This window comes from Symsagittifera roscoffensis, chromosome 7, assembly GCF_963678635.1.
Source record: "Symsagittifera roscoffensis chromosome 7, txSymRosc1.1, whole genome shotgun sequence".
NCBI lineage: Eukaryota > Metazoa > Xenacoelomorpha > Acoela > Convolutidae > Symsagittifera > Symsagittifera roscoffensis.
The window spans coordinates 33,142,273-33,214,361 of record NC_087068.1 but is presented as its reverse complement, the minus strand read 5'-3'; the positions used below and the strand labels follow the sequence as shown (position 1 = coordinate 33,214,361).

Below are 72,089 nucleotides of genomic sequence, written 5' to 3'. Positions count from 1 at the left end.
TTCAAAAATGCATCATAGATCTTTCATTTTTTTTGCATCCATGTATCATTCATGTTGCAGTGCCATTTTAACGATGTTCATCCATGTTTCATCTATGAAATATGGATGCAAATTACATTGATGTTTCATCGATGAATCATGATTGAAACATGGATGTCAGTTCTATGATTCCTCCATGAAACATGAATGAAAGTTAAATTGATATTGCATCCATCAATCATGGCTAAATTTCCCAGTCTCCAGACAGGTTTAGTTGCTCAAGCCCTCTCACTACCAACGCTAACACATTTCAACTTATTAATGACAAAACTGGCGTTTTGTGAGTTTTTGTTAGCTGTGGGGGATGGGGTGAAAACAAACGTTGAACAATTTTTTTTATTATTTAAAAAAAAGTCAACCATTTTCAAACAAATCCAGTTGCTTAAATCCGGTTTCTCCCAGGGACAACCCTGTCAATCTGAAATTCTATGTTTTTTGCAAAAAAAACTAAGCATTTGCGTGATTTCTGGCAGATTTTGTGCTGTATGGCCATTGAAACTGTTTTTTGTTGTTTGTGTGACAAAACCTTGGAAACAAATACGAATCTAAATTTTGTTAAAAATGAAATTTAGCTCAATCAATGATGTGGTATAGATGTTACATCGATTTAACATCAATGTAAAATGAAATTTATTTCAAACATGGATGTGACAAAGTTGTTTCCTTGATGTTTCATCAATGTAACAAAACTATCATAACATAAATGTCACATCGCTGTTTCATCGATGTCATATCAATGTTTTCCTAATAAGTAATAGAAAAACAATGAATGTAGAAAAAAGATAGCTTATCTATGTTCTTGTGCTGATGCATCCCTGAAATATGTAAAAACAAGGCAATAACAATGAATTGCTACGAAACTTCAACCCGGTTGACTATCTACGTACCTACAAAGTTTGAAACAGTTATAAAGATCGCAAAGCAAGTTTTGGACAAAAGTCAGTAATATGCAGGTAAACTCAATAATTTCATCGATTATTCATCACGTCAATAGTTCGTGAAAAGAACTTTTCTCTCTCTAGTATAAGGGAGACATACAAATATCTACAGCTCTGATACTTTATCTGCTTTTAAAATACTTGAAATTGAAATTTTGAAGTATCGTGGTTTCCCTTCTCGTCCGAGATTGAGCTTTAGATAGAAACAGATTATAGTCACAGCAGAGCCAATCAACGCCACAACAACATTCGACAACTCAACAAGATCATCAACAACTCCGAAAAACACGATCGACGTAGCTTTCAACGACAGAATGCCTACGAAAAAAAAACCCGGAAGTGCAAATTTTTAGTCAAACGACTTGTACGACAACTCAGCCGATTTTCTAAAGCTATGACAGAAGAAGAAACCGACTTTGAACTAGCGAAATTCAAAAGTGAAACTTCTTCACTCTTAAAGCAGCTTGGGGAATCGACGACTTCCCTCATCGACGATCCGACATAAGACTCACAGCCTGATGACCTCATGTCAACATTCACTGGAATTGAAGACAAATTAGACGACCTTGTCAGTGAGTACAGAAGACTACTCAAACGAAATATCAATGCAACAGACGCAATATCTGCAGCAAACAAAACGCACCCATTCTTCAAACTGCTTCAAGCAACCAAAGCGCTCTTATCGAATTCAGCGCTAACTCATCAGCAGTCACCTCGACTCAACAGCAACAACCATCGTTTTCTGTAGCAAACATGTCTACATCAGTCGATAACAATCAGAATTTTTCAGAGTATCAACAGAAGCAAGCTACATTTATTCCGCAATTGAATAGTTTTGCCGCATTACCGTTTCCTACGATCGATTTCACGCCTCAGACTCACATCAACACAGCAGTTAACACTGCGCCAATTTCATCTCCAATGATTACCCAGGCATCGCGACTACCTAAGATCAAACTTGACAAGTACGACGGTGATCCGATGAAATTGAACATGTGGTACGGCTAATTCCAAGCTACTGTTCACAGTCAACCAATCTTCGACGCAGAAAAGCTAACACACTTGCAAACATCAAGCTACTGCCGGATACTCATGCAACAGCGCTATGTGGGCAACAGCTCTTTAAGAACTCTAACTACTATTTGGAAGACCGGACATAACGGTCAACACATATATCAACAAACTACCACAACTCCGCATGCCTTCTAGGTAACATAAGCAACCGTTTATGGATTTTTTAAATTTTATTTGCAATCTTGTGAAAAATTTTCAGACACTTTCAGATTCACCAACGACCTGAACTCCGCGATTTACGTGCAAATTGTAACCAACAAACATCGCCACTCTGAGAGACTACAATAGACCCAACACATCATCAACAACAGCATTCAGCAGCCCAGCGTCATCAATTGTTGTCATTGGCTCAAACAATTTACCTTAGTTTATGACTATCTACCACAGGAAACTTCACTTCCTCATCTAGCCAACCTTCTGCATCAAGTCAACAAAGAAACAGTGAATGTCAAAGCAACAAACATCGCGGCAACCAGCCCCAAACACGCAACGACAGTTTTTCGGGGAACACAAGAAAGACCGGAAAAGAGACAAACTCCTTGCGTTTTTTGAGACCTTGCAAACAGAAGTGAAAGGATCTCTATGAACTTTTGTTTCGTGGTAAAACGTTGTGTTCAGATGAACCAAAACGTCCCAGGGATCTCTATTTTAGAGATTTTCATATTGACACAAAAAACAAACTTTGTGATTATAGTTTTGAATTGACGAAAATTCGGCAAAATAAGAAATTATAATGAATTTAATCGAATATAATCGATTATTTAGAGGTCTATTTTTCGATAAAATTATAATCAATTATAAGTAATTAAAATCCATTAAATTTATTAAAACTTCTAGTTCTTTAGTTTTGCACAAGAAGCCATTATAATCGATACTAGTTGCTCTATTTAATGTCAAATTATAATTATTTATTGTCCTTTAGAATCGACTAAATCGATTATTTATTCGCCTATTTTTTGATGCAATTATAATCGATTATAATTGATTATAATCCATAATGTTAATTAGAATTTCTAGCTCTTTAGTTTTGCACAAAAATCCATTATAGTCGATTATAAAAGATTATAGACCTTTTTGTTTGTCCTTTTCTTCTTCGAAGTTGTACCTAAATTGCTTAAATGTTATGCTTTTTGTGACGTTGCTTCCTATGAAAAATGAAAAAAAAATTTTTTGAAGGTTTCCAATTAATTCAAACTGATAAGTATTTTTCATATCTTCCCCATTAGAGTTGATTTGTAATGCATATTTTAATGTCACCTGGATTGATATCACCTGGAATTATAATCGTCTCCCTCCATCATCAAAAGCAACGGAAAAACAAGTGATGTTAGTACCAGCGGTAAGGATAATCTTCCTCGGCACAACTATATTGCGTTGGACGATATAATTATAGATAATAATTGTTTGATACATCAAGTTTATAATTTAAATTTTCTTCATTCGTAATCCTCTCTGTTTACATATCTTTTTCTTTGATCTGTAGCTTTTTTGACTTTTAGTTTCGTTAGTAATTACAATTTGCTGTCGTTTTCAGATCGCTTGCAACAATGGAGTTTCGAGAACGTTACAACACGAAATACACTCATTTCAACTTCTTCCCACACACAACAAATGAAGGAAAAGCACTTCAACAGTGCAGGATGGTAAAAGAAAGACTTGGAACATAATGAAAGATAAAGGCATCACGCATTTGATGGGGTCTCATTTTTTAAGTGCTACAAACATTGTGGATTTCCCGAGACAGTCTCATTGTATTACAGATGATTGCGAAGATCAGGTGGACAGTCGCTTCTATGGGAAATGCATACTATTTTCGAGTGGTCCCGAATACATTGATCCCAATCAAACTACCTTCAATCATCTGCATATTTCAATACAAGTTCCAATAGCATCTAAAGAACCATGGGGTCTGTTACTCAGCATATTACCCTTAAAGAGTGTCAACTGAGATTTGGAAAAGGTTTCAAATATAGTGCGCGAGCTCTTCGATCCAAAAAGCGAGAAACAGGGCAGCTTTTTCTACAAGAAAGAAGAACGAGAAGATGGTTTGCCGCCAGCAGCCGACTACAGGGTCTTACAAAAAAGTGTTTTCTGTACTTTCTCGATATATGCCGCCTTCGCTCCTTATAAAAGTCTTGTAGCGTATGGGAACTTATTTTTTCGATCCTTCAGAACAACGTGGCTCAGAGATGATGACAATCGTAAAATGTTCCCAAAACGGCCTTTTTTTTACTTCTAAGACAAACTGTAGAATTCATGTAATTATTTCTGTTGATTATGAGCCTCTATTTTTCTATTGTTTGTGTTTGTGAGAGTAAGTCATCCAAATATCTAGTAATAAAAACGTCATGTGAAGCCGATTTTGTTTTATAAAGCAACCGTACGTTGAGTGGATCAGCTATCCATCATTCAATTCGAAACTGTCCTCATTTTGAAAGTCATCTGTGATTGTTGATTTCAATGATTGTTGATTTCAAATTTTTTCATATCAATAGCTCTTATCCCGCTTTCACCCCCAACTTTTTCCGAATATGGTCACGAAATGCTGTTGACAGCATGATGTATGGAAACTGCTGCCCAAACCTGAATTTTTTCGCTGCATGCAACGAGGACGAGGGATTAAACGATAGCAGCGAGTACATGTTAAATTTTGATGGTAGTGGGAAAAATTTTAAATTCTTTTTGAGATTGGATGCTTCCGAACTGGGCCGACTTTGGGAAGTCAAACCACTATTCGAAATCTTGTTATTCCATTACAATTTTTCTTATCGCAGAACTAAGGGCAAGGGAATTCATCAACAACAACAGCATCATCAATTGACAGACAATATGTCCTTTCAAGGAAGTATTTATATACAACAGCAACAACAACAACAACAACAACAACAACAACAACAACAATAACAACAACAACAACAACAACAACAACAACAACAACAACAACAGCAACAACGCCTAGAAACCCCAACAGAAGCCAATGTTTCGTTGCAGGACCCACAAGTTAGGTCTTTTGCTAATGCTACTAATGCTGTTTCTACAAACGACGACCTCAACAAAAATATTTGTCTTCCGCCGACTAGTGAAATACTTACGTGCGCCTTCTGCGGTAACTGTAGTGGCGACCACGATGAAAAACCAGGAGGTTCATCAGCATAAGATGGATATACGAGCCTCGTTTGATGATGACAGTGTGTTTTTCTCTAACGCCATTTCTAACCCGATTTTTTTCTCATTTTGGTGTCGTTGTTGTTGTTGTTGTTGTTGTTTCATTTTGTTCCATCATTTCTTTGTAATGAAGAGATACTTGTTGCCTGGTAGAATTAATCGTTTTTTTCCATTTTTTTTTCAACTCAAGTCATGTGGCTAGTCTGTGTGTGTGTATGTGTGTCTGTGTGCTTGTGATCCCCGATCAACCACTAAACCCGCCGAATTTAAAGCAAGACTATATTTTCTTTAATTAAACTGTTATTGTTGATGTTTACCCTCTTTTCATTCCTGCTTTCCAGGTCCTGACTGACTCACTGACTGACTGATTCATTGCTTGATTATGGAGAAAAAGTCGACGACCGCACCGCCGCGAACCCGACCACACCGACCGGCCAGCTCTCGAGCCCGACCGCCGCGCCGCCCGCCGAGGAACCCATTTGCCAGATTTTGGGTGATGTATATGGGTGTTTGGATTGTGGATATGCTCGGTTCATTAATAGCAGTCCCAGGGGAAGCAAAAGAAGAAAAAAAGGTGAAGAAGAAGGAGAAGAAGAAAAATAAGTAGGAACAATTACTCGTCCTATATCTTTTGAGCGACAAATGTCTATAATAGTCAAGGCGGCGGCGAATGAAATAATAATAGTGACGACGGCGGCGACTATATTATCCAGCTGCTGCAACAAGAGGGCCAAGTGAGCGAATAAGAACAACAAGAAGAAGGAGACCAAGACGAAGAGAAAAAGACAAAGAGAAGCCTGTCGTCGTCGAGGAAGAGAAGAAGGAATGAGTGAGTGAGTGAGTGAGTAGGGAGAGGGCAAACAGTGACGAGAAGAAGAAAATATTTCAAACTATTACAAGTACTCTTACTAAGGACTGTTTTCTTTACTGGTTAAATTTTAATCATTTGCTTAATTTGAACAAAAATGGTTATTTGCTTTTTTTTCTACAATGAGATCAGCAGCGTCCTCTTCTCAAATTGCAACAGCGGCAGCTTATTTTAAAAATACTATTTCCACAAACAAAAACCAATGACAGCAAGGTGTTGATCACAACAATCTACCTCATAGTCAAATCACTTTTTTTGCTCAAATATTTGTTATTTTATCTCCATACTTTTTGTGCCTTTTCAAGTTGGCTCAAAGTTGATCGAGCAACAATCACAACAACATTTAAATTTGCGAGGAAAACACTACTTACTATTTTGTTTTCTACTACAGGTCATTTTTAACCACCGCCGTCGCCCAGAGCAAAAACAAGCAACAAAACTAGTAGTAGTGTTGGGGAAGACCAAACAGACTGTGAGGCTTCAGCTGCTGTGGAATCCAAGTGAAATTCTTCTGCTGTAGGAGACAAGGCTCTGGCGTTGTATTTTTGGTTCAAATGAGTTTTGTCTGTAAGCTCGTTGCCTTGGGTGTTTTGCAACAACTGTGCCTAAGATCCCCCAATTGTAAAGAAAAGGTTGCCTATTTTATAAAAGTTTCTACTTGCTTGAGTTATTTACTCCCAGCTCCAGTTTCAACATTGCCGTCGTTCATGTAGAGACGACAGCGCGTGAATTTAAAAAAAACAAATGTATAAAATAATCCCCAAAAATGAGCGAAAAATCATGTGTGCATTCGGTGCATCAAGATCTGGAAAAACATGGTTGATTTACTCAATGCTAACTCAGCCAATCGAAGGTATATTTCAACCAGCTTCTAAACATATAGTTTATATCTATCGTTTCTGGCAAAAAAATTAATCCAAAGACGTTAAAACCCCCAATATTTTTGTATTTGTCAATCAAAAAAGCAGTGTCGAATCCTCAGATTTTTTTTGTAGATCAAATCATTGCAAAAAATCTTAAAGTTTGACCATGTAAAAGTTTTTTCAACAATAGCCACAGCCGGACGTCACAAAGACTTATCTGTCATTTTCATCAAACACAACCATAGTCGACAAAAACACTACACATGTACTTTTAACAAACTCTCCGCGCGTTGAAAAACAACTCAAAATACTTGGCATAGTGCTAGAATGCGCCAGCTTCCAGTTTATTCAAAACTGTTATAGAGAATGTATGAAAGAGAGCTTTGATCACTTTTTGATGGATCTCGCACCCTCTTGCCCCAATGTGTTATAACTGACGAATGTATCTCCCTGAGAAATGGTCTTCATCGTCGTCAAACAGGCGAAAGTAAATCCCCTCTCTACTTTTTACCCGCAGAGCTGCAGAAACGGTCGGTCAAAGTAACCCTGATGAGTTTTTTAACAGCCTTAATTCATCAAAATCAATTAGCAATCCGGATCACACAATTCCACTAGATCCCTGTCCAGACAAATTGCTCGCTGCGCTGCATTTAGAGTCGGAGAGGTTGGTATCCTTGCCCTTCCTGCTCTTCCTCATCTTCATCCTGTTAATAATAAATGACAACCCAGTAGCTCGAAAAATTTGTCCTCATCCCTGCAAGTTATCTTCTACAACAACAACAACAACAACAACAACAACAACAACAACAACAACAACAACAACAACAATAACAACAACAACAACAACAACAACAATAACGACAACGACAACAACAACAACAACAACAACATCATCATCAACGACAGCAGGAAAACAGCCTTCAGGACTCAAAGGTAGGAAATTGTCTTCCACCTCAACAACAACCGCCACATTTTGTCAAAGAGGCAAAGAAAGAGGAAAAGCAGGGCGAGGAAAAGGAGGAGAAACCTGCGCTACTTGAACAGCATAATATTTTTACTGCAACATCAGCCAGCAGCGCGTACAACAACAAACGTATGCGCATGATTAGGAACCCGGACAGGAAGTATGTTAAGAGACCAGTTAACAGCATAATGTTTGATGAAAATAACATACCAATTTTTTAGACAGAGAAGTGAAACTACAGCCCGTGCAGGCAGTAGTAGCTATTTTTAGGAGGAGAAACTTAAACTCTTTGAGTGATAGTCAGCAGGTTTTCATGGTACCCAACTCACACAGTAAAAGTTCAGTAGTCTTATGTCGGAGCTTTTCTATAACACGAAGCGGGCTGTGTGTGAGTGTATCGTGGAATACACTGGGCACAACGAATTCAACCCAGCGAGGAAGGAAACTTGTCTTCGATTTACCAATGAGAACTGATAATGAAGAAACATCGAACTTGGAAAAGTTCCATGTGAAAGACTGTTCCTTTCATGCGGATAGAAATTTGTTCTTAAAAAGGATTATTGAATTGAAATCTTTGAAAAAAAGGTTTTCAATGAGATCCGAAACAGATGATGGCCTGTCGTGTTGCTCGAATTTTCCGGATCACACCTCATCATATGAACTAGAATCTAGCAAGTCAGTTTTGCCAGAGATAGAGCACTTGAGAGCTAAGATAGGTGAGTTAGAGTTCAAGTCACTAAAGAAAGTTTTAAATCGGAACGCATAGACAAGAGCCTCTCGAAACTAGGCGATGCCAAGTTTTTTACAATACTGCATCTGGGTTCTGCCTTCTGGCAGGTACCTCTGCGGAACAAGGACAGAGACAAGACTGGATTTGCATGCGAATTGGGTTTTTTTTTCAGTGGAATAGGATGCCTTTCGGTTAGTGCAATGCTACGCCGACCTTTCAAAGACTGGTGGCTCAGGCTTTGACCCGGATAACCAAGAAATACGGGAATCTCGTGCTGTGCTACATGGACTACGTGGTCATGGCAACACCCATCTTGGCAGAAAAGAGCCGGCTTGAAATGCAAACCGTCGAAGTGCGAGATCCTTAGAGACTCAATCAAAAACCTGGGAAGAATGGTAGACATGCAAGGCGTGAGGCCGGATCCGGATGCGGTGGAGGCCGTGCTAACATAGAAGGCCCCCAGAACGGACACACAGCTCATGAAATTCTTGGGATTTGCCAATTATTACCGTGATTTCATAAAGGGATACGCAGACAAAGTGTACCCAATACGCAGACAAAGTGTAAACAATGGGAAGAAGGAAGCTTTCGAGAATATAAAGCGGGAACTGTGCGAGCAGTTCTCCATCCCATTGCATATGACAGCAAAGTGTTGAGCGACATTGAAATGAAATAAGGTGCACCAAAAGCAGAAATATTTGCGGTAGTCACATTCGTGGAAAAGTACCGCACAGACTTGGAGAGTGCTCCCTTTAAGTTGCGTGTGGATAACAGTGCCCTATCCTGATTGAAGACGTACTAGATGGACCAGAGTTATTTTGGTCGTTGGATAGTTAGGTTGCATGGCTACCAAATCATAGTCGAGCACAGGTTGCGATACAAACAAAATGCTGATAGCTGAGTTTTACGAAAGACTAGGTTAGAAGCAAGCCAACCAGGCGAAAATAAAGAAGGGTTCTCGTTTCTGGACAAAGAGACTTATGAAGCGCTTCCCTTGACAAAATGGTTGGACAAGCCTGGAGTTACCCCAAGTTACCAGTTGAGGAGGCAGTAGAAATGAAGTTTTATCAAAAAAGGACCCGGTGCCTTTAGATCTGTTGCTACGCTCGAACCTGGTCCAACAGAAACTCTCTTTTATGAACATAAACAGCCTCTCATTGCTGGATAAAACAGTGCAGGTCACACCACGATTGATGCGGATACTGGGTGGATTTTTGGAGAGAGAAGTGACTAGAGATGACCCCGAATGGGCAGCAGCCATGGCATCGCTGACAGTCAGTAAGAAAGTAGGGATAAAGTAATCAAGACGCCAACATAATGAAAACGAAAGGGTCTGTAGGACTGTAGTTCAGCAACTATTATCCTTGATTCCTCAACGCGTTTTGATGAGGACATCATACAGTGAAAAAGAACAGGAGATCGGAACACAAAGGAAGACTGTCACCTTTGAGGAGCCCGATCAAAAATGGGGAGAGATTGAACAAAACCTGGAGCAAAAAAGTTTATCCGGGAAAAAGGATGTCGAAGAAAGCTGCCGAGTTAATGAACAAAACCCGGAACAGGAAAGTTTGTCCGGGGATTCGGATCTTGAAGAAAGTGGTCGTGTAGAGGAACAAGACCTGAAGGATAAAATTTTGTCCGGGGAGTTAAGATGGATGAGCAGAATGTACAAGTCGGAACCTGCCGTGGAGACGTGCTCCGTGACACACTCATCCATTGACAACAATTCGAGGAATTCAGATTTCGACACTACTGAGACAGGAACTCGCGCATAGGATAAGAAATGTCAGAGTTACACACACCACTTGTAGAGACTCTGGCAAGAGACTTGGATAGGGAAGTATACCAAGAACCTGACAGTGATCGCTACGTGGTACCCAGGGAAAGAGTCTTCGACAACGCAGCGGAGGACCTGGAAATGATAGCGGTATTGAGACGTTCGATGAACTTATTGCCACAGAAGGAAGCAGTCAGCAATGACCTTCAAGCGTTTAAACAAGAGACAGAGCCATTGGCAACAATTTGGTGCGTTAAAATGGAAGATGACACGCATCAGTCCGATGAGCTAAACAGTCACTTAAGAATCTTGAAGATATACTTGAAGGCGGGATACAGACTCTCGGACTTACTAAGAGCGCAGAGAAACGACCGCATGAGAAGTAACTTGAAAACGTGGATAGAGAATGGGTCACCAGACAAAGGAGACCTGGAAGCGGATAGTTACCGAGTCTTGAGACAATACTTCATGCAAAAGGAGGGGAGGTTATATCTGAACAAGGATGGGATCGTGGCTTGCAAAAAGTGAGAGGAGGACAGGGTACTATACAAGTACAACGCAATATTCGTGTCGCAAATTTATCAGAGGGTATTTTTATTCAAGTCACATGACCAAATGGGCCACCAAGGGGATCGATAAAGTATACCCGAGAATCCTGAAACGCTTCGAATGACTTGAATGAAGACGGCATGCGAGAAGCGGGTAACAGCATGTCTGTCTTGCCAACAGGTGAAAGATCCCAGGAAATTGCGATTTCGTTGCAGTCAATTGAGTCATCCGAAGTCAATGAAGCGGTACAGATTGATCATCAGAAAATATTCATGACAGACAGTGGCTACAATCAAGTCCTGGTGATGATCGAACTTTTCACAAAGTATGCAGAGGCCGTGCCCTGCATAACTGTCTCAGCCGAAGAGACATGCGACCATCTTATTAATACGTGGATAGCGAGACATGTAAGTCCAACAACATTTCAATCGGACAATGGAACAGCTCTCGTAGGAGAACTTACCAAGGAGCTCATGAGACGTTCTGAAGTAGATCAACCACGTATCATCCACAAACGAAGGGCTTGGTGGAAAGACAAAGTCAGACTCTATTGTAGATGTGTCGGGTGTATTGTTCCAGATACATGACTGATTGGGATACATATCTTCCACAAGTGATGGGAGCTTATAACAGCACGCAACATTCTACCACAGGAACTATTCCGCACATGATGTTGACTGGACATGAAAAGTCACTGCCTTTAACTTTCTTCTATCCAGAGTATGAAGGAAAGAAGACATCGCCACAAGTCTATGTAAGGGACGTGATCGGGAGTCGGTAAGAGCTGAACGACTTATGCAGACGCAATACGCAACAAGCACAGGCGAGGCAGATGAAAAAGTTTGACAAGAAGGCAGCTGGTGCAAAAGCTTACTCAGTGGGAGACTACGTGTGGGTCTTTTAGAATTTCATTCCGCCGAAAGGAACGTCATTAAGAAATGGAGGGGACCGTTCATGATAATGGTAGCGCATCAGGAGGGACAATTTTACAGACCAACGATGGGAAAAGAACGATGGGAACGAAGCCCTAGTGGAAGGAACAAGTCCGCCGCTTGATCTGGATCCCAATGGAATAATTGGGGCAGATGAAGAAACCTTAACCTACACAGAAGAGGATTAGTAGGACCCTGAACAGATATAAGTTCCCATGAACTCGGAACCAGATCTATCGTTTTCGATACAGACACGACAGAATGAGAAGACCCGCAAATGGCAAGACCCGCAAAGAAATATAAACCTTACGGAGACAATTTCATAGTGGACAGGATAGACCTGAAGAAGATAGTGGAAGAGTTGGTGAGTCTAGAGGAAATAACCGCGTCACAGGACATAGACATAGTCAATGACGAAAACGAGGAGTGGGTCGATGACCGATCTAAATCTGAGGTAGAATTTGATGATGAGCAGCAGCAATCGTACGAAAAAAAATAGACAAACCTGCGCGTCTTGGACTGACTGAACGAAATGACATCGGACCCAAAGAAGACCAGTGTCACGATTCAGGACGTAGACCGCGAGAGCATGAATTACATAAAAGATGACGGGGATTCCTGCGTCGAACTTCAACTTAATAACCGGTATGCGATTGACGGGGACGTCGATGAATGTTTTTGTCCTGGGAGTGGAGGTAGGAATTACCCAAACTGAAAGAAAAAATTAAAAATTAAAAACAGCAAGAGAAATAGGTGACCTAGAAGGAGAAACAAGCGAAAACCCTAATAAACTGGACATAGGGAGAGTAGTAGAGTCATATTTTAACATGCCAAATGATTACTCAAGTAGCATAATACCAACTTTTTTTACTTACAAATAGGACATATGCGATAGCGATCACAGCGGACATGAGTTTTAGGACAGTGTTGGCAGCAGACTTTAAGAGAGAACATAAAAACATAGAAATTCTGTGGAAGCAAAGACCAGCAATATGAGGTGTAGCAGCCTCGCATCCTGCGGCTTCGCAACTACCAGGAAAGTTTGACGAGGGCGACGGAAAAGCAGCGTGTGGACCCTGAAGACTTGGTTCTGTCTTTGACGAGACTGAGAGACTTCCTAGTGGAGAGGGAGGAGAAAGTACTCTCGCTTCTGGTGTACGACCCAAACCGAGGACGACTGCACCCACGGGAGCTGTATGCACTGATACACTTTTCTATTACTAACATACAACAGTAATTACATAAGAAATACTATTTGAGTATAGACTGAGTGTAGGTTGAGTGTAGGATGTGTTATGGGTAAGGTGTGATATATTATGTGTTATGTTATTGGGATCTCGGGTTTGGAGGAGTTAGTGACCACGAGTGTTCGAACGATAATCTTAGCAAAAGATCCAAAGTTTGGACTGTCCATTCTGAGGTCAAATTCCAAGATTTTAGAAATGAACTGATTTTAAGATATTTCAAGATCAAAATCTTTTTATCTGACTGTTTTTAAATCATTTTTAATGCGAATCTGGAGTAATGCTGACAAATGTGATACTCCTGGCCTTTTTTACAGATCCTGATTGATCGTTTAATTCTTCATCAAATCTCAATTTTGCAAACTGATAATCAAAACCGAATCATACAAAATGGATAATTTCGACTTGAATGAACTGATGGACTTAGCGGAGGCCTATGTACGACCGGTGATAGATGCGATCTATCGCTGGCTGATGATCGAGACTTCGTTCTGGAGGACCCAGAGGTACTCATGTTGATGGTCGCCTTAGCAAACCTCTTAGGGCACGACAACCATGGGGACCGCCCCAGGGAAGTCGTTTTGATGGCCGCTTAAGGACAACAGGGAGTGCTAGACCGCCCAAATATGAGGGTTATTAGGTGGAGAAACGGGGCAGTATCAGGAAGTGACTTGGCGAAGGAGCTTGGACTGGGAAGTTCCAGGACCTACCAACCAGGTGAAATGCCTCTTCCAACCAAGCCTAGGCCTGGATTAAGGAGACTGCATCAAAATATGAGTAGTGAGACAGCCTCATCTAGCTCACAACTGAGAGCAGCTGTGCCACTAAAACGGGCGAGAGTAGAAGAAGAAGTCCAGACGAATGAAACAATGAAAGATCTGAACGAAACAAAAAACAAACTGAAGCGGGTGAGAAGAATCTTGCTCAGAACTGAAGAAGACCGGAAGACCGAGAAATGTGGAGGAGACTGTTCGAGGATTGCAACAAGAAGCAGGGCGAGGAGATAGAATGCTTGAGGCAAGAATATAAGAAGCGATCGGAACGACTGGCATCAACGACAGCAGTAGACAGAACAAAACCCGCAAGGAATGCTCCCTGTAGGCAGTCCCCGATGGAGCTTCTAACGCCTCGCGAACTAAGCCAAACAACGGAAGTGCAAATTCCAACAGCAGCCGCCAGAGACACAATGCCGGACCCAAGTGACACCCTAGGTGATCCAGTCATGGAGCAAACCATGCAAGAGCTGGTAGAAACAATTGGACGAATTGTGGCCAACAATAGTGTACCAGGTTCCAGCATGACTGCACCCTATGGAACGATTGACGATATAAGCATAGTGGAGCTCTCTATGAGAAAATTAAGAAAATGGGAGCTGTTACCGCCACGAGACCGACAAAGACCTCAAAAGCCACTCACAAAAGATATGAGAGATGCCCATGATGAAAGTGTCCCGCGTGTTTGGCATACAAAAGAACAACCAGATTTAAAAAAATTTCACAGGAGTTCCAGATACGGACATGCGAGCGTGTTTTAACCAATCGACGTGGTGTCCAGCAATCAACATGCAGGAACCACCGGTCGAGACGTCACATTTGATATTCGGCGATAGTCTGGTGAGAGTTTTGCAGAACTTATGGACCTCATGGATCAGTACGGTGATGGGCTTCGAAGGCGCCATATTAGCCCAGTTATATCGGATGGTGGAGTTGATGAACCCAGGAAGACTCCCGGATATAATGATTTTGATAGGCACAAACAACGTGTCCAGGAGCTCGGACGAGGAAGAAGCTCAGTGGGAGTCGATGATGGCATGCCTATTCACCACGCTATGGCAGAAGTTTGAGTGCACGGTACCGACCGTTTGCACCCCACCGATGAGCACGAGGACCCTATCTTCCACCGGGAGAAGGCACAATGAAAGAGTCATCAGATGGAATAACATTGCACAATCTAGCAAGTCAAAATGCTGGACGAATGATCCTGATGGATTTAGACCATTAGTTGAGAGCTATGGATCAGGCCAGATTCACCACTGATGAGACACACTTTGACAGCACAGAGGGACAAGGCTGGATGAATCGTGTCTTCCAGGAGCAATTAGATGAGTTGGAGGTCGAACTCTTTGATACAGGACTACTTAGAGTAGAAGAAGCCAGGCACGAACCGGCAATCTCGACTTTCGTGCCTCCTAATTTGGAGACACGCCTAGAATCAGTTCCAGCAGTGCCACATGTGCCACAGAGCGAGCAAGGGCAGAGGTCGGACGTAATAGATTGACTGAGCGAAGGAGGACCATTCACCCTCGACGGAGATTGGGACCCATCAATCCAACAGTGGACACGATCTCAGGCGCCTCGAGGTCTGAGACGACGAGTACGAGCAGAGAGGAACGACGTCCTGACAGAAGTTCTTTGATGTGGCCGAGACCCATAGCTTCCCCTTGGCACGTATATAAACAAGACTTGATGAAGCTGAGCCTTCAGAAAGTAAAGTTTGCAGCTGATGCGATGAGGATGTTGGATGGGAAGAAACTATCCGTGACTGGTTGATAGCAGCAGAAATCATTATTAGCTTGACAACGGCATTACAATTTGCTGACCTTGAGAGACTGCCCTCAAAAAACTCCATGGATCCAGTAGATTCCAGACCCTTACAGTACGTAAGAATGAACCATGGCGAACAAATTAGAGAAGAGAGGCCAGAAAGGTTTCTGACAACTAGAACACCAATAGGACAAAATTTGAAGATGTTTAAACAAGTGCGGGCGCCTCCAGCTCACGTGAAAGAAATCTTATCCAAAATTAGTAGCGCATGAAGGTGATGTCGAAAGATACGGCGGGCTGAGATTTCGAATAGACGAGATTATCTTCGCGGCATAAGACATGGTAGAAATGAGAAAAGCCAAGACATTAGTGGTTGCGAGCTCGGAGTTTTGGCATACTTCTAAGTCCTTGCTTGCCTTCAATGGCAATCGGGATTCAACGACAAACGGAAATTAACCCGATAACAAAAATGGTCGCAGGCATAAACTATCACTTGCATAGTAGGGGTTTCCTGATTAGACTCAGAAAGACTTCAATGGCGAGAGATGAGTGTGGCCAGCAATAAAAGACATTTTAGAATCAATGGGTGAGATTATGGATGTCTTGAAAGAATGCGCATTCCCAAAAATAGCACCAAAAACCGTATTCGCGTTGCCTCCGGTATATCCGGTATATGCACATCTCCCGGATGGGTTGAAGTTTGTGAATGCAATGGTAGCATCACTCTCGGAAACGAAGTATGATGTGATCATATTTACCCCGAACCGCGACGTGGAAGCGAGAAAACTGAGAACACCAAGGGCAGAATTGCCGGCAGTCTGGTATGATATCTAAAATGCTATGAGAGGGTTTAAAGACCATTCGCTACATATGCTAGTATCGTATGAAGTGTTGGGATCGGATCTGTCCAATTTCAGCCTTGGAAACGGACTCCTTTGAGTGAGGCCCAGCGATTATCACAAAATTTAATGCCTACCTGGTATAAGAATTAAACTTAGCAGAAAATGCGGAAGAAAAGTCGGCTGAATTTGTGAATAGGATGGACCAAGTAACTCTTGAAGCATTCTGGACGCAGAATGTAAGAGGAGAAGAAAGCTTCGACAGATCTGACAGTATGTATGAAGGCTTGGGAGCAGGATGGACCGCGTCCTTCCTGGCGAAGGTCTACCGGGCATTCTCTCGCTAACTGATAAGAGAATTTCTTAAAGCAGTCACCGAATTGTCGATAGCAGTGATCCTGGCATTGATTGTGAAACTCGGAGCAGGAAATTTTGTAAAAACCAGTGGTACTGCTCACCGAATGGGTACAGAATCTACGGCTGGACGGACTCCTGACGTTAATGGCGATCACGCACGTGAACTTGGGAGGACTGATAAACTTGGCCCGCTACCCGAACAAGATGGGGAGAATGTGAAACAGTTTGATATAGAAAGGTCCATTGACCACTGGACTAAAGTAAGAGACCTTAGACAAACTCTGATTCAGTACCTCCTACAGCAGCATCGCTTTGGAACAGGAGAAAACAAGACGATAGAAAAAAAGGAGATGTGCGACGTCATGCAGGAGGCATGCCCTATTGGCTGCTTTGAGTGAAGTTTGTGAATGCAATGGTAGCATCACTCTCGGAAACGAAGTATGATGTGATCATATCTGCCCCGAACCGCGACGTGGAAGCGAGAAAACTGAGAACATCAAGGGCAGAGTTGCCAGCAGTCTGGTATGATATCTCAAATGCTATGAGAGGGTTTAAAGACTGTTCCTGTGATGACCGATCTCTTAGCGTTAATCAGAGGAACCACTGAATTTGTGACGACAATATACGGCCCGGCAGTCACAATTGCGTTCCCTGACGTTAGGGTGGAGGTATAAAGAAAGTCGGTGTTGCACCTGAACCTTATTTCGGCAGTGGACGGGAGCGCATTCAATTGGTGTGAAAGAAACGTGCTACGCAAGTTCATGAGTGAAGATTTATCGTTCGCGAAGATAGTAGAGCCAGAGATGACGGCAATAAACTGTAATGATCATTTCATTGACCGCATGGGTGAAGTGGAGAGAAAACAACTTGAAGTGTTTCCGAAACTCTGGAGTTTGAGGCCCTACGACAAAACGAACGGAGAAATAAAAGGGAGATGTGGAATTGGAACAGGGATTGGTGTGACACGGAGAAGAAGAAGATAAGTCAGCGTGAAAGCTAATCGTGCCAAAGTTTCCAGACGAGATGATGAATGAGAAGCGAGGACTTTCAAGGTCAGGGAGAAATCAGAAACGAGACGATAAGGTGGGAGAAGATCGTCGACCGGAAGAGCCAATGCAACAGGATGCCGATCAAGCGGGAAAGATGATGATAAGGCCTCGACAGGTGAAGTGCACAGCCTAGACGTCAGTTTCTTGGACGACTTAGAGATCGGGATAGAAACGTTGGAAGGGACGACTGAGCCAGCGGAAGCTGAAACTTCCACTCTGGATCTTCCGTCGGCCTTCATGAAGTTTAGTCGAAATTTGCCAATTAGTAGCTCTCCTGGTAAGTTTAAAGTTACCGAAATGAAAATTTTATTGGAGACTCCGCCAAGGAGATGAATAGAAGGCACTGCTCGAGTAACTTTCTTGGGAGCCTTGCCAGAGGAAGAGTGGGAAGTTCACCACAATGATCATGAAAACAGAACAGGCTGTAACCTCGAAATGGATCCTCGATAAATTTGATGAATGCGGAGGTAGATTGAGCAATTTGTTGATTGATTTGGCCACTGATGAAAGTGAAGTTAACTGTCCAATCAAGGTAACGCAGCAAGAAGGCAGCAATGAATTCGTATACCTGTCCAGAACACAAAAAGTAACAATGCGATCGAACATGTTGATTGACAAAATCAATGACATGAAGATGAAACTGGGCAGCAAACTGACATTAAGGAAAACTGGAAGGACAAAGGTACATTCTGAGATCTCAGCAAAAGCTGTCAACTCAGCCAAACGAAAGCGTGTCGAGAAAGTCATGGATATGGGTAAGATGACGACCGAATGCCTGGCAGAGATAGAACACTGAGTGATGTAATGATGGTGCCACCCATCCTCATGGCAGGATTAGGATCAGCCAGTTACAAAACCAAGGGGAGTGACAATCTTGCATCTTGCCTGAACCATGGAAAGGGAAACGTCGTAGGACAGATAATCCCAGTGGAGCATAACCGATTGACAGTATCGGAGACCGTTTCGGTTGACGAGCCCGCTGGTGGATACATGGAGATGTTGGAGTACAGAAGATGTTGGACATCTAATTGCTCTAGAGAACAAAGGTGCCATGGAAGATTATCTGAAGGAGATGAAACAAGGCACAGCGATGAAACAGAAGGCTTATGGAACATTGTTCTCCACTGATAGAACAGTTGGTGAGTTTGCCGTTGGGGGCGGTGGTGTTACGTCACTTTGAAGATGCGATGAGAACCACAAAAATACATGCTCTGATAGCGATACCTTACGTCAGGACGGAGCTGCAACTTAGGTTTGCTTCGTGCAAGACTGGACTGACAATGGAAGAATACAACTCAAAAGAAAGAAAAAGATCAAAGGAAGAGAAGGTGCTCTTGATGACGAGTCTAAGAGACCTCATGATCCAAGAAGGAGCGGCAGTAGCGTGTGCGAAACGGAGAGACGCTCTCTGTTTTGTCCGGTTCATGTTAGAATAAATATCGGTGCCAGCGTTGAATACTTGTGCCAAAATTCTGAGAAAAGGTAGTGATCGAGCGAAAACCCTGCCCTTACAAGCGCTGTTAGACTTAAATCAGTCGGACGCGAGTGAATATGAGGGAGCCTGTAGAACTGGAACCAATGAAGAAATTTAATGAAATACGAAGATTGAGCTAAGGCTCACAAAAGAGTCAATGGGAGCACTGCCGAAGTCCAGTAAGTTTTGCGGACCGATTAGGAAGAAATCATGTCCTTACGTGTCTGGAGTAGTGGGGATGGCATATAACCCTTTCATCAACGAAGACATACGTCATTGTTTCTTCGATTACGGACAAGCAGTGTTGCGAAGATTCTGAAGGAGCAGTGCCAGATTGGGACTTTTGTCGGAAGAAAAGGTGACTGCAAATTTAGTGCCAAAATCTGAGAACCGAGTGGATTTTGGATTGGGTTTCTCGGATGAGTTACTGAAAACGAGCCTAATGGTGGTGTGGGAGTTGATGAAACCATCATGGTGCCCGAGCCCTAAAGTTGATTTGATATTGTGTGCGACACAGGATTTGCAAAGGGAGTTGAATTCAGACTGTAACTTACCTGAACTTAACTTCATTTATAACTTGATGACGACAGCCTCTAGGAGCACAAGAGAAAACAATGTGGAGTTGCTATCTGCCGAAAGTCTGTGGACTAGAATTTCATGTATGTGGAGGTCTCGACACCTGCAAAACACCTGCAAAACAAGTAAAGACATCTGCAAAACAACACAAGCAATTAAGGAGACTGTTCAGGAATATAGTGATGAAAGCAAAGACGGAAACGGAATTGATTGCAGATTGCCACGGAAGGACCGAGGTGAATCTAGTGACTGCACTAGGATTCTACAGAATGTTTGCTTCTTTAGTGTCACTATTGTAGCTAGAACAAAAGCATGAGATCGTAGACCGTCTGGAGCGCGATATCTAGTAGGATCGACGTTGGCTCCGATGTGCAAGAGCCGATACCCAGAACACTTCAAGATATGGACCAGAAGATGACTGATGCCATGGTTTAGAGCCAACATGATATTTCGAAGCACAGCAGAGTGTACAGTGCCTATCAGCAGGACTTTGGGTCGGGAGCTTTCAAGCGAGCTTTCGTAACGCATCGGAATGAAGTGACTACCGCAGTGAAAAGAACGTCCAGAACAAGTGATTGTGACGGGAGAGAAAGAAAAGAAATGTCGAAGGAAGACCTGGAGAGAAACTTGACGTTGTGCAACCACAACAGCTTCTACAGGAATAGGGAGACTAGCGTAGACCCTCTACCTCGTTGTAAACAAAGGTAGAAGAGCAGAGGTGTTGAAGGACGGCCTCCAATAGCATCAGAATGGTCACCGACGTGTTGCAAGATACTGAAACTGAAAGTGCGGAGTCAATGTCGCAAGAGGAGGAGATGGAGCAAGGACAAAGAGCCGGAAAACAAGAAAGAGAAAGATTAGAAGAATTTAAAAGTTTTAGAACTTCTAAACGACGAAAGACCAGAATGGAAAATGAACAAAGAAGTAACTAAGGAGAAGAAGATTTTAAAACTCAGATTTTTTGTGTGTGAGAGAAACTTAAATGAGAAACCAAGCAACCAATCTTGCAATTGAAACTGAATGATAAAAGAACTTTTAGTTGATTTTTGAGTTTGAAAGTAAGTTGCTTTTATAAATTTGCATTGTAATTTTAGTTAGTGGCTCTAGAGACACTAAATATTTGTTAAGAGAGGCTTAAGTGAAAAGTATATTAAATATTCTAGCCTGCATGGTTGTTTTTAACCAATCAAGATGACTGATCACTTTGTGGTGAGATGAGGGGCTTGTGTAACCTCTTGAAGAAGGAGATTATTTCCTTGTTCCTTCCAACCACCATGTTCATATTTTAATATTCAGGACCAATAACAATTAAACTTCCGAAGGGAAGAAGCATAGTAGGATAATTTTAGTTTGTTGGTTGGCAGGACTTTCCTGTGTCCCAACTCCTTTTAAACCTAGGAGTAAAAGTTTTAAATCGAGGTAATGGCACTAAAAATCAGAAGAGATGTTTTATCTTGATCCATATCCTCAAAGTGCAGATTAGTGAAAAAAGTTAGAAGGCTTTGACAATGTAGTATGATGTCATTTGTATTCTGCATTGAGTCGATGTGACGTAGATAAAAGTGATTTCATGCATTTTGTAAACTCTGTTCGATGGCACTCTGCCATTTTATTGAACACCACGAGACTCAATGAGGACATTGACCGGGCTGTCCGGGAGTATGTGACATTCGACCAGATAATAGATTAAAAGTAGAAACTACTTTTTAATGAACCCACTGCTCAGTCTTTTAAATTCTCTTATAAAATATATCCATTCGTTTAATTTTATGTCCTGTCATAACCATTTTTCTTAAAAATAGGTCATATCGACCCCAAAGTACGTGTTTTTCTCATAGTATGTCTGTAAACAGAGCGTCCATAATACTGAATTCATTGAGAACAAACAGAGGCTTTTCTATGAGTATGTAGAAATAGCAATTGAATCGTAATCTATTTATCAACATACTAAAAACGAATATGACTTTTTAGGTCCAGCGCCGTGCCTGACCTTGATCAGAACCGTCATTATATCATATTACGTAACAGCACATTACATACTATTTGATTACTGTCGTAGCAATACCACATTCCTTTTTTTCGGGGATTTTTTTTAACTCAGTCTTATTACATTATAATAACAAGAGTTTTAAGCTCCACTTTGGTCAGGGTTTGTACAAAAATTGTCAGTTGGCCGACTTTTAACTTATTTTCTAGTTTCTTCTGACTTCCAATTTTTGGCTTAGTTTGGTCAGCCACTCTGCCACGAAAACTTTGTCGAGCTCCTACGCTTTTTAACCGAACGTCCATGTCAATAGGTAATTTTAACAACTGTTGGAAACGATGCTCGATTGGGTCTCCTCGAAAGCTTCGTGTTGCCAGCCCTGTCATGTACGTTTCTAGCGACACTTTTTTTGTTTTTTGACACTTCTTCATCCTCAGGTGAATTTTCCTCTAATGATGTTTCAGCGAGTTCCCATATCTGGTCGGCTGTTTGTTTTTGTCGGAACTCTTGCTTCTTCTGACCTCGTCTGCTGCTGCCATCATCTGCTGCTGCCATCATCTATAAGGTTCTTTCCTGATAGTTTCTTCTGCTGTTTCCGACCCTTCCGGAAATGTTTCCGCCAGTTCGTCTAACGAACTCGGCTGTAGACTGTCCTTCAGACAGATCCTTTCAACCGCTTTTTCTCTATACCTCTGTTGAGTATCTCTTCTGAAATTTCTAATCGTTCGTCGTGAGTCGTTTTGTCTTTTTCAATTTCGTTACGCGTTTCTTCTGTCGTTGTTTCTTTTCTGATTGCTTTTTCTTTTTCGATTCACTGTCGCTCTCTTTGACTTTCTAGCCTCATGTGCCGACTGCTTTTGTTTCTTTTCCGATGGCGTTATTGTGACTTCATCCTGAGTTTTCAGACGTGGGCCTCTTTTGCTCGGCTTCAATCGCTGAGACCACAAAATCATTCCGCCGTTAGCTTCCGTGTCCATCACTGTTATCATTGATTAACTTTGTTGAACGCCCCGTACCAAATTTTGTTGAATGTCCGTTAGCGTCGACTACATCACTGTTTTGGCTTCCCACTCTTGTGATTGAACTATGAAGGTTTTTCTCTTCTTGATTTCCCCAGTTCTCCTTTTGCAATAACCATGTTCAATTTTTTAAATAGCGTCACCTTTTTGATAGTGATGGTTGACTCTGTTTCGTGGTTTATCGAGACTGCCTTCTCAATTGTCAGCGCTCTTCAAGACAATTTTGTTAGGTCAACTCATCGATGGTTATCTATCCGTAATGTCCGTTTTGGTTTTGTTTTTCTTTGGATTGTGGTCTGTTTTTTCTTATATTTGACCGAATTTTTCCAAATATTTCAACTATCGTTTCAGATTGGGATTTTTATGTACTATCTCCCATGCTATGTTGCATTTCGTTGCGGGCTGTATCTCGCCCTTTTTCGTTCTAGGCCGCATTTGCTTCCAGGAAATTTTTCGGCGCCCGTTTTTTCCCGTTTTTGTTATCTCTTCTCTTGATTTGCTGTCTGCTGTTTGAAATTCGGCCTTCTTTGTTCCTTTTGCTCAAATATTACGTTATCCCTGCTTTGATCAACATGTCATTTGAGTTAAAACGTGGTAAGTGCTGACCTCTGTAATTGATGTTTATTTAAATTGGTAGAATTCATTCAAATTTTTTCCTCAAAAGTTCAAATTCTGTTTTGGAAGTGAGCTAGTAGCGGTGTTTGTTCACCGTTTTTTGCTTAGGCCATCTTTCCATCTAAGATATCATACTATTGTTATTAAGCAGGCTCTAATTGACGGAACACTTTCCCTACAGCAGCATAAACCCCAATCTTTCTTTTATCGTTTGTATCGAGCGTTCAATAAGCCTCGATAATCACAAACTGGGCAGAAGAAATGCTTGATGGTGTACTTTGCTAAAAAAAAAATTAAACTTTTTCACTTAAACCCTGGGAAGTGGTCTCTCCTAAATGCGTGTGTATTGCGTGGGTCTCTATATAACTTGTGAGGAATTTCACTCTAGTTTCACTACCGGTAGAGTAAATTAGTACCGGGAATAAGTTTTAAATTTCGCTGAAGAAAAAATTGAGAAACGATCAAACTAGTAGAAGGTAAAACTCTTTTTCTTTGTTTGTTTTAATTGGCTCCACGTACCTTCTGTCCGAGCTGTGCTAAGAGTGCTAATGGTTTTGACGCAATTTTTGGAATTAGATATTTTAGTTTCTTACCATATCCAGTACACTTTTTGCTTTCTTCGGTCATAGTCATGATATCTTTATGCATATGTGGCCGCCATAGATACATGGACACGCCTAACTTAGCTTTTTTCCCGAATGACGTTTCAGCACTGCTTTCTTCATTTTCTCCACGCACCGAGAGTTTGCTGTCCACCAGTATGCAGATGCCAACCACGCTCATTTGCTTCCACAAGGGTTCTGTGTAGGGTCCAATCTCATAAACTCTCGGCTGGTTTTTAATTTCGAAGGCTCGTCCCATCCTTTCAAGCCCAGTGATTAGTTCTGCAAGCAGGATTTTATCAGAGAATTTCTCCAGGCTATGTATCTCTTCTGTATTTAGCTGTTGTGACAGTTGATGCTGTCCTTTCACAAAACAAACTGCTTGTACTGGTAAAACGATTTGATTGTCTTCCAAACGAAACGAAACGAAACTTCTCGAGTTTCCTAAATCTGACTGGCAATATTCTAATTCTTTGGACTGTTATTGTTACTGTTCAATTGTTTACGATCCACTTCAGCCCTTAATGTCACCTAATGGGATGTAACCCTGCTCAGTTCCTCAGAGCTCGGTCCAGACAAGAGCTCGCCAAACGTTTTCATTTTTGCGTGTTCCCACATCTGTTCGCCTTTCGTCAACTCAACACTGTCGGCTAACTCCATCTGACTTTTGGCCCCCTTGCTTGTGTTTTTTTCTTCGCTTATCGCTGAACCTCGTTCCTTTTCGATGTCGTCTGTTTCTACAACGGCCTACCCTTTCGAGTTGTTCGAAATTTGTGATAACTTCAGGCCTAGTCTCTTTTTCTTTCTCCGGTTCGTCTTTCTTGGCGCCTAAATGTTGTAACAGAAACTTAAGAAAGTCTCCGGATTACGCGTTGTTCAATTAGTAACCCATCCCTTTCTGTTCCGGTCGAGCTTTGTTCAGTTTTTGACCGTTTGGGCTCCACGCGTTCGTTTAATCGACTGCCAATGCAGCCTAATGCCTCATGAAATTTTTCAATTTACGCTACTACGAGTTTTTCATCATAATCTGTTTTTTCATGGGTTCCCTCGATGGTTTCCAGGTAGATAAAAGATTTGAAATTGGAAAGGTAGCAACCTACCCAGCCATCTTGTTAATTTGGATTAACAAGTTTTATTGGCTCTGTTTGCTCCTCAGTAGAGCTTGATGGTCTGTAGCAACTGTCAACTTCTTTTCTAGGAAGGCATGTTTTAATGTATTTGTTGCCCATATTACTGGCAACAATTCTAATTCAATGGTTGAGAATTTCTTTTCTTGTATTTTATTTTAACGTGATGCGAATGATATTGGTACCCACTCGCCGAGGTCATTCCGTTGCTCTAATGTAGTCCCAAACCCTCATAGCTTGTGTCGCGTTTTACGCTGAATTTTTGCGTTGGGCTCTAAAAACGGATTTTCTAAATATTTCCTATCGTCTTTTTGCTTTTTTAAGAAAAATTCTGTAAGTAAAATTGCCCAACTGAAACTGTTCAACGATTCTTTCAGTGTTTTCATCCGTTTTTTTCACTTTTTCTTCTATAAAGAGTTGTTTCAAACCTTTTCTCAAGTAGCGGCATTAGCTGTAAAGTTTACAAAAAAGAGTAATGCTGCCTAAGAACCAAATCAAATGCTTTAAAGTTTTCGGAGGGCTCACATTCGTAACCGCTTCCGGCAGCGATGTTTTCGGTATCACCTCAGTAATCCGGGTCATGAATGCATCCTTCACGAGGAGCCCCGAGTTATCGCGACGAAAGAAGCGGGACCAATGTATCCAGCCATGGAATCGTCCGGTGGGAGCCGAGACGACCGATGTCATCCCAGCTGATGTCTGGAGAGCCTTTTTCGCCGACATATCGATTTGGGTGTCCAACAACTCCCTGAAGGTGGCCAATAGAAGAGCGCAAGTGGCAGTGCAGAACTTTGCTGACTGGGCACGTCAGAAGAAGATGATTATCAACACCGAGAAGAACAAGACCGAGTCCACCTTCTTTGCTGCTGGGTCAGGAGACGCCAAGTGGGTGTCAATGATGGGAAGAAAAACGAGTACAACCCAAACCTGAAGTTATTGGGAGTCTCTCTGGGCAGAATCCTTTCCTTTCAAAAGCATGCTGAAAAACGTTTCCACGACAGTGAGCGACCGGTGCAGAGCGCTGGCTGTTCTTAGGGCCTTCGACTTCGACTGGAAAACTGAGCATCTCAGGAAACTTTTCACAGCCACGCAGAAAAAGCTTTCTGGGCTACTCCGCGCCGGGTTGGTAATCCTGGCACTCGGCGACCCAGCTGGACAGGCTGGAACGTTAGCAGTACAAGGAGCTCAGAAGAGTGACTGGGCAAGCCTGTTCCACACTGGTGGAAGCAGTCAGACTGGAGGCAAACGTACCCAGCTACCACAAAACCAGCAAAAGGCTCACTGCTGTGTCCTGGGAGAAGGCAAAGTGAGCCCCCATCAACCACCCGAGAGAAGTTGCCAGCAGACGGGGCCGCCCTCAAAGACTCACGAGAAGTAAATGGAGAGAGCAGGCGAGACGTGTCGGAGAGCAACTGACTGCAGAGCTGGAGAACAGAGAGGGCACAAGACAGGCGCAACCACCCTGGAAAGAGCTCAAAAACAACTGGAAAGCCCACCATCAGCTGGAAGGAGAAAACCGCACGGTTAAAGGAGACGAGAAGGCACTGAAGCTCGTCACAGAACACGGGGCGGACGTCGTCATCTACACTGACAAATCAGCGGCTGCAGGCACCAGCAAGGGAGGAGCGAGGTTTGGTGATACCAGAGGCGACCCTGAAAACCCGACAGTGGTGACTGAGATGAAGATCAAAGGCAGGGATCTGAAGTCGTCGAACGAGGAGGAACTAGAAGCGATGCTGAGTGCGACCGAGTGACTCAGAAATGCAGAGGATAACATCCTGAAGGTCCTGATTTGTACGGATAGCCAGTCTCTAGTTCAGTCTCTCAAAAACACATCGGAAGACACAGGTTAGCTCAGAACGAACCAGGAAAACGCATCAGCTAAGACAACGATACAATAGATCCCAAGCCAGTGAGCATCCCAGACAACGAGATGGCAGATACTCTGGCGAACGCAGCCACGATTAGTGAATACACGCCTAAACCCGTGCCCCTAGCAGCGGTTAGTGCCTGCATCAAGAGAACAATCAAGGATGGTGCGCACTTACACCCTAGGGTAGCCGCTGTTTACAGCAAACTCACGCGAAGGAAAGATCAAGAGGCTATTAAAACGAGAAAGGATGCGATTACACTCGCTCGTCTGAGGTTCGGTCACCACGCAGCGTTTGGAGCGTACAGGAACCTGATAGACCCTCAGTCGACCCTATGTGCAGAAAATATAGCAGCCCGTTTCGAACTCTTCGGTTGGACAGTCACAACTCTCGGCATCTTGACAGAAGAACCCTCCTTGACGATGGCGTTGGTAGTGAAGACACTGCGACAGCAGTCTCCACTGACGCCCGTCCATATGCAATAACAACAGCAACAACCCCAGTGATTGACAGTTGGTGTCGTTAACAATGATTTTCGTTGATAAAAACACGCTCTTCAACAATTTTCAATGCTAAGTTTTTGTCATCTAACCTTTTCATAACAGTTTTCACTAAACGGAGGTGATCTTCTTTATTCCTTTGTGACAGTTTTAGGATCTCGTCCAGAAAGCAGAACGTGTTCTACTCGTGTTTGAGAATACCGTTCATCGCTCTCTGAAACGTAGTCGCCAGCCCGTAGTCACCTGTCAGAATGCGATATGCCACGGTAGCATTTTCCCAACGATGTAAAATTCACATTGATTGGTAGTTTCTGCACTTAGTTATAGCTGGCTGTTATGCGTACTCTAAACCTAATACGGAAAAAAAGGATGTTCCTTCTTTTTATTCTGAAACAATCTGACTCACCCCATCTAATAAGTTATTAACATTTGGCATCTGACATTTATTTCTATATAACTTTCGATTGATTGGTATCGCATCTAATGCAAAATTTACTGTATCTTTCTTTTTAACTGTGTTGACAATTGGTGCAAAAAAACAGTCGCTGGTCATTTGTCAAGTTTTGTATTTGTTCTTGATTCAACAGCTTTTCTACTTCTCGTTCCACTTTTTCCTGAATGTGTATCGGGACACGTCTGTCTAATTCTTAAGTCGGGCTAAAAAAAATTTGAAGCATTGAAGTGTTTTATTGATACTCAGTTTCGAGCAAAGAGATTTTAAACTTCTCAAATAATTCTTGTTTGTAGTCTCGCGCCTCATCGTCACATTGTAGTACGTCGTGTTCAGTTTCCTATTTTTTGCAGATCTGATCCTAGTATGATTTTCGTTTTTCTTTCAGATATCAAGACAATGACTTCTGAAATTATCCACCCCGCTGATGTCGTTTTCGTTCTTAAGTTTATAGGATTTTTATTGGCTTTTTGATGTAGACAACAAACTGCTCGTTATTATTCAATTTATCTGCAAGATTGAATTTTGCAGCTTGTGCTGTCTCTATGAATTGTCTTAATGTAGTCTAATTGATAAACGAAATTGGGCTCCCCGGGTTGTGTTGATCGCAGAGATTCCGGTCGTGGTTCTAGTTCTAATATGACGGACGTCGGTGGTTCGAGATTTGTGTGGGGATCCACACAATCCTTCACCTTGGCCGTCATCGAAAACTGATCTAGCCACGTTTTGGTTAGCCATGGGGGGTCGTTTGGCCCATGTCCCTTATACTGAACTCAATGAGCACGAACAGAGGTTTTTCTATGAATATGTAGAAATAGCTTTTGAATCGTATTCTATACATCAAAATACTGAAAATAAATGTGACCTTTTAGATCACGCACCATGGCTGACTTTGATCAGGACCGGCATTCAATCTGATTACGTAACAATATTTTACCATCTATTTGGTGACTGCCAGAGCAGTACCACAGTATGATAAAAAGTTAAATTGAGTTCTCAGTAAGAATCATCGATGAAAAATTTTTTAATCTAGCCTTAAAACCATTTCGTATTATTTTTTAGATCTATGAATTAGCAATCTTTTATTGATGAACACAAAAAAGATTTGCGATTTAGCTTTGGAAAATTAACAAAAATTGGCGCAAAAATAGCAATAAATAATTGCTAATTAACCGCTTATTCATTACTAAACCTTTCAGATTCAGTCCTAATGAAATAAAATATCGAATAAAATTATATATTTTTCTTCTAATGATTGTACCGACAAAAGCATTTTATTTTATCAAAACTTGCCTTTTTTTTCGATACTTATTTCAAATTTTTTTAGTTGAGTTTGGAATTCCGGATTTTCTTTGAAGTTGCAGCGCTCCCGGATAAACGGGAGGGATAACTCCTCCCCCTACGCGCACAATTAACACCCCGCAACCCTGGGGGCATTCCATTGACTCCCTCAAGTTTATTTTATTATCCCCAACTCCTTGCTATTTTGGGTGAATGTTTAGCGCTAATTCATTGATGGCGATCACTGTTTGGGAACTCAATACGTGAAACTACTAAAAAAAGACAAGATGCGCATAAAAAGCACTCGTTTCTCTTATTGAACCTAAGAGCAAGCAAATTTCTACAAGGAAACATTCGTCAACAAAAAAATTGACCACAGGCAAACACTTCAAACTTTGTCGCAAAAAACTCGCCTTGAAAGATAATTATCGTTTGCTGTTTTAGCATTATTACCTTGAACAGGAGATATTTGTACTGCGATGCCAGAAAACGAACGAACACTTCCATTTTGTGTCCTTTTCGTTCCACAAACTGCGTCTTCCCGAATGTTTTCCTGATGCTGTCCCTCTGAGGAAACCTTTTGATTTGAGAGTCAACAAACAGCAAAACACGCACTGTGTTGTGCCAACCTCCCGGCGGTCTACCACCCGGTAGCATCCTTGTGCGGCAGGCAGATGGTTCCACGGTCTTGGGTCTCCGCTTAGAGTACTTGGATTCTATTCTGAGCTTGTTAAACACAAGCTCACTCTCTCCACTTTGGTACCCAGTTATGAGCAAGCTCCTGAACAATTCCGGCACTGAATCTGCGGTCAAATTTGAAGTACCTTCTGGTCTGGGCAGAAAAAATTGCTGGATGTTTGTATTGCTGGCTGGAATTTGGGAGTAGAACCTATCCAGGTTGTTGGGAATGTACACGCCCCAGTCGGCTGTTTTAGCACCAATTGTATCATATAATGATGAAGAGGAAGCTATGAACATGCTTGATGGTGGACTGGCCGAGGGCACTACGTAATTTGGAGATGTCAATATAGTTTCAACCAGATCCTCCAACTGCAATTGCTGTATGTGTTCAAAATACAAGAGCACATTTGAGTTTTGCAAGCAAGACTTGACCCAGTTGTCAGTTTTGGGGAAGTTTGAGATATTGAAACTGAGCGATTCGGTGCCGGACATTGAGAACTCACTGATGTAGAATGAGATATCGTTGTTTATTTTCATTTCGCTTATTAGACTGGCTTCTTCCAGAACTCCGTTCGAGACGTCGACCAGAAAATATGACATGGTGTAAAACTCTCCGAAGCGCTGCAAGCCACCGTAAGTGGCCCGGATGAGATCTCTGCCTTTCTCGTCGTAACTGTCACTTAAAATCAGAATAAGCAGATCTAGTTTTCTCTTGAACTTGCTACAAGGTCCCTCAAGTTCTAAAGGTCCCTTTGCAACATTGTTCATTCTGGATGACATCTGTGGGGGCAGCAGACCGTTCTGCTCTCTGCTGGATTCGAATTTGGGCTGTTCCATCACTATCGAGTCTGTGCCTGGGGCTGCTCCCATGTTGGTCGATGACGTCACAAACAGGAATATCATGAGGTAGAACAGGAAGAAGCCGAACAGCATTAGAAGAATAGTCCGCCATGTCTATAACATACAACAAGGTCTCAGCAAAAGAGCGATTACATCACATTTTGTGTCTACAATTTCACAATCCGACGCCACCCATGCCGATCACTGCAGTTCCGATATATTAGAATTCAAAAAATTGCATCAATTTTTTTTTCGCGTGCTCTTCATGTCCACCTCAAGCATAGATAAACAGTTGCTGTTGCGCTACACGGTGCGTTGCTAAAAAAACATTTTAAATGCCCAGGTGCCGAGTAAATTTTCTTTGTAAGGTTATTTTATAAAACTAACTCAAAGAGAAGGGCATAGAAGGGGTTTTAGGGTATCATAATTTTATCAACCAGGTGTATACGCCAGGTGTATTATTTTACCTGTGTTGATTTGGGGAGGCACAGTTATTTGCCTGCATCCAATTTTTAGACTCAATTATTTGATTATATCGTTTTGACTATTATGTAGATTTTGGGTGAATTATCATTGCTTATAGTTATACCGAAATTAGTTTTTCAAAGGATATATAATCGATTATAGTCGTGAAATTTTCCAAGCTAGAAAATCAATATGATCAATTTTATTTGATTGAAGTTCCTAGAGAACGTCTCGCATAATGTTTATAATCGGTTATATTTTTTGTTTCGCTAAAATTTTATCACACCAAAATTACGCTTTGTAACGGATTGGAAAACTGCTCTCAATAACTTCAATGACGAAATCAATAAGGGTAAGATGACGTATCACCTTATGATCAAATGTACACCTCGAAAACGAACGTTTCATAGAGATCCCGAAAAAAATTAAATTCTAAATGAATTATTACAATGCTGACAATAACGTCAATAAAGGCACCTTTCAGAGTGATATGTTTTTATCGGATTTTAGTTAATCTGAACACAGAATTGTAATACGAACTCGCATCCTGTTTCAAGCATTAATAATCGATTATATTACGATTTTAGTACCAGTCTTACTAAAATTGAGAAACAATCGATTTTAATCAATTAATAATCGATTATAATCTCTCTTTTTAAAATCAAATTATAATTAATTTTAGTCCATTATAATCGATTATAATCGATTATTTATTTTTATATTTTTCGATACAATTATAATCGATTATAATTGATATTAGTCCATTTTTTAAAAAAATTTCTAGTTTTTTAGTTTCGCACAAAAATCAAATTTAATTGATTTTAATTGATTATATTCCCAGTTGTTTGTCCATTTTTTCATCAAAGTTGCTTTTAAATTGCTTATATTTTATGAGCAATTTCTAGACGTTGTTCCTATGAAAAGTGAGAAAAATATTTATAAAGTTTTCCAATTAAAACAAAGTGATAAGTTTTTTTTTCATTTCTTCCCCATTAGAGTTATTTTGTGATGCAAATTTCAAGCTTTTTTAAACAGAAAATTATCAGCAAATTGATTTAGTTTCATGATTGAATCGGAAGACTTAATTTTTATCTAACGCGGGAACCTTTCCACGCATGTGAAAGTATCTCTATGAAACTTTTGTTTCGTGGTAAAACTTTGTGTTCTGATGAACCAAAATTTTCAAGAGATCTTCCTTTTAGTGATTTTTTTATTGACAGAAAAAAAATAACCCATAAAATATAATTCGAATATAGTTTTGAATTGACAAAATTTCGGCAAAATAAGAGATTGTAATCGATTAGTACAAATCCGCATCCTGTTTCAAGCGTTAATAATCGATTTTATTACGATTTCAGTACCAGTCTTACTAAAATTGAGAAACAATCGGTTTTAATCAATTAATAATCGATAATAATCTCTCTTTTTATAATCAAATTTTAATTAATTATAATCCATTATAACCGATTATAATCGATTATTTATTCGTCTATTTTTCGATACAATTATAATCGATTGAAATTGATTATAATCCATTATTTTCTTCTAAAATTTTTATTTTTATAGGTTTGCACAAAATTCCACTACAATCGATTATAATTGATCATAATCCCTTTTGTTTGTTTATTTTTTCTTCAAAGTTGCATCTAAATCGCTTATATTTTATGCTTTTGTAGACATTGGTTCGTATGAAAAATGATAAAAAAATTTTAAAGTTTTCGAATTAATTCAAATTGATAAGTTTTTTGATAAGTCGAAAAAATGATAAGTCGATTATTTATTGGTCTAATTATAGTCTCTTGTTCTTGTTTTGTGATGCCAAATTTAAGCTTTTTTAAACACCAAAAATTATCAGCAAATTGATTTAGTCTCATGATTGAATCGGAAGATTTATTTTTCATCTACCGCGGGAACCTTTCCACTCATGTGAAAGTATCTCTATAAAACTTTTGTTTCGTGGTAAAACTTTCTGTTCTGATGAACCAAAATGTTCAAGAGATCTCTCTTTTAGAGGTTTTTTTATTGACAGAAAAATAATAACCCATAAGATATAATTCGTATATAGTTTTGAATTGACAAAATTTCGGCAAAATAGGAGATTGTAATCGATTAGTACAAACCCGCATCCTGTTTCAAGCAATAATATACGATTTTATTACAATTTTAGTACCAATTTTACTTAAGTTGAGAAACAATCGGTTTTAATCATTTAAAAATCGATAATAATCTCTTTTTGTAATCAAATTATAATTAATTATAATCCATTATGATCGATTATAATCGATTATTTATTCGTCTATTTTTGATACAATTATAATCGATTGAAATTAATTATAATCCATTATTTTTTTCTAAAATTTCTAGTTTTATAGTTTTGCACAAGATTCCACTATAATCGATTATAATTGATCATAATACCTTTTGTTTGTTCTTTTTTTCTTCAAATTTGCATCTAAATTGCTTATACTTTATGCTTTTTGTAGACATTGGTTCGTATGAAAAATGACAAAAATAATTTTAAAGTTTTCCAATTAATTCAAATTGATAAGTTTATTGATAAGTCGATAAGTTGATATGTCGATTATTTATTGCTCTAACTATAGTCTCTTGTTCTTGTTTTGTGATGCATATTTTAAGCTTTTTCAAACACCAAAAATTATCAGCAAATTGATTTAGTCTCATGATTGAATCGGAAGATTTATTTTTCATCTACCGCGGGAACCTTTCCACTCATGTGAAAGTATCTTTTTGAAACCTTTGTTTCGTGGTAAAACTTTGTGTTCTGATTAAACAAAATGTTCAAGAGATCTCTCTTTTAGAGATTTTTTTAATGACAGAAAAATCATAACACATAAGATATAATTCGTATATAGTTTTGAATTGACAAAATTTCGGCAAAATAAGAGATTGTAATCGATTACTACAAACCCGCATCCTGTTTCAAGCGTTATTAATTTATTTTATTACAATCTAGTACAAATCTTACTAAAGTTGAGAAACAATCGGTTTCAATCAATTAATAATAGATAATAATCTCTCTTTTTATAATCAAATTAAAATTAATTATAATCCATTATAATCGGTTATAATCAATTATTTATTCGTCTATTTTTCGATACAGTTATAATCGATTGAAATTGATTATAATTCATTAATTTTTTCTAAAATTTCTATTTTTATAGTTTTGCACAAGATTCCACTATAATCGATTACAATTGATCATAATACTTTTTGTTTGTCTATTTTTTCTTCGACTTTGCATCTAAATTGCTTATACTTTATGCTTTTTGTAGACATTGGTTCGTATGAAAAATGACAAAAATAATTTTAAAGTTTTCCAATTAATTCAAATTGATAAGTTTATTGATAAGTCGATAAGTTGATATGTCGATTATTTATTGCTCTAATTATAGTCTCTTGTTTTTGTTTTGTGATGCATATTTTAAGCTTTTTCAAACACCAAAAATTATCGGCAAATTGATTTAGTCTCATGATTGAATCGGAAGATTTGTTTTTCATCTACCGCGGGAACCTTTCCACTCATGTGAAAGTATCTTTTTGAAACTTTTGTTTCGTGGTAAATCTTTGTGTTCTGATTAAACAAAATGTTCAAGAGATCTCTCTTTTAGAGATTTTTTCAATGACAGAAAAATCATAACCCATAAGATATAATTCGTATATAGTTTTGAATTGACCAAATTTCGGCAAAATAAGAGATTGTAATCGATTACTACAAACCCGCATCCTGTTTCAAGCGTTATTAATTTATTTTATTACAATTTTAGTACAAATCTTACTAAAGTTGAGAAACAATCGGTTTCAATCAATTAAAAATCGATAATAATCTCTCTTTTTATAATCAAATTATAATTAATTATATTCCATTATAATCGGTTATAATCAATTATTTATTCGTCTAACTTTCGATACAATTATAATCGATTGAAATTGATTATAATTCATTAATTTTTTCTAAAATTTCCAGTTTTATAGTTTTGCACAAGATTTCACTATAATCGATTACAATTGATCATAATACTTTTTGTTTGTCCATGTTTTCTTCGAATTTGCATCTAAATTGCTTATACGTTATGCTTTTTTTAGACATTGGTTCGTATGAAAAATGACAAAAATATTTTTAAAGTTTTCCAATTAATTCAAATTGATAAGTTTATTGATAAGTCGATAAGTTGATATGTCGATTTTTTATTGCTCTAATTATAGTCTCTTGTTTTTGTTTTGTGATGCATATTTTAAGCTTTTTCAAACACCAAAAATTATCGGCAAATTGATTTAGTCTCATGATTGAATCGGAAGATTTGTTTTTCATCTACCGCGGGAACCTTTCCACTCATGTGAAAGTATCTTTTTGAAACTTTTGTTTCGTGGTAAAACTTTGTGTTCTGATTAAACAAAATGTTCAAGAGATCTCTCTTTTAGAGATTTTTTTAATGACAGAAAAATCATAACACATAAGATATAATTCGTATATAGTTTTAAATTGACAAAATTTCGGCAAAATAAGAGATTGTAATCGATTACTACAAACCCGCATCCTGTTTCAAGCGTTATTAATTTATTTTATTACAATTTTAGTACAATCTTACTAAAGTTGAGAAACAATCGGTTTCAATCAATTAATAATCGATAATAATCTCTCTTTTTATAATCAAATTATAATTAATTATAATCCATTATAATCGGTTATAATCAATTATTTATTCGTCTATTTTTCGATACAATTATAATCGATTGAAATTGATTATAATTCATTAATTTTTTCTAAAATTTCTATTTTTATAGTTTTGCACAAGATTCCACTATAATCGATTACAATTGATCATAATACTTTTTGTTTTTCTATTTTTTCTTCGACTTTGCATCTAAATTGCTTATACTTTATGCTTTTTGTAGACATTGGTTCGTATGAAAAATGACAAAAATAATTTTAAAGTTTTCCAATTAATTCAAATTGATAAGTTTATTGATAAGTCGATAAGTTGATATGTCGATTATTTATTGCTCTAATTATAGTCTCTTGTTTTTGTTTTGTGATGCATATTTTAAGCTTTTTCAAACACCAAAAATTATCGGCAAATTGATTTAGTCTCATGATTGAATCGGAAGATTTGTTTTTCATCTACCGCGGGAACCTTTCCACTCATGTGAAAGTATCTTTTTGAAATTTTTGTTTCGTGGTAAATCATTGTGTTCTGATTAAACAAAATGTTCAAGAGATCTCTATTTTAGAGATTTTTTCAATGACAGAAAAATCATAACCCATAAAATATAATTCGTATATAGTTTTGAATTGACCAAATTTTGGCAAAATAAGAGATTGTAATCGATTACTACAAACCCGCATCCTGTTTCAAGCGTTATTAATTGATTTTATTACAATTTTAGTACAAATCTTACTAAAGTTGAGAAACAATCGGTTTCAATCAATTAATAATCGATAATAATCTCTCTTTTTATAATCAAATTATAATTAATTATAATCCATTATAATCGGTTATAATCGATTATTTATTCGTCTATTTTTCGATACAATTATAATCGATTGAAATTGATTATAATTCATTAATTTTTTCTAAAATTTCTAGTTTTATAGTTTTGCACAAGATTTCACTATAATCGATTACAATTGATCATAATACTTTTTGTTTGTCCATGTTTTCTTCGAATTTGCATCTAAATTGCTTATACGTTATGCTTTTTTTAGACATTGGTTCGTATGAAAAATGACAAAAATATTTTTAAAGTTTTCCAATTAATTCAAATTGATAAGTTTATTGAAAAGTCGATAAGTTGATATGTCGATTTTTTATTGCTCTAATTATAGTCTCTTGTTCTTGTTTTGTGATGCATATTTTAAGCTTTTTCAAACACCAAAAATTATCAGCAAATTGATTTAGTCTCATGATTGAATCGGAAGATTTATTTTTCATCTACCGCGGGAACCTTTCCACTCATGTGAAAGTATCTTTTTGAAACTTTTGTTTCGTGGTAAAACTTTGTGTTCTGATTAACCAAAATGTTCAAGAGATCTCTCTTTTAGAGATTTTTTTCATGACAGAAAAATAATAACCCATAAGATATAAATCGTATATAGTTTTGAGTTGACAAAATTTCGGCAAAATAAGAGATTGTAATCGATTACTACAAACCCGCATCCTGTTTCAAGCGTTATTAATTGATTTCATTACAATTTTAGTACAAATCTTACTAAAGTTGAGAAACAATCGGTTTCAGTCAATTAATAATCGATAATAATCTCTCTTTTTATAATCAAAATATAATTTATTATAATCCATTATAATCGATTATAATCGATTATTTATTTGTCTGTTTTTCGATACAATTATAATCGATTGAAATTGATTATAATTCTATAATTTTTTCTAAAATTTCTAGTTTTATAGTTTTGCACAAGATTCCACTATAATCGATTACAATTGATCATAATATTTTTTGTTTGTCTATGTTTTCTTTGAATTTGCATCTAAATTGCTTATACGTTATGCTTTTTTTAGACATTGGTTCGTATGAAAAATGACAAAAAATATTTTTAAAGTTTTCCAATTAATTCAAATTGATAAGTTTATTGATAAGTCGATAAGTTGATATGTCGATTTTTTATTGCTCTAATTATAGTCTCTTGTTCTTGTTTTGTGATGCATATTTTAAGCTTTTTCAAACACCAAAAATTATCAGCAAATTGATTTAGTCTCATGATTGAATCGGAAGATTTATTTTTCATCTACCGCGGGAACCTTTCCACTCATGTGAAAGTATCTTTTTGAAACTTTTGTTTCGTGGTAAAACTTTGTGTTCTGATTAAACAAAATGTTCAAGAGATCTCTCTTTTAGAGATTTTTTTAATGACAAAAAAATCATAACCCATAAGATATAATTCGTATATAGTTTTGAATTGACAAAATTTCGGCAAAATAAGAGATTGTAATCGATTACTACAAACCCGCATCCTGTTTCAAGCGTTATTAATTTATTTTATTACAATTTTAGTACAAATCTTACTAAAGTTGAGAAACAATCGGTTTCAATCAATTAATAATCGATAATAATCTCTCTTTTTATAATCAAATTATAAATAATTATAATCCATTATAATCGATTATAATCGATTATTTATTCGTCTGTTTTTCGAAACAATTATAATCGATAGAAATTGATTATAATTCAATAATTTTTTCTAAAGTTTCTAGTTTTTTAGTTTTGCACAAGTTTCCACTATAATCGATTACAATTGATCATAATACTTTTTGTTTGTCCATTTTTTCTTCGAATTTGCATCTAAATTGCTTATACTTTATGCTTTTTTTAGACATTGGTTCGTATGAAAAATGACAAAAATATTTTTAAAGTTTTCCAATTAATTCAAATTGATAAGTTTATTGATAAGTCGATAAGTTGATATGTCGATTATTTATTGCTCTAATTATAGTCTCTTGTTCTTGTTTTGTGATGCATATTTTAAGCTTTTTCAAACACCAAAAATTTATAGCAAATTGATTTAGTCTCATGATTGAATCGGAAGATTTATTTTGCATCTACCGCGGGAACCTTTCCACTCATGTGAAAGTATCTCTATGAAACTTTTGTTTCGTGGTAAAACTTTGTGAGCTGATGAACCAAAATGTTCAAGAGATCTCTCTTTTAGAGATTTTTTTATTGACTGAAAAATAATAACCCATAAGATATAATTCGAATATAGTTTTGAATTGACAAAATTTCGGCAAAATAAGAGATTGTAATCGATTAGTACAAACCCGCAACCTGTTTCAAGCGCTAATAATCGATTTTTTTACGATTTTAGTACCAGTTTTACTACAATTGAGAAACAATCGGTTTTAATCAATTAATAATTGATAATAATCTCTCTTTTTATAATCAAATTTTATTTAAATATATTCCATTACATTCGATTATAACCGATTATTTATTTGTCTATTTTTCGATACAATTATAATCGATTGAAATTGATTATAATCACTTATTTTTTTCTAAAATTTTTAGTTTTATAGTTTTGCACAAGATTCCACTATAATCGATTATAATTGATCATAATACCTTTTGTTTGTCCATTTTTTCTTCGAATTTGCATCTAAATTGCTTATACTTTATGCCTTTGTAGACATTGGTTCATATGAAAAATGACAAAAATAATTTTAAAGTTTTCCAATTAATTCAAATTGATAAGTTTATTGATAAGTCGATAAGTTGATATGTCGATTATTTATTGCTCTAATTATATTCTCTTGTTCTTGTTTTGTGATGCATATTTTAAGCTTTTTCAAACACCAAAAATAATAGCAAATTGATTTAGTCTCATGATTGAATCGGAAGATTTATTTTGCATCTACCGCGGGAACCTTTCCACTCATGTGAAAGTATCTCTATGAAACTTTTGTTTCGTGGTAAAACTTTGTGAGCTGATGAACCAAAATGTGCAAGAGATCTCTCTTTTAGAGATTTTTTTATTGACTGAAAAATAATAACCCATAAGATATAATTCGAATATAGTTTTGAATTGACAAAATTTCGGCAAAATAAGAGATTGTAATCGATTAGTACAAACCCGCATCCTGTTTCAAGCGTTAATAATCGATTTTATTACGATTTCAGTACCAGTTTGACTACAATTGAGAAACAATCGGTTTTAATCAATTAATAATTGATAATAATCTCTCTTTTTATAATCAAATTTTATTTAATTATATTCCATTACATTCGATTATAACCGATTATTTATTTGTCTATTTTTCGATACAATTATAATCGATTGAAATTGATTATAATCCTTTATTTTTTTCTAAAATTTTTAGTTTTATAGTTTTGCACAAGATTCCACTATAATCGATTATAATTGATCATAATACCTTTTGTTTGTCCATTTTTTCTTCGAATTTGCATCTAAATTGCTTATACTTTATGCCTTTGTAGACATTGGTTCATATGAAAAATGACAAAAATAATTTTAAAGTTTTCCAATTAATTCAAATTGATAAGTTTATTGATAAGTCGATAAGTTGATATGTCGATTATTTATTGCTCTAATTATATTCTCTTGTTCTTGTTTTGTGATGCATATTTTAAGCTTTTTCAAACACCAAAAATTAATAGCAAATTGATTTAGTCTCATGATTGAATCGTAAGATTTATTTTTCATCTACCGCGGGAACCTTTCCACTCAAGTGAAAGTATCTTTTTGAAACTTTTGTTTCGTGGTAAAACTTTGTGTTCTGATTAAACAAAATGTTCAAGAGATCTCTCTTTTAGAGATTTTTTTAAGGACAGAAAAATAATAACCCATAAGATATAATTCGTACATAGTTTTGAATTGACAAAATTTCGGCAAAATAAGAGATTGTAATCGATTACTACAAACCCGCATCCTGTTTCAAGCGTTATTAATTGATTTTATTACAATTTTAGTACAAATCTTACTAAAATTGAGAAGATAATATCAATTAATATCAATTAATATCAATTAATAATCGATAATAATAATCTCTCTTTTTATAATCAAATTATAATTAATTATAATCCATTATAATCGATTATAATCGATTATTTATTCGTTTATTTTTCGATACAATTATAATCGATTGAAATTGATTATAATTCAATGATTTTTTCTAAAATTTCTAGTTTTATAGTTTTGCACAAGATTCCACTATAATCGATTACAATTGATCATAATACTTTTTGTTTGTCCATTTTTTCTTCGAATTTGCATCTAAATTGCTTATACTTTATGCTTTTTTTAGACATTGGTTCGTATGAAAAATAACAAAATTTTTTTAAAAGTTTTCCAATTAATTCAAATTGATAAGTTTATTGAGAAGTCGATAAGTTGATATGTCGATTATTTATTGCTCTAATTATAGTCTCTTGTTCTTGTTTTGTGATGCATATTTTAAGCTTTTTCAAACACCAAAAATTAATAGCAAATTGATTTAGTCTCATGATTGAATCGGAAGATTTATTTTGCATCTACCGCGGGAACCTTTCCACTCATGTGAAAGTATCTCTATGAAACTTTTGTTTCGTGGTAAAACTTTGTGTTCTGATTAAACAAAATGTTCAAGAGATCTCTCTTTTAGAGATTTTTTTAAGGACAGAAAAATAATAACCCATAAGATATAATTCGTACATAGTTTTGAATTGACAAAATTTCGGCAAAATAAGAGATTGTAATCGATTACTACAAACCCGCATCCTGTTTCAAGCGTTATTAATTGATTTTATTACAATTTTAGTACAAATCTTACTAAAATTGAGAAACAATCGATTTCAATCAATTAATAATCGATAATAATAATCTCTCTTTTTATAATCAAATTATAATTAATTATAATCCATTATAATCGATTATAATCGATTATTTATTCGTTTATTTTTCGATACAATTATAATCGATTGAAATTGATTATAATTCAATGATTCTTTCTAAAATTTCTAGTTTTATAGTTTTGCACAAGATTCCACTATAATCGATTACAATTGATCATAATACTTTTTGTTTGTCCATTTTTTCTTCGAATTTGCATCTAAATTGCTTATACTTTATGCTTTTTTTAGACATTGGTTCGTATGAAAAATGACAATTTTTTTTTTAAAGTTTTCCAATTAATTCAAATTGATAAGTTTATTGAGAAGTCGATAAGTTGATATGTCGATTATTTATTGCTCTAATTATAGTCTCTTGTTCTTGTTTTGTGATGCATATTTTAAGCTTTTTCAAACACCAAAAGTTATCAGCAAATTGATTTAGTCTCATGATTGAATCGGAAGATTTATTTTTCATCTACCGCGGGAACCTTTCCACTCATGTGAAAGTATCTTTTTGAAACTTTTGTTTCGTGGTAAAACTCTGTGTTCTGATTAACCAAAGTGTTCAAGAGATTTTTTTAATGACAGAAAAATAATAACCCATAAGATATAATTCGTATATAGTTTTGAATTGACAAAATTTTGGCAAAATAAGAGATTGTAATCGATTGCTACAAACCCGCATCAAGCGTTAATAATTGCTTTTATTACAATTTTAGTACTAATCTTACTAAAGTTGAGACACAATCGGTTTCAATCAATTAATAATCGATAATAATCTCTCTTTTTATAATCAAATTATAATTAATTATAATCCATTATAATCGATTATAGTCGATTATTTATTCGTCTGTTTTTCGATACAATCATAATCGATTGAAATTGATTATAATTCTATAATTTTTTCTAAAATTTCTAGTTTTATAGTTTTGCACAAGATTCCACTACAATCGATTACAATTGATCATAATACTTTTTGTTTGTCCATTTTTTCTTCAAATTTGCATCTAAATTGCTTATACTTTATGCTTTTTTTAGACATTGGTTCGTATGAAAAATGACAAAATTATTTTTAAAGTTTTCCAATTAATTCAAATTGATAAGTTTATTGATAAGTCGATAAGTTGATATGTCGATTATTTATTGCTCTAATTATAGTCTCTTGTTCTTGTTTTGTGATGCATATTTTAAGCTTTTTCAAACACCAAAAATTAATAGCAAATTGATTTAGTCTCATGATTGAATCGGAAGATTTATTTTGCATCTACCGCGGGAACCTTTCCACTCATGGGAAAGTATCTCTATGAAACTTTTGTTTCGTGGTAAAACTTTGTGAGCTGATGAACCAAAATGTTCAAGAGATCTCTCTTTTAGAGATTTTTTTATTGACTGAAAAATAATAACCCATAAGATATAATTCGAATATAGTTTTGAATTGACAAAATTTCGGCAAAATAAGAGATTGTAATCAATTAGTACAAACCCGCATCCTGTTTCAAGCGTTAATAATTGCTTTTATTACAATTTTAGTACTAATCTTACTAAAGTTGAGACACAATCGGTTTCAATCAATTAATAGACGATAATAATCTCTCTTTTTATAATCAAATTATAATTAATTATAATCCATTATAATCGATTATAGTCGATTATTTATTCGTCTGTTTTTCGATACAATCATAATCGATTGAAATTGATTATAATTCTATAATTTTTTCTAAAATTTCTAGTTTTATAGTTTTGCACAAGATTCTACTACAATCGATTACAATTGATCATAATATTTTTTTTTGTCCATTTTTCTTCAAATTTGCATCTAAATTGCTTATACTTTATGCTTTTTTTAGACATTGGTTCGTATGAAAAATGACAAAATTATTTTTAAAGTTTTCCAATTAATTCAAATTGATAAGTTTATTGATAAGTCGATAAGTTGATATGTCGATTATTTATTGCTCTAATTATAGTCTCTTGTTCTTGTTTTGTGATGCATATTTTAAGCTTTTTCAAACACCAAAAATTAATAGCAAATTGATTTAGTCTCATGATTGAATCGGAAGATTTATTTTGCATCTACCGCGGGAACCTTTCCACTCATGTGAAAGTATCTCTATGAAACTTTTGTTTCGTGGTAAAACTTTGTGAGCTGATGAACCAAAATGTTCAAGAGATCTCTCTTTTAGAGATTTTTTTATGGACTGAAAAATAATAACCCATAAGATATAATTCGAATATAGTTTTGAATTGACAAAATTTCGGCAAAATAAGAGATTGTAATCAATTAGTACAAACCCGCATCCTGTTTCAAGCGTTAATAATCGATTTTATTACGATTTCAGTACCAGTTTTACTACAATTGAGAAACAATCGGTTTTAATCAATTAATAATTGATAATAATCTCTCTTTATATAATCAAATTTTTTTTAATTATATTCCATTACATTCGATTATAACCGATTATTTATTTGTCTATTTTTCGATACAATTATAATCAATTGAAATTGATTATAATCCCTTATTTTTTTTCTAAAATTTTTAGTTTTATAGTTTTGCACAAGATTCCATTATAATCGATTATAATTGATCATAATACCTTTTGTTTGTCCATTTTTTCTTCGAATTTGCATCTAAATTGCTTATATTTTATGCCTTTGTAGACATTGGTTCATATGAAAAATGACAAAAATAATTTCAAAGTTTTCCAATTAACTCAAATTGATAAGTTTATTGATAAGTCGATAAGTTGATATGTCGATTATTTATTGCTCTAATTATAGTCTCTTTTTCTTGTTTTGTGATGCATATTTTAAGCTTTTTCAAACACCAAAAATTATCAGCAAATTGATTTAGTCTCATGATTGAATCGTAAGATTTATTTTTCATCTACCGCGGGAACCTTTCCACTCAAGTGAAAGTATCTTTTTGAAACTTTTGTTTCGTGGTAAAACTTTCTGTTCTGATTAAACAAAATGTTCAAGAGATCTCTCTTTTAGAGATTTTTTAATGACAGAAAAATCATAACCCATAGGATATAATTCGTATATAGTTTTGAATTGACAAAATTTCGGCAAAATAAGAGATTGTAATTGATTACTACAAACCCGCATCCTGTTTCAAGCGTTATTAATTGATTTTATTACAATTTTAGTACAAATCTTACTAAAATTGAGAAACAATCGGTTTCAATCAATTAATAATCGATAATAATCTCTCTTTTTATCATCAAATTATAATTAATTATAATCCAATATAATCGATTATAATCGATTATTTATTCGTTTATTTTTCGATACACTTATAATCGATTGAAATTGATTATATTTCATTAATTTTTTCTAAAATTTCTAGTTTTATAGTTTTGCACAAGATTCCACTATAATCGATTACAATTGATCATAATACTTTTTGTTTGTCCATTTTTTCTTCGAATTTGCATCTAAATTGCTTATACTTTATGTTTTTTTTAGACATTGGTTCGTATGAAAAATGACAAAAATATTTTTAAAGTTTTCCAATTAATTCAAATTGATAAGTTTATTGATAAGTCGTTAAGTTGATATGTCGACTATTTATTGCTCTAATTATAGTCTCTTGTTCTTGTTTTGTGACGCATATTTTAAGCTTTTTCAAACACCAAAAAAAATATCAGCAAACTGATTTAGTCTCATGATTGAATAGGAAGATTTTTTTTTTTTTCATCTACCGCGGGAACCTTTCCACTCATGTGAAACTATCTTTTTGAAACTTTTGTTTCGTGGTAAAACTTTGTGTTCTGATTAACCAAAGTTTTCAAGAGATCTCTCTTTTAGAGATTTTTTTAATGACAGAAAAATAATATCCCATAAGATATAATTCGTATATAGTTTTGAATTGACAAAATTTCGGCAAAATAAGAGATTGTAATCGATTACTACAAACCCGCATCCTGTTTCAAGCGTTATTAATTGATTTTATTACAATTTTAGTACAAATCTTACTAAAGTTGAGAAACAATCGGTTTCAATCAATTAATAATCGATAATAATCTCTCTTTTTATAATCAAATTATAATTAATTTTAATCCATTATAATCGATTATAGTCGATTATTTTTTCGTCTATTTTTCGATACAATTATAATCGATTGAAATTGATTATAATTCATTAATTTTTTCTAAAATTTCTAGTTTTATAGTTTTGCACAAGATTCCACTATAATCGATTACAATTGATCATAATACTTTTTATTTGTCCATTTTTTCTTCGAATTTGCATCTAAATTGCTTATACTTTATGCTTTTTTTAGACATTGGTTCGTATGAAAAATGACAAAATTATTTTTAAAGTTTTCCAATTAATTCAAATTGATAAGTTTATTGATAAGTCGATAAGTTGATATGTCGATTATTTATTGCTCTAATTATAGTCTCTTGTTCTTGTTTTGTGATGCATATTTTAAGCTTTTTCAAATACCAAAATATATCAGCAAAATGATTTAGTCTCATGATTGAATCGGAAGATCTATTTTTCATCTATCGCGGTAACCTTTCCACTCAAGTGAAATTATCTTTTTGAAACTTTTGTTTCGTGGTAAAACTTTGTGTTCTGATTAACCAAAATGTTCAAGAGATCTCTCTTTTAGAGATTTTTTTAATGACAGAAAAATAATAACCCATAAGATATAATTCGTATATAGTTTTGAATTGACAAAATTTCGGCAAAATAAGAGATTGTAATCGATTGTTACAAACCCGTATCCTGTTTCAAGCGTTAATAATCGTTTTATTACAATTTTATTACAAATTTTACTAAAGTTGAGAAACAATCGGTTTCAATCAATTAATAATCAATCATAATCTCTCTTTTTACAATCAAATAATAATTAATTATAATCCATTATAATCGATTATAATCGATTACTTATTCGTCTATTTTTCGATACAATTATATCGATTGAAATTGATTTTAGTCCAGTATTTTTTTCTAAATTTTCTAGTTTTATAGTTTCGCACAAAATTCCACTATATTCGAGAGATCCAAAATGTTCAGAAGATCTCTCTCTTGGAGAGTTTTTTTTATTGACAGAAAAATAATAACTCATAAGATATAATTCGTATATAGTTTTGAATTGACAAAAATTCAATAAAATAGGAAATTAAAATCAATTTAATTGATTAAAATTATTTATTTATTGGTCTATTTTTTGATAAAATTATAATCGACTATAATTGGTTATAATCCATTATTTTTTGAAAAAAATTCTTGTTTTTTAGTTTTATAGTTTTGCACAAAAATCCATTATAATCGATTATAATTGATTATAATATCTACAGTTTCAACTTTTTTTCATCGAAGTTGCATCTAAATTGCTTATATTTTCTGCTTCTTGTAGACGTTGGTTCCTATGAAAAATATATATATATATTTTTTAAGTTTTCCAATTGATTCAAATTGATAAGTTTTTTGATAAGTCGAAAAATTGATATGTCGATTATTTATTGGTCTTATTATAGTCTCTTGTTCTTGTTTTGTGATGCATATTTTAATCTTTTTTAAACACCAAAAATTATCAGCAAATTGATTTAGTTTCATGATTGAATCGGAAGATTTGCCTTTCATCTACGGCGGGAACCTTTCCACTCAAGTAAAGGATTTCTATGAAACTTTTGTTTTGTGGTAAAGTTTTGTGTTCTGACGAACCAAAATGTTCAAGAGATCTCTCACTTAGAGATTTTCTTATTGACTCAAAAATAACCCATAAGATATATTTCGAAAATAGTTTTGAATTGAAAAAAATTCGGCAAAATAAGAAATTATTATCAATTTAATCGATTATTATCGATTATTTATTTATTTTTTTTTCGATACATTTATAATCGATAATAATTGATTGTAATCCTTTATTTTCATTAAAATTTCTAGTTATTTAGTTTTGCAGAAGAATCCATTATAATCAATTATAAACTCTCTTTTCATTATCAAATTATATCATTATAACCCATTATAATCGATTATAATCGATTATTCATTCGTCTACTTTTCGATACAATTATATCCGGTTATAATTGATTATGACCCATTATTTTTATTAAAATTTCAAATTTTTTTAGTTTGCACAAAAATTCCTTATAGTCGATTATAATTGATTACAATCCCTTTTGTTTGCCCATTTTTTCTTCGAAGTTGTATCTAAATTGCTTATTTTTTTATGCTTTTTGTAGACGTTGGTTCTTATGAAAAATGAGAAAAACAGTTTTAAAGTTTTCCAATTAATTTAAATTGATAAATTTTTTTTCATATCTTCCCCTTTAGAATTTTTTTGTGATGCATATTTTAAGTTGTTTTAAACAGCAAAACATCAGCAAATAGATATAGTTTCTTGATTGAATCGGGAGCTTTGTTTTTCATCTACGGCGGGAACCTTTCCACTCATGTGAAAGGATCTCTATGAAGTTTTGTTGCGTGGTAAAATTGTGTGTTCTGACAAACCAAAATGTTCAAGAGATCTCTCTGTTAGAGATCTTCTTATTGACACAAAAATAATCCATAAGATATAATTCGAATATAGTTTCAAAATGAAAAAAAATTCGGCAAAATAAGAAATTATAATCAAGTTAATCGATTATAATCGATTATTTATTTTTCTATTTTTCGATACAATTATAATCGATTATAATTGATTGTAATCCATTATTTTCATTAAAATTCGTGTTCTTTAGTTTTGCTTAAAAATCCATTATAATTGATTATAATTAATCATAAACCATTTTGCCTGACCATTTTTTCTTCGAAGTTGCACCTATATTGCTTATATTTTATGCTTTTTGTAGACGTTGGTTCCTATGAAAAATGAGAAATTTTTTTTTAAAGTTTTCCAAATAATACAATTTGGTAAGTTTTTTTTCCGTTTCTTCCCCACTAGAGTTGTTTCGTGATGCATATTTTAAGCTTTTTTAAACACCAATACATCAGCAATTTGATTTAATTTCATGATTGAAACGGAATTTTTTATTTTTCATCTAATGCGTGAACCTTTCCACTCATGTGAAATGATATCTATGAAACTTTTGTTTCGTAGTAAAACTTTGTGTTCAGATGAACCAAAGTGCTCAAGAGATCTCTTTCCTAGAGATTTTCTTATTGACAGAAAAAACTAACCCATAAGATACAATACGAATATAAGTTTGAATTGACAAAATTTCGGCAAAATAAACAATTATAATCAATTTAATTGAATATAATCGATTATTTTTTTTCTCTTTTTCGATACAATTATAATCGATTATATTTGATAGTAATCCATTATTTTTACTATATTTTCTAGTTCTTTAGTTTTGCAAAAAAATCAATTTTAGTCGATTATAATTGATTGTAATTCTTTTTGTTTGTCCATTTTTTCTTCGAAGTTGTATTTAACTTGCTTATATTTTATGCTTTTTGTGACATTGGTTCCTTTGAAAAACAAGAAATTATTATTGAAGTTCTCCAATTAATTCAAATTGATGAGTCTTTTTTCATATCTTTCCCCATTAGAGTTGTTTTGTGATGCATATTTTAAGATTTTTTACACGCCAAAACATCAGCAAATCGATTTAGTTTCACGATTGAATCGGAAGAATTATTTTTCATCTACGGCGGGAACCTTTCCACTCATGTGAAAGGATCTATATGAAACTTTTTTTCGTGGTAAAATTTTGTGTTCAGATGAACCAAAGTGTTCAAAAGCTCTCTCTTTTAGAGATTTACTTATTGACACAAAAATAATAACCCATAAGGTTTAATTCGAATATAGATTTGAATTGACAATATTTCGGCAAAAAAAGAGATTAAAAACGACTATAATCGATTATAATCAATTATTTATTCGTCTGTTTTTCGATACAATTATAATTGACTGTAATTGATTATGATCCATTATTTTTATTAAAATTTCTAGTTCTTTAGTTTTGCAAAAAAATCAATTTTAGTCGATTATAATTGATTGTAATTCTTTTTGTTTGTCCATTTTTTCTTCGAAGTTGTATTTAACTTGCTTATATTTTATGCTTTTTGTGACACTGGTTCCTTTGAAAAACAAGAAATTATTATTGAAGTTCTCCAATTAATTCAAATTGATGAGTCTTTTTTCATATCTTTCCCCATTAGAGTTGTTTTGTGATGCATATTTTAAGATTTTTTACACGCCAAAACATCAGCAAATCGATTTAGTTTCACGATTGAATCGGAAGAATTATTTTTCATCTACGGCGGGAACCTTTCCACTCATGTGAAAGGATCTATATGAAACTTTTTTTCGTGGTAAAATTTTGTGTTCAGATGAACCAAAGTGTTCAAAAGCTCTCTCTTTTAGAGATTTACTTATTGACACAAAAATAATAACCCATAAGGTTTAATTCGAATATAGATTTGAATTGACAATATTTCGGCAAAAAAAGAGATTAAAAACGACTATAATCGATTATAATCAATTATTTATTCGTCTGTTTTTCGATACAATTATAATTGACTGTAATTGATTATGATCCATTATTTTTATTAAAATTTCTAGTTCTTTAGTTTTGCAAAAAAATCAATTTTAGTCGATTATAATTGATTGTAATTCTTTTTGTTTGTCCTTTTTTTCATCGAAGTTGTATCTAAATTGCTTATTTTATTATGCTTTTTGTAGACGTTGGTTCTTATGAAAAATGAGAAAAACATTTTTAAAGTTTTCCAATTAATTAAATTGAAAAATTTTTTTCATATCTTCCCCTATAGAATTTTTGTGATGCATATTTTAAGTTGTTTTAAACAGCAAAACATCAGTAAATTGATATAGTTTCTTGATTGAATCGGGAGATTTGTTTTTCATCTACGGCGGGAACCTTTCCACTCATTTGAAAGGATCTGTATGAAACTTTTGTTTCGCGGTAAAACTTTGTGTTCAGATGAACCAAAGTGTTCAAGAGATCTCTCTTTTAGAGATTTTCTTATTGACACAAAAATAATAACCCATGAGATATAATTCGAACATAGTTTTGAATTGACAAAATTTCGGCAAAATAAGAGATTATAATCGATTATAATCAATTATAATTAATTTTAAGGGTTTTTTGTAAGAACTATAATCACTTATAATCAATTATAAGAAATTATAATCTCTTGAAATTATATCACAGTTTTAATCAATTGTAAATCCTTTAAACAGCTAATTTTGGTAATTTTAGTCAATTATAATTGTCAAAAAATCATCATAATAATCCGTTATAATCGATTACTTACGCCTAAACTTGGATGCAGGAAACTATATACTTTTACAGGAGTACCTTCATAATCGTTGAAAAATTAACTCGGCCAAATTAATCGTCAAACTTAAATCATGTACAGACTGTGCTCGTTTTTTGATAGACAAAAAAAAATGTGCTTCAAGGAAAAAGTTCAATGAAGAGTTTGAACTGATTTGAAAACTGCTAAATTAGTTTTCAAATATGAAATAAAACTTAACTTCTTGATAAATTGATTGCTTGAGAATTACAAATTAAAGCAAATATCACTCAAGCAATTGCATTCTATTGAGATACAATTTTTGTTCTTATAAAAAATTTAAGATATGGGTGAGCTTCCAACTTGTTCCGACGCGTTCTAATTTGGCCACTAATTTTGACCAGTTTGATTTGCTGATGACTTTATTTTTTTTTTGTTTTTTTACACAATACTCATTACAAATGGAGCAAAAATTTTGACTAAAAACTTCTGTTGCCAATTTGTCAAAGAGATGATATAAATTTCAAGAAAAGAATGGCCTATGGTGTTTTGTTTTGAAGGGTAGCAAAAGAAAGCGTATAAGCGCACAGTGTAGACTTTAATAGGACTGATAGTCAAGGATTTTTCAAAAATTGCAATTCTGGTCAAACTCGCAAATAATATGCGCGGACCTTCTACCCGGGTCGAGGTGCTCATCTTACTCTACCCTGGCCGAGGCGCTCGTTTCGAGTTTCGAAGTCGAGCACATGTCAGTGCTCGACCAAAAAACATATAGTCAAGACAGGTGTTTGGGTCGAGCACAAGTTCGAATCATACACGTAACAAGCTCGAAACAGTTCGAGCACAAGTTTGCACGGTGGAACCATACCTTGCTCACGGTCGAAACATATCAATTGTCTTGTGGTAATTTACAGTCAAACAGAACATTTTCTTTCAAATATCAACTTGTTTTTTTAAATATTTTTGACTCAAACTGCAAACCAGTATTCCAAAAGATGAAAAAAGTTAGCTCGGAAATAGTTTATCTTCACAAAGCATTTTAAAGTGCAATTAAGTCTAATAATTTTTTTCTGATAAAAAAACATCATATCATTGTACCCCAAAATGATATTGTTTGAAGGTCGAACCATGCCCGAATTCGGTCGAGAACGGTCGAAAAATATCTTGCTTGGATCGAGCATGGTCGAGCACATTTGTGTTGGTCGAGCACTGTCGAAACATACCTAATTTCGGTGGAGCAAGTCCGAAACGTATAATATTTTAGTCGAGACTGTCGAACCATACGGATTTTAGGTTGAGACGGTCGAAACATTAAGTGAGCACCTTGTGCGGGTAGGTTTGTTATCACGTGTAACAAGGACAAATCTAAATTAAAGTGAATCACACCCAAGTGACTTTTTGATTGAACTATTAAATCGAAAATTTTTTAGACACCTTGAATGCCGCTCTGCTTTAAACAGCTATTATTTATCTTGACAGTTATATGAAAGTCGTACGTAACCAACACACTACGGTGAGAGGTGGTGAAGTGGTTATGTCTCCGCCTCTCAATCGAAACGTCGGATGATCGAGGCCCACCATGCTCTGTTCTCGTTGCTTGAGAAAAGTCGGGTGCAACATTAACCAGTCCAGAAAAATAACCAAAAAATCTCTGCATGTAGTTTTTAAGCAGGGGCACAACAGACAGCGGCGGCTCGCCGTCGTGAGCTGCAGAGCTCCTATGTTGGTCATTTCCCTCGTGGATAAATGGTCTTAGAAATAAAGACTGATATGAATCATTTGGGGCATTTAGAAAAAACAACAGTTAGAGTTCTATCTAAGTTTCAGTCAATTTACTTGAATTTTTCTATCTTAAAGTGAGAACGGTCTGTGTTTACATCATCAAAAAAGTATCTATATGACAAACACTCTTTTTGGTTTAATGGTGTTCAATCTGTTTCACAAATACATATGATCCCATTCAATTAAATACTGATTTAAAGTTATACAAACTTATTAGAAAAACTTTTTTTGAAGTGTTTCTGAGACAAAAACATCAAAAGAAAAAATTGAGTATCATACAATTCTCAAATGGAAATTGTATGATAAGCATTTTTTTTGTATCAAATTGTATGATAAGCAGTTTTTTGTATGGAGGTCAATCTGGGGATGCTGCGATAATTTTTTCGGCCTATGGTGTCTTGAAAAGTTTTCATAGTAGGTAGAAATTTCAATTTCATTGAAAAAATGCTGAATTTGAAAAAATGCAGGTCATTCCATTCCCGTGTATCGTTATTTATTTTCATTATGGAAGAATGCTAGTCATACAATTCTAATATGTGAGAACTGTATGACTAGCATTTTCTCATAGAAGAATTGTATGAGAATTGTATGACTAGGATTTTTGGTGTATGGATTTATATTTCTGAAGATCCGTGTTTATTTCTGGATTAAAATGATAGTTTTGTTAACAGTTCTTTTTAAGAATTATATGGGGTTTGGGTGCCTGCTTTGCTTATTCTATTTGGCCTGCTCTTATTGAACTTACAGGTCGACGGCCGAAAAAAGAGCTACATGACAACGTGTCTTCGTAATAGGTTGCGGATTGTCGAAATGTCACCGCATATTCCCTTTCTGCTCGGAGCTTACTGCGGTAACTGCAGTGTTGCTGGTGATCTCTCGCTGAGCTTCCGCGGGAATCCATAGGCGCCGAGTATTGTGACGTAACCTGGCCACTAGAGTGCAATATCTACTGTATCTGTAATAATTCCAAAAGTGATTTGTATCAAATCTGTTTCAGGTCGCAAAGAGGATAAGAAGTGATTTGAACAATATGCATTAATGAACTTTCACTCACTGCGAACTATATGGCAGAGTAAAACGAAGGGTTCTTCTATATCTCTGAGAAAATATGGCAGATTGCATCTATTCTTCTGAGACTAGTCACGCGAAGCAATTTGAGCCTTGTTTGATAAACATGCCATATTTCGACTTTCGAAAGGCTTTGTTTGTAAATGATGTAATAATGGTACAATGGTCACTCGGTTTCTGTTGACAACCAATGACCCTCCTTATTTATAAAGGTCAAGTTGCACCATGTCGACACCATAACTTATATACCGTCAAACCCTCAATGGCCCTGTTCGATAGAAGAAGACCTTGAAGCCTAGACTTTTGAGCAACCTGTTTGCAAGCACCGCGTGGAAATTGTGAATTAAGTTTATTTCTAGTTTCTTGTTCTATTGAAGTTCATACTGAATTCCACGAGGCGTTAAATTGGTACGTGATTTCCTGGGTTGTTTCTTGTTGAAATAAACCACACTGGAGTGGAAAATTAGAAACATGTAGACTTAGAGTTCTGTAAAAGTAGTTGGTCATTCATTTCCTTTCAACTCTTTGATTTCACCAGGCCAAAATTTGATCTTGAACAGACAGTGAAATCAATTTGTGCTGAATCTGACAAATAAAGATTTCGCATTGGAAAACAAACTCAATGCAAAAAGATTCAACTTATGTGCTGTGCTGATAAGGTATGCAAAACGAAAAGCAAAACCACATGGATGCATAATTGATGAAACAAGGATATGAAAAATAGACTTCAGGCGTTTATGTTTGTTTATTCTTTCTTATCGTGGAAAAAGCTGCCTGCATTATGGATTAATTGGGAATTTCATGCAAAAATTTTAGTCATGAAATTGGAAATTGCGCGCAAATGGAATGGCATCAGTGAGCTATAATATTGCCAATGGTACCACTCTAACATGGTGTGCACGGCTGAGTTTCTCCATAACTAATCAGAAGGAGAAGGAATTAGTCTTTCAGCTACCACATTATCTTTTGCGTCTTTTTTTCATGCTCTGCTTCAAAATGCAAAATGGTCGAGCCAGGAAGTCATAGTTCGGCCCAAATTAATGATCGCACTGGTCCTATGGACGAACTGAAAGTTGAAACACCAAAACACGCAAATATATGTTGGGTCGAACTTGGTAGAAAAAGAGGCGTTTTTGTAGATAAAATATCAGTTAATTTGGCTCAGCAAAAGTACATAATAATGGTTTAAAAAATTTGACCCTTCACACTGTAAAGACAAAATGAGTAAAAAACTATATACTATTTCATACTTTAAAACACTTCCGTTATATGTTCGTTTTCGAGCAAGATACAGGATTGTCGAAATGGACAATTGGGCAAAAAGGCCGGCTTTAGCAATCTTTAATATTATTGTTTATGTACATAATGCGGAGATGGCGTGTTGATCTGCGCACTTAATGAGTTATGACCGATGTGGTTAACTCATAGAGTAATTTCGGATAGGGTACACCGTCTGCTCGTCACGCTATCTTATTTTCGGCCGGACAGATTCGTGCTACTTCTTAGTCTAATACCGATCCTAATCTTACTCTTATACTATCTAGTCTCAGGGTGTTTAACTAGTCTCTGCTAGGCTCAATAGATCTAGAGTATACTGGCTTATTGCAACTGCTGAAGTTCTCTTGGAGAGGCAACTAAGTTCTAAGTTAAATTCAAATCTCTCTGGTGCTGAAATTACAAGTAATTTCAGCACTTACAAATAAGTGGGTTGTTAGTTAGATGGATTATGATTGGTTAATATTAAATATTTTACAGTGGTAAAATATCCAATTTATCCAATTATAAAATGTAGTTTAGATCAGGTTCCATTAAGTTATTGCGACTTCAGGCAAGCTTATTTAAAAAAATGATATATAGATGTGATGTGTTTACATATTCATTTTTTGAAATTTCATTACATCTATAAGTATTGCAGGGTATCTATAGATATGCAAAAAAAAATTGCGGAACTTACTCCTATGAATGGTCAAACCAAAGAATGTCGATCAAAAAATCAGAGACTCATGGTCATAAGTTTATCATTAGATTCGATGACAGTTTCGAGGCAATGCTAGTTTTATTGCTTCAAAATGTATAAACTTACCCGAGTCATTGCCCGTCAAGTTGGTGCGATATGTTTTTCTTCCATTTTCCTTTTCTATTAGAGACCGATTACCAGAATAAATAATTTTTTTCAACAGGAAACGTATGAAAACAGTAATAGCCTTTGGGTCTAGAATGGATTTTGCACGCAAAAGGAAAACAAGTGAAATTACCAACTAACTATGCGCTTCATCGTTGTTTCTTTTTTCAATATTAGGGCAAAAATGTAAATCAGACCTTTGAAGGATAGTTGTATAAATACAACACATTAACACGGTATGCGACGGGTGTGGGGCTAAAACGGCATCACAGTAGACTATGGCTAAGAAACAGTACATCGATTTAAGCAGGGAGGTAAGAATGATAATAGCAGTATTTTTGTCCATCGGCACAGGAAAAAGTGCAACATACCTTCCTGTATTTAAAGCCTCTACACATCAATCTTCATAATGAGAAGCGGTCGGAAAAAATCGATCGGCTTTTTTCGATTAACATGACTGCGCGAAAAAAGATGCTATGCATTGTGCAGACTAAAACAGCTCTGCCAGGTTTGATAGTGGATGTGATGTTGGCTATATATATTAAATCGCATAAAAAATCCTCTGAATTGAAAGGCTACGACAAACAAGACTGCTTGTATCAGGGGCGGATTTGTGGCTTGGGGGATTAGACCGCAGGGATTCGAACCCCTGCGGACCCAAAGGGTTTCCCCCTTTGTATTATTTGAGATATCCATTTTTGGCTGACCTGACCCCCTTACGTTTTTCTAAAGGCGCCTTTTGCGCTAATATATACTAAGTTTTGAGGGGAGTGCGCTTTTTTGGCCTGTTTTTTTTTCAAAATTTTGCGTACGGCGCAGAAGTTTTGGCCAAAACACGGTCTTTTTAGTGCTTTGGGAGAGCTCGGAAAAACATTTTGGCCTAACTAAAAAAGAAAGTCGACAAAATTTTCGAAGAATTTTTGAAAATCCGTCCCTCGAAAAAACCCTAGATCCGCCCCTGCTTGCATTATGTTATTATGGTATCTATCTAAAGCTCGATCCAAAATCTCTTTGCAATTTTTCTACAAAAAGGTCAAAACTTCAATAGTTCCTAAGCTCAACATTTAGCAAGTTATTTCCCTGCAATTTTTTTTAAACGATCGTGGATTGAAATTTTACAATATGGGTTGTCTAATCATATGAAAAAAAAATTAACAAACTCTTTTTATCGTATGATACAGTGGAATCGTACTTGAATGTGAACATGGAAATCAGGTTCACATGCAAAATTTTTGAAAGTTTGCATATAGCCAAGTATTTAATATACCAAATAGCATGCCTCATTTCAATTTGGATCAATTTCTAATACGGATTTCAACTCCACTTACGCGGTAATAGCACAAAATATATCGCGCGTTAATTATGTCAAATTGGGTCCATTGACAATCTTTAAACCCCCATAAAAATTACGAGAAATGTTCACTGGTGACACATATTTTTAATTTGAGGACAACCAAAATTTTTGAATGAAACAAAAAAAATTTCCCCAAAAATTGCTAGATAAAAAGTCGAATTTTATCAGAAGAAAACAACCACACCGAGCACAAATAATCTGTCTGTTTTTTAGAAACAAGTATACAAGTTTTTAGGTTTTCAGCTTTGGGTTGTATTGATTTTTACTGGCTCACCCTTGTTTGCGCATTTATATTTTCAATCTTCCCCTCCTGAGTTGATTCTTCGTACTCTCCTGTATACGGAGTTTTTGATTGCTTAGCACACCGGCGTTTTGTCTTTGTTTTCTTATGTTGCCTCTACTCTTCTTTGTTCCCAGGAAAATTTGAAAACATTTTTCAAAGTTTCCTGGGATTGAAGAAGAATCGTGGCAACGAAAAAAAGCAATGTCAAAACGCCGAGGTGCAAAAAAAAATCAAAAAGAAAAATAAACAATCGGACAAATGAACAAAAAAGGAGCTTTGTCGTAGATGTGTTTAAACGCCTCTACGACAAAGCTCCTCTTTTGTTTGTTTGTCCATTTTTCAAAATTTCATGGGAATGCGACGGAGGCGTTGTTGTTCCGACCATTGAAAATGGGGAGGAACTTTGTATTCGGGTGCGTTTCAAACTTCTGATTTTTACAGAAGTATATGCAAAAAATCAGAATTTTTTTTTGAAAAAACTCCCCGTAAAAAAACAGAAAAATAAACACTAGAAATTGTCAATTTTTTCTAGGTTGTTAGTTCGCTAAAGAACTACGGTCAAAGTCTTCAGTAATTTGTTTGCGCGACCAGCTATATTTTTTGTTCGGACTGTTGAAGTAGGGGAGAAACTTCGTATTCGGTTAAATTTTAAGTTTTTTCTTTTTGTTTTCCACGCAAAATCAGGTAACACTTATGATCATCGGACTGGATTGAGTGATATATCAAAGTAAAGCCCTTTCAGTCTCAGATCGAACCACATCCCACACCAAACTTTTTCTCAGTGTCGAGAAAAACCGGTTTGAAAGTTTTGACTTTTCGTCATATTTCGAGCGACGAAAACCAGCGAGCAGGCTTTTTTATGCTTAATTTAGGCCATTTACAATGGTTTAGTTATGCTCAATAATGATGATACTTGAGTAAATCAGTTTTTGGAGATTTTTATGCCGTTTTTGTTAATCAAAAATTTCAAAAATTCAAAAAAAAATTCTGCAAAAAAAATTAAAGAAAATTTGTTTTTTTTTGTTTGTCTAGTCATTTTTCTTCAAAAACTGTTGTTCGGTATGACTGTCCAATATGCCTGAATTATAGTTTCATGTCAGATCTTTTTATCACACCACGCAGAAAAAGCTACTTTATTTAAAAAAAATAAAACTTTTTGTGGTAGATTTTTAAGGACTATTGTCGGAACATTCTGTTCTACTTGCACAGTAACCGGCTATCCTTGTCTTCTTCTGTTATATTTTTTTGATGTTTTGGCCTTCATCACAATTGCTCGGACTAGTTTATTGCTTGATGGCGCAAGAGCGGAACAAAATCCCGGACATGGTACTCAACATCCATAGCGGACTCGGACTATTGTGTATTGACGATATGGGGAAGCCTTCTTACGGTTTACATTAGTATGTCTGGTTTCTCCTTTCTGTCAAGGCGTCTTCGCTACCTACGGTGTTTCTGGCAAGTTTGGTTTTGCACACTTTGTAATCTACAATTTTGCTGGTTTCAGAACATTTCCGGGTTATTTAGTTTCCTGGTGAAATATTGAGTATTTTACCGTCCGTTGTTCTGTTTCGTTGTTCGAAAGGGTATTTTGGTTTAATTGTAACTTAAATTTTTTTCCGTAAATTTTTTCAGAACTTTCTTATATACTTAGTAGTGACCGTTTCTGTGTCTGTCTTAGTTTTGCCATTTATTTGTTGGATTTCGATATTTACATTAGAAAATCTTGGACCACCGTTTTTTTTTCATTTTCTGTATTCGAGCTTCATTTTTGGTTTGTGCGGTGCCCTCGTACACAGAGTATTGATAAACCATTTTGACCTTCTTGTTCGAATAGATGTCCATGTCATGAATCTGCTCTGGTGTTACCGCCTCCCTCGTTAGAAGACAATTGGACTTTATACAAGGAAACAGTTTTAGCTTTAATTGTTGTGGCTATGTTTTGATAGTGGTGGTTTTCTCACCTCGAATGGCGTAAATTTTTCTGTTGTTGCGTTTGGAGTTTCTCTGATAGCTTTTATTAACTCTCATATGGTGTGTTTGTTGGGTCAGTTTTATTGCCGCTTTTCACGTCTCGTTTTTTTTTTCAGTTTGCATCATTCGCTCTACCAATCCAACTGCACGGTGATTGTCTATTTGTGTCGGGTTTCTGGAAGTTTGAAGTTGCAACGTTGGACAATTTTTGCACAATCGCGTTGAAGACACAGATAAAATTAGTACTTTTCCAGAAATGAATTTTTAAATATCAGTTCTGTATCAGATTCTGGCAAGTGGCAATTTCGCTCTGATCAGAGATAAATCAGTGAAAAAACCGCAGTACTGGCAAATTTTTTCCTGTTCAATCTCTTGATCAGGTGAACATAAGAGTAAAATACTGGTTTACTCTGAAACCGGACTGAATTTTGTTTTACAACTGTTGTTTTACTTGAACAGTACTGATAATCTCTGTGACTTCAACCCGGGCGCTAATTACCAATTATCAGAGAACGCGTAGCGTATAGGAGGCGATCCAACTCAGTCCAAGTTGAATTGGGGAAGTTCAATTGCTCCCAACAGAAGGTTTCTAGATGAGAAACCTATTGCCTTCTAGTTGACATTACGGGCGAGAAGGGAGAGTGTGGAAGCAAAAACAAAAAAAAACTTCAATCGTTCAAAAAATGTATGTTTTTTTTCAGAGTTAGAAATAATTATGACTTTTTTTAGTTCAAACACCTTAGAAAGGTCATTGGAAACATTCAAGGGTTCAGTACAGCTAACAAAAAAAAATTGGAAAATCAAAAAGAACTGAAGGACGAGATTCGAAACGCAACATAAAGTTAATGATAACTAAAAGTTTTTTTCCGAAAACGGTTTTTTTACTGAATAAGTTCAAAACTTGACACTTCACTTCAAGCTTAGGTAAAGAATCACCCACTTATCTTTTAGACAACGCGGGTTTTTGACACAGGACTATGCAGGGTTTTTGCTGCACAGTCCTTAAGTCGATTTGCAGCCGCGTTCCATCTTCAGGTACAACAACAAGGTGTTGAGAGCAACCCAGGAACATCATTGCGATTTGTAATCGAAGTAATTTGAGTAGTACCGGTGCGTCGTGTGGCCGAGCAGGTTGGGTTCACTTGAAGTGCACGTTTTGCGATCCTTTAATAACTGGAACAAAAATTTCGACGCAAGGTTATCCATCCAACAAACAATCAAAAAAGTTTTAATCGCAACCAAGATGTAAAAATCAAAAACCAAGCCAACGACAGCCAAAACTGAGACAGGTTCAACATACTTCAACTCAATTGCAACGGCATTCGACAGAAACTACATAGCAATATCGACCGGATGCAAAACCAAGAAAATGAAGTTGCAGTGCTGCAAGAAACCAAACTTGTTGCTAAGGCCACCAAAAAGCACTCACGGGCTATATAATAATTACAGAAGAACGTCCTATGAACAGATGCAAAAAGGGGTGGACTTGTTTTTATCATTAAAGACGCAGTGCTGTTTGAAACTCTGAAACTGAGAAAAGCCAACGGCGACAGTCACATCGAGCAGCAGGCACTTAAAATTGAAACTGGCAAAAGCAGCATAACGGTTATCATCATATACTTTCCCCTAAAATCCAGCTGCACCACAGGTTATTCGCTATCACTCAACCACTTGCTCACTCAATACAACTGCATAATTCTTGGAGACTTCAATGCCTACACTCAAAAAAAAGTTAAGGTAAATTTACCTTAAAAAATACCTTAAAACACCTTAACAATTAAGGTAAATTTGCACTACCTTAAGTACACCTTAACTTACCTTAAAACACTTTAAAAATTTACCTTAAATCACCTTAAAAGTTAAGGTGTATCAACCTTAAAAAACACCTTAAAAATTTTTTTTATAGGTAAATTTACCTTAAAAATTTACCTTAAAAAAGTAGGTAATTTAACTACATTTACCTTAACATTAAGGTGTTTTTACCTTAAATTTTTACCTTAAAAACACAAAAGTTAAGGTAAAATAACCTTAAATGTTAAGGTAAAAAACCTTAATTCTCTTCACTTTTAAGGTTTTTTTACCTTAACATTTGAGGTTATTTTACCTTAACTTTTGTGTTTTTAAGGTAAAAATTTAAGGTAAAAACACCTTAATGTTAAGGTAAATGTAGTTAAATTACCTACTTTTTTAAGGTAAACTTTTAAGGTAAATTTACCTATAAAAAACTTTTTTAAGGTGTTTTTTAAGGTTGACACACCTTAACTTTTAAGGTGATTTAAGGTAAATTTTTAAGGTGTTTTAAGGTAAGTTAAGGTGTACTTAAGGTAGTGCAAACTTACCTTAACTTTTTAAGGTGTTTTAAGGTACGTTAAGGTAAAAATTCTTGACCTGTTTTTGAGCGCATAAATGAAACAAACAACTTTTAATCCATTTAAATTCTATTGGGGCTCAAATTTGCGGTTGATTGCAAAAGCCACAACCAATCAAACTCCCCGAGGATATTTTGAGGCAAAATATGAAGACAGATGGAAATTAGAAACCTATGAAAAAAATTTATTAAGTAGATGTCAGCTCATGTCTTACAGAAGTAAGACACTTAAACAGGACCGCCACGTGAAGGCCTCTACAGTTGGTCCCACGTATGGAACAAGGAAAGGCTCGCTAAAGGTAACAAATGCACATAACAATTAAGGCTACTGGAAACAAATGTGTTCGCTTATTTACCTCAAAATGAGACATCCAAAAGTTTAACCAGGTAAATTTCCAGTAACGCTTCTTTCCAGTCAAGCACCAAAATTAAATTATTCATTCAAATGATATCACCAACTTGCTAATTTGAACAGCAAAAGAACGTTCCTTTCCCAATTCCTATTCGCAATTATTTAAGCAAACACAAAACATTTATACAACATTCAAAAGAATAGCTAATTATGAAACTTGAATTCGAACGAAAAACAAGTGAAAGATTCCGGTTAAATAGGAGGGCAGAGATCTGATTAAAACTTCACATCACAAAATTGAAAGATATAATCGGAAGATACTCAACCCGAAAAGGTTTCGAGCCTCAACTGTTTATTTAATTAACAAAGTTAGTAGCTATTCAAATCATGGTTAAGCATTGCCCCTGATTGCAAGTAAACCCGAAAAAGTTTCAACTCCAAATCAGAGTCAGTTTAAAGCTACTAACTTCTGGCACATTTGAGAGAACCGAGAGGCCAGAAAAAATTTCAATTTCAAATAAGCAAGCTTGGTTAAATTTAGGGCTTCATGACTAAGTTTATTCATTAAATAGTTAAGTATAAAATAAGAATTAGAATGAACAGCAAGAGAAAGATTCCGGTTAAAGTAAGAGTGAAAAGATCTGGCTCAAACTACACAACACGAACATGCAAAATGACAAACAGAAGATGATCAACCCGAAAAGATTTCGAACCTCAACTGTTTATTTGATTAACAAAGTAAGTAGCTATTCAAATCTTGGTTAAGCATTGCCCCTGATTGCAAGTAAACCCGAAAAAGTTTCAACTCCAAATCAGAGTCAACTTTAAAGCTACTAACTTCTGACACATTTGAAAAAACTGAAAGGCCAGAACAAAACTTTACTTTCAAATAAGCAAGCTTGGTGAATATTAGGGCTTTACGACAAATTTATTCATCAAATGTTTAAGTATTAAATATGAAAGAGAATAAACAACAAGAAAAAGATTCCGGTTAATGTAAGAGGGAAGAGATCTGGTTTAAACTACACAACACGAACATGAAAAATTATAAACAGAAGATGATCAACCCGAAAAGGTTTCGAACCTCAACTATTTATTCAGAATAACAAAGTTAGTAGCTATTCAAATCATGGTTATGCATTGACCCTGATTGCAAGTAAACCCGAAAAGGTTTCAACTCCAAATCAGAGTCAACTCTAAAGCTACTAACTTCTGACACATTTGGGAAAACCGAAAGATCAGAACAAAATTTCCTTTTGAAATTAGCAAGCTTGGTGATTTTTAGGGCTTTAAGACAACTTTATTCATCAAATGGTTAAGTATTAAATATGAAATAGAATGAACAACAAGAGAAAGATTCCGGTTAAAGTAAGAGGGAAGGGATCTGATTCGAACTACACAACACAAGCACGAAAATTATACACAGAAGATGATTAAACTGAAAAGATTTTCAACCTCAACTGTTTATTTAGATCAACAAAGTTAGTAGCTATTGAAATTGTAGTTATGCATTGACAATGAATGAAATTAAACCCGAAAAGGTTTCAACAGCAAATCAGAGTCAATTTCAAAGCTACTGACTTCGGACAGACTTTGAAGTAAGTCACCTTGGCTATTTAAAGGCTTTAAGATTCACTCCAATTTCAAAGCTATTAATTATTATATATGGGTTAGCCTGAACAACATGTGCATGATTCCCCTAAAGTTACGATCGCAAAAGATCTGGTTCAAAATATGAAAAACAAAAAAAATAATGACCCTGATTTCAAGATAACCCGATAAAGATTCGACCTCAAACAAGAATCTAACTAAAATTTATAACTGATGCAAATTAAGAGTAAGACCGTAAAGCCCAAAAAAGATGTTCTATCAAAAAGATGCAATATCAGAAAAATACATATCAGGCTTTAAATTGAAGTACAAATACATGAAACCAAAGAGAGAGAAGCATTTATAAAATTCCGGTTACAAAAATTATGACAAAGATCCAATTAGGCCTAGAATTTTTTTCTTTAAAGACTTTTTTTTATTTTTTTTGAACGAGCTTTTGAATGGAAGAAGAAAAATGGACAATTTTTTTTTATGTACTTTTCTTGATTAAGCATGCAAATTAAATAAGTATAGAGAGACAACAGTCGATTAAGTAACGCCAAAAGTAAGCTTTTTCTAGGTTTTGCAAACTTTTGGACTTTTTTGCGAAGTTTTTTGTTCTATCTGGAAGATACAATATCAAAAAGGTACAAATCAGGCTTTGAAGTTAATCACTAGACAACAAATAACACAAAGTACAAAACATAAAAGAAAAGAGAGAAGCATTTAAAATATTCCAAATACAAAAATTATGACAAAGATCCGATTAAGCATAAAAACTTTCATTTTTTTTTCATTTTTAGACGTTTTTTAAATTTTTTTCGAAGTAGCTTTTGAATTGAAGAAAAACCGACAAATTTTTTGATTTTCTAATTTTTTTGAAGAATTTTAAAAGTACTTTTCTTGATTAAAAAAGCAGAGACAACAAACAATTAAATAACGCCAAAAGTAGCCTTTTTAAGTTTTGCAAATTTAATGTTTTTTATGATTTTTTTGAATGAATGAAAACAAGCAGCTATACGAATATTTTGATTTTTTTACCTATAAAGTCTTTGCAGTTTTGGAATCATGGACATGAAAAATAGATTTTGATTCGTTTTGGGCTACCTTTTTTGTTTTTTCTTAAAGGGAGGACTGTTCTTGCGATATTTAGATTTCCTTCGTAACAACTTTTTCCATCATAATTCTACAACAGTTGGCCATTAATTTTGCAAATTTGCCAAAAAATTCCGGTTTCAGATGGTAATGTTCGTCGTCTCTGAAATGACAAGGAGAAATAGAGTTGTTTGGAATAATATCAGAGGCTAAAGACTCCTTCAGTTTTCTGTTGAACGCCTTCACAGCTTCCGCATTATGGTCTTTCCTCGGAAGTAGTTCAACAAATTTGACATACTGCTTTATGTTTAACTCGGGTATATGGTCACGCAAATCTTTATAATATTTAATTAGTTGTGCATTGTCCGTATTATTAAAATCATTATTACCAACTATTATTACAATATATTTAAACCAAACGATTTCTGGATAGATAGATTGAAGGTGTCGAGCGCATCGTCCTGATCTACTGTTTACAGCTATATTATATTTATTAAAGAGATCGAAGTCTTTCGTAGCATTATATGTGTATTTCATATTAGAATCACCAACAAACAGAATTTTGTCATCCAAAAAATCACTATAATTCACAGTTATAATATAAAACATGTAGTGCAGCATGCTAAAAATTTCATTCTCTTCCTGTTCTTTTGGGGATAGTAGTTTAGGTGGGAAGTTAAGTTTTCTGACACTCATAATTTCACTCTAAAAGTCAATTAACAATTCAATAGGTGAAGTTTATAATACAAGACGAGCTAATCAGAGCTACAACTGAAGGATTCAAAGTAAGATGCGTAATTATTAAAAACAAGACGATTGCGTAGGACAACGTGAAAAAACGAGCAAGACGCAAGGAAGCAATGATGCAGCGATAGCGGATGAAAATCGAATAATTCTTTATGGCGTACAACTTGAGTGTTATCTTTTTGGGACTGAGTTACTAAAAACGATCTTGAATGGTGCTCATAATGTTCTAATTTGAGTTTGGACGAAACAAAAAAAATTGAATCATTGGAGCTTAAAATACGTTTAATTTGACAAAAATTTGGAGTCAAAGGGTCAGCATTTTCTAAGGATAAAATTAGCACATCGTCAACTGAGTATCGGGTACCTTGAATAAAAACACTTCGAGATTCAAAGACCTCATTGTTTGGGAAAACTTCAGGGTAAAAACAATGGGCTAGCTCATCAGACACGGTAACCACTTTCCCATTCGGGAAACGTTCGCTTTTTCTGGGAACAGAGTCGCGCCAATCAAGAAATTGATTCAACTGATGTCTAACAGCTATAGTCTTACATATATTTTTAAAATTATTGGTGTTATCGGCTATATGTTTTACAAAAATATGCTTTCTTTCGTATTTCAGAACACTTTGATACAAAAAGGGTCCTGATGATTTGAGAATGCGAGGATAATGGATCAATTTGTGCTGCTTGAAAATTATGGACTCTGCTGGATACATCTCCCTGAAGGCAGCCAAATGTTGCTCTAAACAATAACTTCAGTTTCTTTTCTTTAAGTTTCTTAGCTGAAAAGAAATTATTCAGACAAAACTTACGAATTAAAACGCCAAGAACTTGATAGTCGGCTTCTAAAAAGGCAGGACTCATTAGATAAGAAATAAGATACAAATAGTCCAACAAAAACAACCATGTATCATCCATAACCGGGATAAAATCGCCAATTATCAGAGGCAGAAAACGGAACAGAGTAAACATTTGGTCATACTTCTGCTTGAAATGCCCGGCACTTTTATCCTTAACCCGATCATAACTTATTTCTGAAGGCTTTCCGTCAATATCACGACCATAACCAAAATGATTAATCCTATAATTTAAATCATTAATTGTCAGGTAATCAGGAATTAAATCATTCAAGACAACTCTTAAAGTGTGCATAAGACCGCCTTGGAAAATGTCATGATGTAAATCACCTGTGAAATTTTCGTAGGGGTTGAAAAAATTTGTTTTTAATTCACAAACACGCTTGACACCGTTACACTTCTGCTCGAAATTTTCAATACATCTGGATGGGGTTCTCAACTCGTCAAAACATTCTTCGTGTCTATCTTTAAACATGGATTGAGGAATTACACATTTAGAGCAACAACTACCCGCAGAAAAACTTTCGTTAAAACCCATAACTGCATTATACGCTAAATTGTCAGCCACAAAAGTCATGCCTTTGCCAAACAAAATAAATTCCTTTCCACTTCTGGTTAAAATTTTCATTCCTTTTTCAAGTTGTTTGAGATATTCACTTATTGTATTTAAAACTTCGCTAAAACCAAATTCTACAATATCAAGGTAGGCAACAAACGCAACAACATGCATCATGCGCATGTCAGATGAAATCCATGGGGGGAGATTGCTTAATGTCCAATAAAAACAGCCTAATTTATGAATGGTTGTTCTTGTGCCAATGGGATTAACCGGCTCAACTTCATCAAAATAAAGTTGCAGGTACACGTCAAAAATCTTATCAGAATTGGAATCAAAAACAGAAGCTTCAATATTAGGTAAATCTAGTACGTCCACATTAGAATTGACTTTAAAACGTCCTTCCGTTTGCATACAATCTAAAAGAATTCCGTCGTTACTTAGTTTATCTAAAAACTTACTATACAAAATGCATACATCAAGAATTTCATCATGTTCGAATATGACATTTTTCAACACTTGAGAAATAGAGATGAGCTGACCATTTTTTTGAACTTCACGATATACCGTCATACCTCCTATGTTTCTCGACTCACATGTATTGCCAAACTTTAAATCGGTTGACATGACAAAGGATTTTTGATCTTTCAAAAACTTTAGAAGTTGATATTGGTTACTCTCAGACGAAAAACAAAAATTTTCACAAGAACTTTTCAAATTGGTGTATATTGCACAATCATTTACGTTCGGTACCATTGAACCAATCTCTATCAGTGCTCTTAAAAAGTTATCAATCATGTCATTAGCTACATTATGAGCATTTTCCATAAAATCGAAACTTTGCTTCCAATTATTTGAAGAGCAGTGCAAAGACTTGAAAAGCAGCTCACGACCAAAAGAACCATCACAGAAACGACTAAAATTTCGTGATACATCAATATTCATTTCATCAGTTAGAATAGGATTGGGTGTACTTTTATCAAAAGATAGATCCTTGCTTGAAAAATCGCATGCAGGTGGTTCATTTTCAGTTTCAGAACGATGTATTCTTACATGTTTTCTCAAAACACTACGAGAACCAAACACTCGATAACAGAAAGCACAAGGCCAGTTTTTTGCATTTCCATGATATTTGCCAACATGATGATCAAAATTTGCAACACTTACAGCACGGCTACTACAACCTTCAAACTTACAAGAATGATTTTCCCTTTTTTGAGTTGAAAACTTAGCTCTTGTCCAAATATAACTCTTTCGCTGCACAGCCGAACTACTTTGAGTTATCATACCTGTTCTGAAGCAATCCGTAGTTCCTGAGGATGTTTCTGAAACTAGTTGAAAATTATTAGTTTCTATTGATTCAACAATTTCATTGGTTTTGATGATACTGATTTCACTTCCATTCGAACCAGCACTGTTTTCAAGTTGAAAAATTGGCGTGTTATTGCATATAACATTTAAATTATCATTCATCAAAACTTCTTCGGCTAGTTTACATCGGTTAAGAGCCAATTCTGTTTCATGCTGCAAAATATGTCTATTGAATGTAAAAAAACCCGTATAACTTCTCCCACATCCCTCCAAAGGACAGTCAAAAGTAACTTCTTTTTTGTGCAACAAACTGAAATGCTGCATCAAGTTTACATTACTGAGTCTAACTGGTACAGGGCATATGTTACAATCAAGGGTAAACAAGTCATCGTTGTATAAACTTTTTACTGCGGCAAACCTGTTTCTGGAAGACTTACGCGATCCAGATGCAATGTTTGAATCTAAATTGAGAGCAGAGTTAGTTTGCTGGGACACATTGTAAATTTTATCATTGTCCAAAAAACAAGTTGATATTTTGCTAATACAGGTTAATTGATCACCTGCATTTTCTGTTATTTCAGTCTTTTCTGTTACCTCATGTGCATGGTTATTTTCAATGCTTAAGTTTTCGACTTCCGAACTTTCTAGATTGTTAAAAGCAATATTTACAGTACTTTGTTTTACTTCACACCCCACATTGGAAATTTCATCAGTGTCCGTGGAACTTGTTGGTATTTTGCTGATACATGTTATTTGATCACCTGCATTTTCTGTTATTTCAGTATTTTCTGTTACCTCAGTTGCATGGTTATTTTCAATGCTTAAGTTTTCAACTTCTGAACTTTCTAGACTGTTAAAGGAAGCACCTACAGTACTTTGTTCTACTTGACACTCGTTGATTCTCACAAGATTAGGTTCGTTGTTTTCCACGTTAACATAGAAGCATTTACCAGACCGCGTTCTTTTTGGGGGTCTTGACGTTACCTTGCTTACCTGCTTTGATGTGTGATACTTGCTGTGAGGACACAGGCAAAATTCCATATTGGCTCCAAAAAAAGACTTACCATACTTAACCGTTATTTCAGATCCTTTTTCAATATTAACAAGAGTTCGCAGAAACACCACGCCCTTTTTGCCTTTTTGAACTTCGTAACTACAATTTGGCTCACACTCATGATTGACAAAAGAAATCGGTCCTTGCATTGAGTAAGAACAACCATCTCTAACGAAAATTGAGTAATTCAACTCGGGGTTTTCTGCAACATGCCCAGGACAATTCGCAACGATTCCCATTAAATGCGGTATCAAGGTATTTGACGGAAGCTCTACTTTCGCAACGGTTTTATATCCTACATAACCCCTTTTCGTATCTTCGCAAAACCTAGTGTCAACTTCGAAAGAAATATAATTCAATACTCCCTGATACATTTGATTCATGTATTGAAAAAGAGAAGACCCTTCATCAACCGGAATTCTCTCCGCTTCAGTAACGGCCCGATGACTTCGTTTCCCATCTTGATCGATCAACGTTTCTAACAAAATCCAGTCAGCACTTGAAACTGCGGAGTACTCCTGCACACAATTCTCAACATTGATTTTTTGCTCCATTCCTACAACATTTTCAAAAAAAAACAAGATAATTCCAAGAATAACTAAGACATCGCATTCCAATTAATTTGTTATGAAGACAATCCATGCATCTGGCAATACTGATGAACAACCTTCCGGACAGATTATCGAGGTACACAGTCATAAACTAACCTTTCCCAGAATAAGTGCAGCAAGTGTCGAAACCAACTACCAAATTCAGCGATTCGTACAGAATTTCAAATGACTTTCTGAAAAAAAAGCTTTTAATGGACTTTGTTCCAACAACATTAGCAAAACAGCTGCTGCAATTATAAGAAAAAGTAGTAGCAAAACAATATTTTTGTCTCCTATGAAATAGTATAAAACAGAGCAAAACCGTGGTATATCATTTAACAACAAAGTTCAAATTTCGGGACTTTCGACCTCCTGGTTGATTTTCCGCGCCAAGAAGTCAACTTGAGTTGGCACACGAATCAGTGGTATTTTAAATACCACACTTTGTATGAAGCCCCACAGAACAGACGTGGTATCAGGATACCGCCTGTTGAGGACAAAGAACAGCCGAAAAGCTGTATCTATGGCACCAAACACATCGTCAACTTCAATGACGCCTTTTGGTCCAACAACGAACGTCTAAAAACGCAGAAATTGAATGACACCTCACTCACAAGTATACCATATGCGAAAATAATTTACCTGCACAGTGGTACAAAGAATTGTCCCCATTTCTTTTTGGTTAGCCAGGAACTCTAGGTTACCCAAATCCTATACAGTGTTTTTAGATTAATAAACTTGCTCAGAGGTAGGATATTGTATGAAAAACGCAGGGAATAAATTACCGGGATATCTACTATAAAACTCTCCCGACAGGCGCGGTTAGCTTCTGGAATACTCCGCCTGTTCTTTACTCCTGTTGCTTGCTTAGCCGGAGCAAGAGAAGCGAGGCACCTTAGGGCAAACTCGGCATCGGGGTCTAGATAACCATCAAAACAAATAAGAAATCCTAAAAACAATATTGAAAGGGCGCTCAAATACCTACATCTATTCAACCGCAAAGCAGTTATTGAGTCAATGGCTTCATGTGGTGCATTGGACGCATACCGCATCACTTTGGTTACCAATGGGGCAAAGAGATGCGCAAATATGTCTTCCACACATTGAGGTACCCACAATTTAAACTCCTCATTCAGCTAGTTAAACAAAACTAGGATTTTAGCTTTAAAAAAGTAACTTTGAAGCAAAAAACAAATAAACTACTTGCCTCATTTTTCACCTTCACGTTCAACCCAATTGTATATAGATAGTTATCATAATTTATTGTGCCTTTTGAGCACAATAAATTCTTTCGGTAAAGAATAGTACGCTTCCTTGTCTCGCTATAATCTATGTTTTCACCGAACTTCTCCACAAGCTCCTTTAAGTCAAGAAATTGATTCAACTGATGTCTAACAGCTATAGTCTTACATATATTTTTAAAATTATTGGTGTTATCGGCTATATGTTTTACAAAAATATGCTTTCTTTCGTATTTCAGAACACTTTGATACAAAAAGGGTCCTGATGATTTGAGAATGCGAGGATAATGGATCAATTTGTGCTGCTTGAAAATTATGGACTCTGCTGGATACATCTCCCTGAAGGCAGCCAAATGTTGCTCTAAACAATAACTTCAGTTTCTTTTCTTTAAGTTTCTTAGCTGAAAAGAAATTATTCAGACAAAACTTACGAATTAAAACGCCAAGAACTTGATAGTCGGCTTCTAAAAAGGCAGGACTCATTAGATAAGAAATAAGATACAAATAGTCCAACAAAAACAACCATGTATCATCCATAACCGGGATAAAATCGCCAATTATCAGAGGCAGAAAACGGAACAGAGTAAACATTTGGTCATACTTCTGCTTGAAATGCCCGGCACTTTTATCCTTAACCCGATCATAACTTATTTCTGAAGGCTTTCCGTCAATATCACGACCATAACCAAAATGATTAATCCTATAATTTAAATCATTAATTGTCAGGTAATCAGGAATTAAATCATTCAA

At 35.5% G+C, this 72,089-nt stretch overlaps 1 protein-coding gene across 3 annotated transcripts; it reads right to left on the bottom strand.

Annotated features, from left to right (window-relative positions):
* Positions 1-24,818: 24,818 nt before the first annotated feature.
* On the bottom strand, positions 24,819-56,210 carry LOC134851210 (uncharacterized). Of its 3 annotated transcripts, none has more exons than XM_063867193.1 (3): positions 53,526-54,544; positions 29,885-31,066; positions 24,819-25,029 (listed from the first exon to the last, which is right to left on the bottom strand). In XM_063867193.1, the coding sequence occupies exons 1-3, from the start codon at positions 53,679-53,681 to the stop codon at positions 24,949-24,951; spliced, it is 1,419 nt and encodes a 472-aa protein (XP_063723263.1). In that variant the 5' UTR covers positions 53,682-54,544; the 3' UTR covers positions 24,819-24,948. The 3 variants fall into 3 exon arrangements, with proteins under 3 accessions (XP_063723263.1, XP_063723264.1, XP_063723262.1); XM_063867194.1 differs by lacking the exons at positions 24,819-25,029; positions 53,526-54,544 and adding exons at positions 28,171-28,356; positions 55,932-56,210; XM_063867192.1 differs by lacking the exon at positions 24,819-25,029 and adding an exon at positions 28,171-28,356.
* Positions 56,211-72,089: the final 15,879 nt, after the last annotated feature.

What these genes read in the sequence shown, in the direction of transcription:
- LOC134851210 (XM_063867192.1), bottom strand. Translation starts at nt 53,681, where the DNA reads ATGGATTCCCGCGGAAGCTCAGCGAGAGATCACCAGCAACACTGCAGT. An exon ending in CTTTTTTCGGCCGTCGACCT is followed by an intron (nt 31,067 to 53,525) that starts GTAAGTTCAATA and finishes TGTATGTTATAG; the next exon opens with ACATGGCGGACTATTCTTCT. An exon ending in ACAAATATCTCCTGTTCAAG is followed by an intron (nt 28,357 to 29,884) that starts GTAATAATGCTA and finishes AATTTTTTTTAG; the next exon opens with CCCGACTTAAGAATTAGACA.